Here is a 51,508-nt window from a genome sequence, read left to right on the forward strand (position 1 = left end):
AGGATGGGATAGACAAATTAGTTATCCTATGAATTTGGATATTTTATGAGAATATTATAAATGATGGGATAAATATCGAGATTAACAAATACTCATAATTTAATGTATGATAAAATAATTCGACGTTTTATCCCCAAATTATTATCACGTATCCCTCATACCAAATGCTTAACAACAACAACAACAAACCCAATATAGTCCCACCATGTGGGGTCTGGGGAGGGTAGAGTGTACGCAGACCTAACCCCCACCTTGAAAGGTAGGACGACTGTTTCCGAAAGACCCTCGGTTCAAGAGAGGAAAACAAGATAAAAGGTCAGATAGGGACAAACATATCGAAAACAAGATTAAAACAAGAAATAGCAAAAGTGAGAAAGTCATGATAGAATAGTATGGAAAGAAAGAGGCATTGACTACTATAAATAAATAAGATAATCAAAATACAATGGCTCCACACCTATAAACAGCAATACAATGCAGAAATCAAATGGCAATAAACAATGAGCAGAACTACAACTACTATGGTGTAAGATTAAGTCACCTAACATTTTATCCTAATCTGAGTCCTCCACAAAAAAAGGACAGTTCGGTGCACTAAAGCTCCCTTTATGCGCAGGATCCGGCGAAGGGCCCGACCACAAGAGTCTATTGTACGCAGCCTTACCTTGCATTTTTGTCAGAGGCTGTTTCCAAGGCTTGAACCTGTGACCTCTTGGTCATACCAAATGCTCCTTAGGATAAAATTTACTAATAGTTATTTTTCTAAGGGAAAAGAAGAGTTTGATATACCCATCAACTTAACAATTTAGAGTTGATATACTCCTCATTACAAAAGTGGCTCACAAATACTGATAATGTAACACAAATGACTCGAATAGACCCTTATCGTTGCACAGAGGGTGGTGTATCTGATTCTTCTCACACATGATTATTTTTTTTACTCCTTTGACTCAACGGCTAACTTGAGGTTTAAATATCTCCCATATAGATCTATTTATTCATCATTACTTGAATCAATCCAAATTATTTATTATAGAAGGCACAAAAAGCTCGGGTGTGAGAAGAATCAAATATAACTCTTAACTTTGCGAAACGATCAAATATAGCTACGTGGATTGTATTTTTTAAATAAAAAATAAATTACTTTTCACTTCCATTACACAAAAGGGTATATTTGGGCCATTTATATAACAAAATATAGGGGTACTCTTAACTTTGAGAAACGATCAAATATACCTACATGGATTATATTTTTTAAATAAAAAATAAAAATAAAAAAATAAATTATTTTTCACTTCCATTAGATAAAAGGGTATATTTGGGCCATTTATATAACAAAATATAGGGGTATATGAGAGCCTAACGAGGGTTATATTAGCTATAAATCGAAAAGTTATGGGTTATATTACTAGTTTTCAATATAAGTATCAATTATATGAAATTTTAACTTTTGTTAATTTTTATCTTTTGTTAGATCCGTTTGGATTTCAAAATTTAAATTCTTCTATTTAAAATCATGTCCATAATCAGTTGCAAGTGCAATATGTCTTATCTAATTACTTTTCTCTAATATTAATAACTAATTTATAGATGAAAATATTTAGTAATTGAACTACTCCTTCATAATGGTAATGACTTTGGGTGTACAAGTCTAATCGTCAAGTCAAATCGAACCCGATAAATCAATCGATAAAAAATTTACTTGTGGTTTTGTTTGATTGATTTGTCGTTGGTAAAAAAAAAAAGAGGGGTCATTGTCGGTTTGGCTTTGTATTATATATGATTTTATTTTCTTATACACAAAAAATATTTAGTACAATATGCTTTGTAAGTATTTTTTTAAAATTAGTTTATAATTTCAATTTTACATAATATTTTATATTTGGGTTTGTACTATAACAAAGCAAATTGACATATGTTTGAGTCTTTTTGTGAGTTTTTTATACGTATTTTTAAGACAATGTCTTGAAGATACCATGGTACATCTTATTTTTTTTAAAAAAATTATTTATTCAAGTGTTTTTGAGATACCATTAAGCAATATAATCACACGATCAATGGAACAACCTTCATTTGAGAACTTCAAGTGCGTCATTAAATCACATGATCAAGGGAACAAACTCTTTAATTAGATCTCTTTTTCGATCACGGTGTAATTATAAAAAAAATAAAAAAAACAAAAAAAAACAGACTAAGATCAAAATCGAAAAAACTGGCGTTAGGTTGATTTGATTTCGCTTATAAGTTTAGTAAATCGACATAATTGGTTTAGTTATTTTTTAATAAAAAATCAAACCAAACTGACCTATGTATACACTTAATAATGACAATTAATTTTACGATGGTTGTTAACCTGATATAATCCTTTGATCATGAAAGTGAGTAGGTTTACAAGAAAAAATACCAAATAGAATTTTAAAACATGTTTTAAACATAGGCACAAAAAAGCAAAATATAGTACTAGGGTGGAGTCATGTCAATGAGATGCCTTTTTGATATATTTGTTGAATCAACCCATTTTACTCTTTTTCAATTTTTCTCCCCTCTTTTCTCTTTACTTCATTTGGTGGTGGGTGGGTGGGTGGGGGTGTTTAAATCTTCCATTACTTAGAATTTTTAAAATATGAACGTAATTAAAAAAATAGAAGTGTATCAAGTGAAAATTGATCTCTAATTCTCTAGTTAAATAACTAGCATTAAATCAGTTGCATCATTTAATTTTCTTGTAGTATGTGAATGTTAATAAATAATAAAATATCTAATGTTATAAAAAAAATATGAATTTACGTGTCTTCTTTTTAAATCATAAATTCACCACTATATATATTATGATATACAGTGCAATAAAAAATACCAATTATAATTTTAAAACATGTTTTAAACATACGCACAAAAAAGCAAAATATAGTACTAGTGTGTAGTCATGTCAATGAGATGCCTTTTTGATATATTTGTTGAATCAACCCATTTTACCCTCTTTTCTCTTTACTTCATTTGGGAGGGGGGTTGTTTAAATCTTCCATTCCTACCGTTAATAACTTAGAATTTTTAAAATATGAACGTAATTAAAAAAAATAGAAGTGTATCAAGTGAAAATTGATCTCTAATTCTCTAGTTAAATAACTAGCTTTAAATCAGTTGCATCATTTAATTTTCTTGTAGTATGAATGTTAATAAATAATAAAATATCTAATTTTATAAAAAAATTATGAATTTACGTGTCTTCTTTTTAAATCATAAATTCACCACTATATATATTATGATATGTAGTGCAATAATGGTCTTATTCCAATTAAACTATTGGATTTCCTCCTATATTTTTTTTCGACATTTAAATAAAGTTTGAGAAGTGATTTTAAAGATAATGATTTAATTTTTCTTTTCTCAAAAATATTTTTTTAAAAATACACACTTCAAAATAAGTTGATTTTAAAAATTTAATCAGATATACTATAAGTTTAATTAAGTGTTTAATTTTATAAAACATGTCATATCTAGAGGGCTATTTATGTATTTAGCCTTTTATTGAAATTTATTACTTACGACACTTATGTTTACACATGAAAGAGACGATCTACAAAAAAATTGGTTAAAGGAAAAATCACATAAATAATGTGTTTAAGATCCTAATTTATAATACAAATATCTATTTTTTTATTTATAAAATATAGATTTTAATTATAAAACACAACAAATTGATTGAAGCACGTTTTTTTGTTGAATATTTGAAATTTGGGGCCGATGTTTTGGGAGTGAAAATTTACTATTTATCTTTGAATTTTCACATTAAATTATATCCGCTTGGAAAACTCTTACTATGGTAAAAAAAAATTATAATTTTTCTCACTTCTGAAATCGTAAACGAAGTGCTGCAGCAGTCTAAAAGCCTGAATCCATAAATATAATTTTTACTGTGCTTTTATTTATTATATTTAGTAAAAATTCTATTGCTATATTTCAAAAAGGGTAAACAACTGTTATATATGTGTTATTTTGTTTCTTCAATAGTGTAGTTGGAATATTCTTTTCAGAATTCATATAATGTACCTCTCCCAAAGTCTACAAACTAGAGAAACACAAATAACCAACTTCAGAGAATACTAGCAATTATGGATAATTAACACTAATGGGATCAAGGGGAAACTCAAATTTCAAATAATAATAATAATTAAAAAAGACTAGGAGATGCCCCCTGGGTTTCAGCGTTGCAAGGGACAACCTTTCAGTATCTAGGCACCCTTTGAAGGAAGGGTCCATGGACTTACTCCCCCAAGGTCAAGCCATTAGCTCAATTGGTAAGGTTATGCTTCTGATGGATTTCTCAAATCATCCAAAAAAGAGAGGAGATGATAGAGGGTTTCTGTTACCATTCATAATTTCTCCTCCCATCATGACTGTTGTTACCAAAACGAGAAGCCGAAAACCTATGGTGATGATGATATTTGACTGATCCATAAGAAGTTGAATCATTAAAGTCAAGCCTGTTGGACTTTTCTAGATGAATAAGAAACAGAAGAATGATCATCAGAACCAAAGTTGGATAACCTGGCTCTCTTATTTCCAGGAGTTGGAGGATGCTGCAAATGAGCGGGTTGTCAATCACAGATATATAATTCACTGTATTGGAATTAGTGCATTCTCGTGCAAAATGCCCTTCTTCGCCACACCTATAACAAGAACTAAGATGCCATGTACCACTAGTCTCCCCACGAGATCCTGTGCATGCTTGCATTGAACATATGTAAGTTGAAATTGCAGCATTCAAAAGGATTCCTGAACAAGGACAAGAGAAACACACACACACATACACAGAGGAGTCATGTCGTTTCATGGCCATTTACTTACCAAACCGGTATGACCTAGTAGACCACATCTGTAACAGGATATTTCACTCGGACAACCATCAGGGTAGCTTGCACAGCAAAGATGACAAAAACTCTTACAAATGTAACATTGTATTTCCTGTCAAGGTCAAGATGAAAGCAGGAAAATTGATAATTAAGCAACAAAAAATAAATCAATTTCAAGTTGAAGTTTCTTCAGCAACACCTCTGGATCATCAGCAGAATAGTTATTCCATCATGAAAACATATCATTGCCCAGAATCCCCACATTTTAAACACATTCTTGAACTTTCAGATCCTCCTTGGTTTTTTTCAGGGCAATCCTTAGCACAATGATGTCACGACCCAAAATGGGTCATGAGTGGCACCCACACTTAACCTCCTAGATGGGAGAACCAACGATACAAACCCCAATTAATAAACATAACAATAACGCGGAAGCTCAAATAAATACGTTTTTCCCAAAACCTGAAAGTCATCACATGAAGGACATCTAAATTCTAAAACTAAGTCTGAAAATATCAATACCAGAATAAACAATTAACATAGTGTGTCCGAAAACTAAGGACACCATGCCATGACAAGAGATTCCATCGCTAGTTAGAAGGATAGCTCACCCTCCAATCCGATGAACTGGAGACTGACTAGAGCTGAAGTCGAGTTGAAGTCGATGGAAGACTCGCTGCACTCCACAAATAAAACAAAGAAAGATACAAGTAGGGGTCAGTACAGGACAACATGTACTGAGTAGGTATCATCGGCCGACTCAAAATAGGAATCAATATGCAATAAGTAATAGCGGAAAATCAACCGTAGCACTTAACAGGTAGCAACCAACAAGATCAAGATCAAGTGATAACACAATGAACAATTTCATAACCAATCAACAATATTAAGATCACACATGAGGACTCAAGCCTCCACATCACACTCTTTTGAAAAATGAGTTATTGAAGATTGGGCAGTATTAAGTCATTTTAATTTGTTTTCCTTTAATATTACCGTGCCAGAACGTGACACCCGATCCAAATATATTGTGTCGGAACGTGACACCCGATCCAAATATAATTAATTTATCATTCTTCATGATTACATTCCACTTCATTAACAATATTTCATCAAACCTTCTTTATTCAAGGCACTATTTTTGATAGGGCAAGTTCAAGATTATGGATTTCATGGCCTCGAGATTTCAGACCAATCACTACAACATATCAATCATCCAAACTACAATAATTAAATGCATAGTAAGCTTCACACATTACTCAATGACTATCAATCACTATTAAGAGTCTATCTATGATATATAATAAACCATAACCTACCTCAACCGAAGAACCGAAGTCAAGCAACCTAATTCACCTGTGATTTTCCTTTCTTCGATGCCTCAGAACGTTCCCAATCTAACAAGTATACAATGTTCGTAAGTAAACGAGTTCGTAGACACCCATATTACTATAATCAGTTTCCTAAATAACATAAATCAATGGTACTTATATAATAAAATACACCTAATATTTAATTATCTATCTCAATATATTAAAACTTGAATCATAATGTGATTATAATAAGAAAATCTAAAGAAACATTGAAAACCAAATTATAGCAATAACATGTTGATTCACAGAATGCGGAACCCACGTGCGCCTTATAATCCTTTAATCATTCAAGCCTTATTACCCATTCATTGGCCATCATTAACCAATAATGGCCACTAGACCTTGTCTCCCCAGCCCTAAAGGCACACTCTGCCAGTAACTTTCAATTTCAATTCCATCTATCCACTATATTAATATGCTACTTCTCTATATTACCTATACACAATAATTTCATGCTCATAACCAATTGTGGAAATAGAGGTAGATCCTCTTACCTGAATAGTTTTTTTCTCCTTTCGTCCACCGCAGGTGAGTTTCTTTTTCTTTTTCTTTTTCTTTTTATTTTTCTTTTTCATTTCTTTTCTTTTCTTTTCTCAAATTAATTAAGTACTAAAAGTGATAGCCGTACTAACTATTTAAATAAATATGAAATAAGTGGTACAGGGTATTAAATATATTACCACATTCTTGAACTTTCAGATCCTCCTTGGTTTTTTTCAGGGCAATCCTTAGCACGATGACCGCCCTTCTTGCAGATGAAACACTCTTTGCCCTGTTCATAAACAGCAGACTGAGATATGTACTCCTAAGACCAAAATTGGAATAGCATTGGAATTTTTAAGGTCCAGATAGTATATTTGTTTCAAAATCCAGGATAAACCTACTTTCATATAGGCACTCCTCACAGGTATTCAGACTACTAATGTGCAACATACTCTGGTTAGCAAAGCACCTACCAATGAGGTCTGAACCTACCGGAGAGACTAAACACAAAGAAAAAGTATGTGCAGTCATGCAACAGATGCACTTATATGATTCTACAACTTACGATACTATCTAAGTAGAACACAACCATCATATACTTCCCTGGTACTGATGAACCAGAAACAGGAGGACTAGGCAAGTTGATATAAATAATGTGTCAGATAAGGGAGAGGCAGTGCTGAACTATGAAAAATAAAGTTGCTTTGAGGACAACCAAAAAAGATGGAACTTATGATCTAGTTGTAACGTTTGGTCAGAAGTGGCAAAAATTAGCAGTTAGCATTCTGGTTTAACATAGTAGGTCTTCCCCCCCCCCCCCCCCTTTTTTTGATACGGGTAACTAGGTCTTACCCCTTTTTGTGAACCTCAATTGCCAAGGAGTACACAGTTAGTTGAATGGCTTCGTTGACATTCATTCACGTCAGACATCATTTTAGTTGGAAGTATAACTAATTCTCGCCAAATATCCGAATTTAAAGTAGACAAACATTACAGACCCTCTATACCAAATACTATTGACTTGGTGGTGATGTCTTTTGTTTATTGCACGAAAGTGCACGTCAAAATCATTTTCTACTATTAGTAATTCATTTTCCAGACTTCCAAATTAAATATGAAAACAAATACAGATTTAACCTAGCAACTCAGTGTAGAAGAGGATGATTAAACTAACTTTTGTGTAAATTATTTTTTGTTGACAAAAGATAAACCTCTCTTAAAGACTTTCTTCGGGCTTTAAAGGAATGGAGTTACATAAGCTTTATTCACATGTTACATGATTATTGACATAATCAGAGAACAACAACCATCAGTATACAATAGAAAGAAAGAAGAGGAGCGACATATGGAACATAAAAGATATTCCAAATTTCTGCTTGACCTTCTTTGTTAGGACTGACAAAAACAGGGTTACAACAATTCTCCAAACTCACTGTACTGAGAGCTAAACTATACAGTAGCTTATCAGAATGGTACTATTAGAGTATTAGTTATATAAAAAAATCTTTGAAAGGACTTCTTTTGAACAAGAAACGTCAGGACCAGAATTCATCCCTGAAGGTAGGGATCCAAATTATTATCGGTCTCTGTTACAATTTAGTAACCACTTGTGCCTCTAAGTCCAAGTCAAGTAAAACATGTCATTATTCCAATAAGCGTTTCTTTTTAAATTTGACTATTTTAAGTCTTTACAATTCACATCAACTTAAAAATTATGTCCACTTCTCTTTAACACAATTTGACAAATATGTTACATAAATAGTAGTGGACGATGTTTTCATCTTGTTTTCGATATGCTTGTCCTTATCTGACTTTTTATCTTGTTTTCCTCTCTTAAAACCGAGGGTCTTTCGAAAATAGCCGCCCTACCTTTCAAGGTGGGGGTTAGGTCTGCGTACACTCTACCCTCCCCAGACCCCACATTGTGGAATTATACTGGGTTTGTTGTTGTTGTTGTTGTAAATAGTAGTGGACGATAATCTAAAAGACAATAGGCTCAAACCATCAAATCAAAGTTCGAACATCTGTTTATAAGTCTGAATTGTATAACGAATTTAAATTGTTGAAAGTCATGCAAAAGACATGTATATACAAAAAGATTCCTTTCGTTTCCTTCAAACAAATCATCCCCAGACACAATAATTTTAACCTATGTTGCACGGACTCATCTTTTGATGCCGCACCCGTGTTGGATTCTGCAAAAATACACTACTTTTGGAGAATACAACATATGCCGTTGACATTTTGGAGGAGTCCGAGCAACATAGTTTTAACACCACTTACTTAATGGTAAGTACTATCTTCTTTTATAGTTATTTCAGTTTCCTATTAGTGCCTTTAACTACAACCTTAGCTCTATTTATTGCCATGAACATGATACAACTTATTTAAACAGAATATTTAAAATGAAATTGGCGATACAATAAGTAAAAACATAGTAGTGAATATAGAACATGCAAAAAGGGTAAACAGCAAAATGTGCAGAAACAAATTCAGATTACCAGAGACATCTCACTACAGAAGCTCTGGTAACCCTTATCTATTCGCTCAACACCTGCTAAATAACATAGTTAAAAAGAAAATCACACAAATCAATCAACCTCAAATCTGAACAATTAGTTAAGCTAAGAAATTAAAAAAAAAACTTGCACCAATTTTTAGACTAAATTTAACTACTTGCACGTTCTTCTGGGGTCTCAACATTCTTTTCCTTCTTCTTCTTTTTCTCTTTCTTTTCCTTCTTCAAATCTGTAACAACAACATCTTCACCATTATCAGTTGAGCAACCACGAAGTAAAGCTTTCTCAACAATTTTCAATCTTAGATCTTCATTAGCTTCAGCATCAGCATCAGCATCTTCTTCTTCTCTATTCTTACTTCGCACTCTCCCCAAATTTGCGGGATTTCACTGGGTATGTTATTGTTGTTCCATAGTATGATTGTGTCAATGTAGTATATTTGGCTAAAAGATGTTGTGGTTCTGCCAATCTTTGTAAGAGATCCATCCTACTTACAATTTTGACATATTGAAACTAGCTGAATTATTCACAAATCATCAAAGCTCCAGGATAATGTGTTGGAGTTTCAACTTCTACAAGTTGAAACTACATGACTATGTCGTGGAGTTCGAAAGAGGTGCCATAGGTAAAATGATGTGCAAATTTTTATTTCACACGTGGTATCTTGAGGATTGTGTCCTGAGTCATGAAGTTTAAACTAATGAAAGTTAAAACTAATAGATCTCTAGTCATCTATAATAATTATCTTAGTAAACTATTTAAGAGTTGCACAGGTAAACCATGCTTGCTACCTGTCCACATGGAATCTCAACCGAAAATAAACTAATAAAGAAGGCAATTAACTAGATAGATATAGAGAGAGCTCAAATTAAGTTAATTCCAAACTTTTAAATGCACTGGCATTACAAACAAGGATATCATTTATGAGATTTTGCAACATTTAGCAAATTCATACTTCATTAGACAAAACATCAATATGAATATCATTTCACAAACTCACATCATCATCATATGAATCACTAGAGACTGCGGTAGCCTCAGCAACACTCTCAGCAGCAATAAGAATATCATTTCACAAATTCACATCATCATTATTTGCTTTTGTTTATGCTTAAATCCCCAACGGACCTTAGAGCTTCTTGCTTTTCGCTTTTGATAACACTGATCATATTTAGGAACATTTGTTATTATGCAACAGAAAAATCGAGCTTATTAAAGTAAATCTCAGATTCATTCCAAGATTGCAGATATTGGGGGTTGTATGAGTATTACAGTCGATGAGGTTAAAGGTGCCGTTCGTAGGATGCGCTGGGGAAGAGCGACCGGACCTGACGAGATCCCTGGAGAATTTTGGAAGAGTGCGGGCTCGGTAGGTTTGGAATGGCTGACTAGGTTATCTAATGTCATCTTTACGACGGCAACGATGCCCGTAGAATGGAGGTCGAGCATCATGATCCCTCTATACAAAAACAAGGGAGATAGCCAGAGTTGCGACAACTATAGAGGTATCAAGCTTCTAAGCCATACTATGAAAGTGTGGGAAAGAGTGGTGGAGATGAGGGTGAGGAGAGGCGTGTCTATTTCAGAGAACCAGTTCGGATTTATGCCGGGACGCTCAACTACAGAAGCCATCCATCTTATAAGGAGACTAATAGAGCAATATAGGGAGAGGAAAAGAGACTTGCATATGGTATTCATCGACTTAGAAAAGGCGTACGATAAAGTCCCACGAGAGATACTATGGAGATGTTTGCAGATTAAAGGTGTACCTGTAGCGTACATAAGGGTGATCAAGGACATGTACGAGGGTGCCAAAACCAGGGTAAGGACAGTAGGAGGGGACACAGAACACTTTCCAGTTGTGATGGGGTTGCATCAAGATTCAGCTCTTAGTCCGTTTCTATTTGCCTTGGTGATGGATGTATTAACGCGACAAATTCAAGGTGAGGTGCCATGGTGTATGCTTTTTGCGGACGACATAGTCCTCATCGATGAGACTCATAGCGGAGTTAACGCTAAGCTGGAAGATTGGAGACGCACCTTGGAGTCTAAAGGGTTTAAGTTGAGTAGGACCAAGACAGAGTACCTAGAGTGCCAGTTCAGTGAGACTCCTCAGGAGGTTGGCGCGAAAGTTAGGCTCGGGGACCAAGCCATCCAAAAGAGAAGTAGTTTTAAGTACCTTGGTTCTATCATGCAAGGCAGCGGAGAGATCGACGAGGATGTCACACATCGTATTGGGGCAGGATGGATGAAATGGAGGCTCGCCTCCGGGGTGTTATGTGACAAGAAGGTGCCACCACAACTTAAGGGCAAGTTCTACAAAGTGGTGGTTAGACCAGCTATGTTATATGGGGCAGAGTGTTGGCCAGTTAAGGTCTCCCACGTGCAAAAGATGAAAGTTGCTGAGATGAGAATGTTGAGATGGATGTGTGGGCATACCAGGAGCAACAGGATTAGAAATGAGGCTATTCGAGATAAGGTAGGAGTGGCCTCGATGGAGGACAAGATGCGTGAAACGCGATTGAGATGGTTTGGGCATGTGAAGAGGAGAGTCCCAGATGCACCAGTGCGGAGATGTGAGAGGTTGGCCATGGATGGTTTCAGAAGAGGTAGGGGTAGGCCGAAGAAATATTGGAGAGAGGTGATCAGACAGGACATGGCGCATTTACAACTTACCGAGGACATGACCTTAGATAGGAGGGTGTGGAGAACACATATTAGGGTAGAAGGCTAGTACATAGTGGCATTATTCCCCCTTATCCGTAGGCGTATTAATGCACTATGATTTCTTGTACTCTGATTTATGTTATTTATGTTATGTATGTTATGTTATCTTATGTTATTTATGGTATTTATGTTATTATCTAACAATATCTACTGTTTTTTGGTGCTTTGATTATACTATTGTTTGGACCGCTTTCGTTATCTACTTACCTACTTTTAATATTCTTGTATGACTTTTTTTTCTATGCTTCTATTGAGCCGAGGGTCTTTCGGAAACAGTCGTCCTACATTGGTAGGAGTCAGGTCTGCGTACATTTTACCCTCCCCAGACCCCACGATGTAGGATTTCACTGGGTTGTTGTTGTTGTTGTATTCCAAGATTGCAGATATTCGGATCCAGATTTCCCATTTTTAAAGTATAAGGAAAAAAACTAATGCAATGTAGTTCCATAATCTATCTGAGGTGTGTTTGTCTTAAAATGCTGAGGTCACAAACTATTAGGGTCTGACAACTCAAACAAATTTCAGTTCGGATTTATCTGATCAGGATTTGGAAGGAAGAAACTTTAGTAGATGTGGACTGGTTAAAATTTGAATCCAACAAGGTAGGAAAGCTTTAAAAGGAAGAACTTTCTCGCATTAATGGCATCGGATAAAAAGAGACACGATGGAAATAAAGCGTATGGTATTTAGTATACATTGGAAAATTTAGGTATTCGGCCAAACTTTTCAAATGCATATAAAGAAACATGTGAAGAACGAGGCCAGATCAGTAGCAGGCTAGCAGCACTTGGTTGCAAACAGCACTGTTAGTGGCAAGCAGAGTAGGATGGTACATACCAATTATGTGATACGTACATAAAGAGGTAACGATATAGACCCAGGTTTAGTTCAAGTGGCAAAGGTTAAGGACATTAAGTGATAATGACATAAAAGACTTTTCAATGTTAATATGGTTCTAATTATAAGTTATAATAAGTACCTACCTTCTTTTCCAAGTAAATAATTTTTTTGTTGTTACAAATTCTATCAAAATTTCCATCACTTCCATAGTAAGATTAGACGGCAGCTTTTGAAAGACTGTATATTGAACAAGGAGAAAAAGGGAGAGATAAGAAGTTGTACAGGTTCGCTAAGGCAAGGGAGAGAAAGGCCCGAGACTTGAACCAAGTGAAGTGCATCAAAGATGAAAAAGGCAAAGTGTTAGCGAGATCCTCATTAAGCAAAGATGGCAAGCATACTTTCACAAACTTTTGAACAAAGAAGGGGACAGAGACATTGTGCAGGTGAGTTAGAGCACTCTGACAGGCATCGGGACTTCGGGTATTGTAGGCGCATTAGGGTTGAGGAGGTGAAGCATGCTATTAGTAGGATGAGCAGGGGAAAAGCAACAGGTCTAGATGAGATCCCGGTGGAGTTTTGGAAGAGCACGGATAGAGTAGGTTTGGAATGGTTGACTAGCTTGTTCAATGTCATTTTTAAGACGGCTAAGATGCCCGAGGAATGGAGGTGTAGTACAATGGTTCCGTTGCACAAGAACAAGGGAGATATACAAAATTGCAACAACTACAGGGGTATTAAGTTGTTAAGCCATACTATGAAAGTTTGGGAGAGAGTGATGGAGTTGAGAGTGAAAAGGGATGTGTTTATTTTCGAGAATCCGTTTGGATTCATGCCAGGGCGATCGACCATAGAAGCCATTCATCTTGTGAGAAGACTGGTGGAAAAGTATCGAGAAAGGAAGAGGACATATGGCGTTCATTGACCTTGAGAACGCTTATGAAAAATTCTGAAGGAAGTCTTATGGTGATGCCCGGAGGCAAGAGGTATATTGATGGCATACATTAGAGTGATAAACGACATGTACAAAGGAGCTAAGACGCGGGTAAGAATGGTGAGAGGAGACTTGGAGCACTTCCCTCTGGAGATGGGATTCACCAGGGGTCCACTTTTAATTCGTTTCTATTTGCCTTGGTGATGAAAGGTTTGACGCAAGACATTCAAGATGAGGTGTCGTGGTGTATGTTATTTGCGGATGACATAGTATTGATTGATGAAACACGTAATGGAGTTAATGCAAAGCTAGAGGAGTGGAGACAAACTTTAGAGGCTAAAGGATTCAGGTTGAGCTGGACCAACACAGAATATGTGGAGTGTAAAGTCAATGATGCAATGTATGAGGTTGGCAGGAAAGTGAGGCTTCACACACAAAATATCCCTAAGATAGAAAGATTCAAGTATCTTAGGTCTATAACTCAGGGGAGTATGGACATCGATGTTGATATCACACACCGTATGGGTGTGGCGTGTATGAAGTGGAGGCTTGCCTTTGCAGTCGTGTGTGATAAAAAGGTACTGCCAAAACTCAAAGGCAAGTTCTATAAAGTAGTGGTTCGACCAACATTGTTGTATGGGACTGAATGTTGGCCAATCAAGCAATCCCATGTCCAAAAGATGCATGTTGCGCAGATGAGGAAGTTTTGGTGGATGTGTGGTCCTACTAAGAGAGATAAGATTAGAAATGAGGATATCTAAAATAAGTTGAGAGTGGCCTTTGTGGTGGACAAGCTCGGGGAAGCGAGATTGAGAAGGTTTGACATGTGAAGAGAAGATGCATAGACGCCCCAGTGAAGAGGTGCGAGAGGTTGGTTATACAGGGTACGAGGAAGGGAAAAGGTAGGCCGAAGAAGTATTAAGGAGAGCTGATAAGACAGGATACGACGCAACTTCAAGTTATCGAGGATATGACCCTATATAGGAGGGTGCAGGGCTGTGAAAGGTGATCACATCGTCGCCAATGGTGAGAGGCGAGGCAACCCAACCCTTCATTACCTATTAGCTTTGTGGAGAGGTGATATTCAAAAGGCAGCGTAATGAAAACAATGGCAACAAAGGCAAGAGGCGACAAAGGTAAGAAAAGTGTCACCTTTTGTATTTTCCATTAAAAACAGCAACCAATTTAGGATTTTAAAAGTTATTTTAGGGTTTCCTTTTCAAATTTGCACAGTTGCACTCTTAGACTGTGACTGAGACTCCAACCAGTCGACTCGACTAGACCTCTCCGATGACCATCCAGACTTTTCCAGCGACTCAAAAGTCCAACCAATACGTATTTCTTCTTTTCTTCTTCAAATCCTCCTCTATTTCGTTTTCCTTTTTTTTTAGACTTCAGAGTTACTTCTACCTCTCTTTTTTTTCTCATTGTTTTGACTTTTGTTCTGTTTTTCTCTTATTCAAGTTCTAGACTTTTAGTATGTACTATGTGTTTTCAATTTTTGAATTGAAATATTTGGTAATATGTTATTGCTATTGAGATTTTGATTATTTATATATGCAATTAAAAAAATTTCGTATTAATTGGCGCCGCACTTCAGAGAGAACTCAAATTAAGTTAATTCCAAACTTTTAAATGGACCAGCATTACAAACAAAGATCCCATTTACGAGATTTTGCAGCATTTAGCAAATTCATACTTCATAAGACAAAACATCAATAAGATTATCATTTCACAAACTCACATCATCATCATCTGAATCACTAGAGATGGCGGCAGCCTCAGCAACATTCTCAGCAGCTCCAAATATAGCTGGGGCAGACCAAGAATTAGCTTGGGATGTAACAGATGAAGCTTTCCCCACCATTCTCGCCTCGAGTTTCGCAATCCTTGTAGGCAAAGACTGGTCAGATTGGTTAGAAGAATTGGATGCAAAATGAATGACCATATCATCAGCCATTCTCGAAAAAAAAAAGAATAAAGATATCAGATCATTCACAAGTTACCCAAACCCAATTGACCCAAAACAACAAAGAACCTAAAACAACAATAAAAAAGTGAACTTGGGTATCTTTCTGATGATTCGAAGAGATTCTGAGAGACCCCCTTTAGTCAAAAACAGTTGTAAAATAAAGAAAATGGAAGTATCGGACAAATGAATTCAACCCTTTTGACAACTTATAAGGAAATGGGACAGTGGAGATTTAGGGTTAAATTCCATTTTCCTTTAGACTTGAGGAAAATGGAACCATTCATGAAAAATTGCTTCCTATCAAATAAAAAAAATCATATATCTTGTTATCAACCAAATTAATGGTTGTCCACTGCTCCTCTATCTTTTTTTTAGCTGGCAACTTACCCATAAATGTTTTGTTTTCTTTCATTTACATATGGAAAAAAGTCCTAATTTTCTCCAGAAAATTAATCTCTATATCAGTATATCTACTAAAGAAATTTTATTTTAGTTGTCTTTTCTATTTCTAAAATTAATTTCTATCCCAATTTTATCATGTTAAATTTATCAAAACTTGAATTTGTGGCACTTGACATTTCTGGAAAAAATTATTTATCATGGATCCTTGATGCTGAAATTCACCTTGACGCTAAGGGTCTAGGTGATACTATTAAACAAGATAATAACGCATCAAGCCAAGATAAAGCAAAAGCCATGATTTTTCTCCGTCATCATATTCATGAAGGATTAAAAACTGAATATTTAACTATAAAAGACCCTCTTGAATTATGGACTAATTTGAAAGATCGGTATCACCACCTGAAACTTACGATGTTACCAAAAGCCCGATATGACTGGATTCACCTTCGATTTCAAGACTTTAAAGTCGTGATAGAGTATAATTCTGCGATCCACAAGGTAAGTTCCATGTTAAAATTATGTGGAGACTCTATCACTGATGATGACTTACTTGAGAAAACTTTTTCCACTTTTCACGCTTCAAATGTGTTGTTACAACAACAATATCGTGAAAAAGGATTTAAGAAGTATTCTGAATTAATTACATGCTTACTTGTGGCTGAGCAAAATAATACTTTGTTGATGAAAAATCACGAAGCCCGTCCCACTAGATCTGCTCCATTCCCTGAAGCGAATGTTGTAGTAGCGCATAATCAGTCTGAATCAAGATAAAATAATTATCGCGGCCACGGCCGTGGCCGTGGTCGTGGACGTGGGAGAGGACGTGGTAGAGGACGAATCAATTATCGTCATCATGTTGGAAATAAACATGAGAACAATAAAGGTCCTCAAAATAATTCTTCCAGAGGTAAATCCAATTTTTGTCACCGGTGTGGTATGAAGGGTCATTGGGCACGTGAATGTCGTACGCCCGAACATTTTGTGAAACTTTATCAAGCCTCTTTCAAAAGGAGAGATAATAATGTGGAGACAAACTTGAGTTTTCAAAATAATGATGATGAAGCAACCCCCTCAAATAAACATGAAAATATTGAGGCAAATATGGCTTATAAAGATGATGATTTCGCAGATCTTCCAAATATTACTCATTTGGATGCTGAAGACTTTATGAGTATTGATTAAGGAATTTATCATCTGGCGGGGAATATATCTTATAATTAGTAACTTTTACAAAGAGAAATATAGTTTGTACTAATGTGTAAAAGCTGAAAGCTCTATATTATGTAGTATGGTCTGTTATTTATTTTTGTTACTTATTTGTCATTTTTATGTGAAAGTTTTGGAAAAGTAAGCAATAAAATCAATCATTGTTTGAAAGTATTTACTTTCTTTATAGAGATTTGCTGAAGCATATTTCCCAGCAAATAATTAGGAAGAAATATGCATTACGCGGGCAATATACAAAAGAGCAATAGTTTCAATGTAAGGCACTTTCCACTTGGGAATGATATTGGTCAAGATATCACCACAATCATACTAAGATGCAAATTTATTTTGGGGCTAAAAATAATATAAGAGGAGACACAGCACAAAAGCACAAAGGACTATAATTTACTGATTTCTGGTAATATAGGTTTAACGTGAGGTGGAGTCATTGTGGATGTGTGTCATTAAAAACAAATATGGTGTTGAAGGATACTGGCGTTCCAGTGATGTTATTACTTGATTTCTGGTGTTGAACAATATTACTTGATATTTTTTTTAGTTGTATATTTGTACCATTCAAAAACCTAGATTAACACTTCTCACTATGACACTTGTTACCAAAATAAATTGTCAATTAAGTTTATTTATTAAAAGTTTTAGTGTATTGAGTTGTATAAAGAAATATGAACCGAATTTCAAGTGTGTTAACATAGTAATTTATTTACGATCTGCAGCCAGTATCTGATGAGCTTTATTAACACATATAATAATACATGATCGAAGATGCTAAAATATGTCAAATTAGCCATTAAGTTATAAAATTAGTGTATACTGTATATATATGATTTTCACATCATTTGATACTGGCACATAGCCATCTGCATAGATATATGTTATCGCATGTGTTATAATTATATTCAATTAAGGTCATATTGGTACTAATGCTGTTTTTTTTAATACTTTATATATACAATATTGTCAAAAATACATGTGAGTAAAGAATATTTTTCACACACATTCATGATATTATAGTTACAGTTTTTATGTTTTTTTTTTCTTAAAGCAGTTCAATATTTTAAAGTTTTATGTTGTTAGTTTTTCACACTCTTATAATGTATCTCTTTTCATTTATGAAGAATATGGAAATTTCTCAGTCATCAGTTGGATCCAAAATCAATTATGATGATATGTGTCTTATTGATAGTGCCACAACACACACTATTTTAAGAGATAAGAAATATTTCTCTTATTTGATTATGAAAGAAGCTAATATTAATACAATATCTGGTAGTACAAAATTAATTGAAGGATCCAGAAAAACTAAAGTTATACTTGTTGGGGGAACAAATTTAACAATTAATGAAGCATTATATTGTAGTAAGTCTCAAAGAAATTTATTAAGTTTCAAAGATATTCATCAAAATGGTTATCATATTGAGACTACAAATGATGAAAAGAATGAATATCTTTATATTACTACAATGATGTCGGGCAAAAGGTTTTTTCTTGAAAAGTTACCCGCTCTTTCATCCGGCTTATACTTCACAAGTATTAGCATGGTTGAAACACATGCCATAGTAAATCAGAAGTTTACTAACTCAAATGATTTTATTATTTGGCATGACCGGTTGGACCATCCCGGTTCTAATATGATGCGCAAAATAATTGAGAGTTCACATGGACACTCTTTGAAGAACCAAAAGATTCTTCAGTTTAAAGAATTCACTTGTGCTGCATGTTCTCAAGGCAAATTGATTACTAGACCATCAGTAATCAAAGTGGGCATTGAATCCCCAACATTTCTGGAACGAATACAGGGTGATATATGTGGACCAATTCACCCATCATGTGGACCATTCAAATATTATATGGTTTTAATAGATGCATCTACAAGATGGTCACATGTGTGCTTATTATCATTTCGTAATATGGCATTTGCGAGATTACTTGCTCAAATAATTAAGTTAAGAGCACAATTTCCAGATTATGCAATAAAGGCAATTCGTCTTGATAATGCTGGTGAGTTCACATCTCAGGCATTTAATGATTATTGTTTGTCCACTGGGATAACAGTTGAGCATCCGGTTGCTCATGTTCATACTCAAAATGGTCTAGCGGAATCATTAATCAAACGTCTCCAATTAATTGCTAGACCAATGCTTATGAGAACAAAACTTCCCATTTCATTATGGGGTCATGCTATTTTGCATGCAGCAAGTCTTGTGCGGATCAGACCCACAAGTTATCACAAAGTCTCTCCATTACAATTGGCTTTTGGTCAGGAGCCAAACATTTCCCATCTTAGAATATTTATATGTGCGGTATATGTTCCAATTGCTCCACCACAACACACAAAGATGGGACCCCAAAGAAGATTGGGGATATATGTTGGGTATGAATCTCCTTCTATCATAAAATATTTGGAACCTATGACTGGAGATTTATTTACTGCAAGATTTGCTGATTGTCATTTTGATGAATCAGTATACCCAACATTAGGGGGAGAAAATAAGCAGCTCAAAAGGGAAATAGATTGGAATGCATTACCATTATCTCATTTAGATCCTCGTACAAATAAATGTGAATTGGAAGTTCAAAAGATAATTCATTTGCAAAATATTGCAAATCAACTACCAGATGCATTTACTAACCTATCAAGAGTTACTAAATCTCATATCCCAGCTGCTAATGCTCCAATTCGAGTTGATTTCCCAATAGGACAATTAAATAATGCAAATAAGTCTAAACCACATTTAAAACGTGGTAAACCAATCGGTTCCAAAGATAAAAATCCTCGAAAAATAAAAGAAGCAAATAATCAAGATGGTCATGATATGAAAGAACCTGCTCAAGATAAGCGAGGAGACATAACAATTGATGAAACCTTGGAAGAGGTTAAGGCGCCTGAAAATGATAAAAAAAATTCAATAAATTATGTCTCATCAGGAAATATATGGAACCGAAATAATGTAATTATCGACAATAGTTTTGCTTATAATGTTGCTATGGAAATAATGCAACAAAATGAGGATCTACAACCAAAATTTGTCGATGAATGTAGACAGAGGAATGATTGGCCAAAATGGAAAGATGCAATTCAAGTTGAATTAGCTTCGCTTGAAAAACACAAAGTTTTCGGACCGATATTTCCGAACACCTGAAGGTATAAAACCAGTGGGTACAAATGGGTCTTTGTGCGAAAAAGAAATGAGAAAAATGAAATTGTAAGATATAAAGCACAACTTGTGGCATAAGGATTTTCGCAAAGACCCGGCAATGATTATATGGAAACATATTCTCCTGTGGTGGATGCAATCACTTTCAGGTATCTTATAAATCTGGCAGTTTATGAAAAACTTGGCATGCATCTGATGGATGTCGTTACAGCCTATTTATATGGTTCTCTGGATAACGATATCTTTATGAAAATTCCTGAAGGATTTAAAATGCCTGAAATATATAAAGATTCCCGGGAAACTTGTTCAATAAAACTTCAAAAATCTTTATATGGGCTGAAACAATCAGGGCGAATGTGATACAATCGTCTTAGCGAATACTTGCTAAAAGAGGGATATAAAAATGATCCAATTTGCCCTTGTGTCTTTATGAAAAGGTCTGGATCTGAATTTGTTATAATAGCAGTGTATGTTGATGATTTGAATATTATCGGAACTCCTGAAGAACTTTCAAAGGCAGTAAAATGTCTTAAAAAGGAGTTCGAAATGAAAGACCTCGGAAAGACAAAATTTTGTCATGGTCTACAAATTGAATATTTTGCAAATGGGATATTTGTCCATCAATCAACATATGCAGAAAATATTTTAAGGAGATTTTACATGGATAAAGCACACCCACTGAGTACCCCAATGGTTGTGAGATCTCTTGATATTAATAAAGATCCATTTCGACCTCATGAAAATGATGAAGAGCTTGTTGGTGCTGAAATACCATCCCTTAGTGCAATTGGTGCATTAATGTATCTTGCCAACAATTCTAGACCAGATATAGCCTTCGCAGTAAACTTGTTAGCAAGATTTAGTTCTTCCCCAACGCGAAGACACTGGAATGTAATTAAGCATATATTTAGATACCTTCGAGGGACCATTGATATGGGATTGTTTTACTCGAATGAATCCCCATCACAATTGATTGGTTACGCAGATGCGGGATATTTGTCTGATCCCCATAAGGGTCGATCACAGACAGGCTATTTATTTACATGTGGTGGGACAGCTATATCATGGCGTTCAACAAAGCAAACTATGGTTGCCACTTCTTCAAATCATGCAGAGATAATAACCATTCATGAAGCAAGTCGAGAATGTGTTTGGTTAAGATCAATAACTCAACACATTCAAGAAACATGTGGCCTTTCTTTGACAAAAGACGCTCCAACAATATTGTATGAAGACAATGCTGCATGTATAGCTCAACTGAAAGGAGGATACATCAAAGGAGACAGAACAAAACATATTTCACCAAAATTCTTTTTCACTCATGATCTTCAAAAGAAGGGTGAAATAGATGTCCAACAAATTCGTTCAAGTGACAATTTAGCAGATATATTTACCAAGGCATTGCCAACTTCAACCTTTGAGAAAATGAGATACAAAATTGGAATGCGTCGTCTTCGAGATGTTAAGTGATGTTTTCATCAGGGGGAACAAAATACGTGTTGTACTCTTTTTTTCCTTAGCCAAGGTTTTATTCCACCGGATTTTCCTGGTAAGGTTTTTAATGAGGCAGCACTCAATGCGTATTATCATATGTGTGTACTCTTTTTCTTTCATTAGGCTTTTTCCCACTAGGTTTTTCCTAATAAGGTTTTAACGAGGCACAACATCTATGGATGTTCAGAATAACTATGTATATTGTTTCTTGTAAAGTTTTTAATGAGATACATTTTACGTGGACACCCAAAGGGGAGTGTTATCAACCAAATTAATGGTTGTCCACTTTGCATTAGTGGATGATCCTCTATCTTTTTTAGTGGGCAACTTACCCATTAATGTTTTGTTTTCTTCCATTTACATATGGCTATAAATAGCCTTATTCAATGTAAAGATGATTAAAATATACTACATATACATAGTAAAATTTCTCCTTTGTTCTCCTTTCTTATCTTTTATTCTTGCTTCCTTGTTTTGTTGTATTTCATAATATATCTAACATTTTAGCAGTAACATTCAATATAGCATTTTCCTTTTAAAATTTTCACTACAAAGCTACTTGATTTTTCATGGTACTTTCTATTGCAATCACATTCAATACAACATTTTCCTTTTAAAATTTTCATTACAAAGCTACTTGATTTTTCACGTCTTTCTATAATCTTGTATATTTTCTCTTTTTCTCTATTGATTTACTCGTTGTGTAATCACTAAAAAAAAGGGCTACAAAGGTTTATTATATGCAGTCTTGTCTTACATTTTTGAAAGTGTGATCTCCTGGTCACATGGCAGCAACTTAATTAGTTACTCCAAGCTCCCCTTCTGTGTAATCACTAAGTTTAAATTTAAAAAATATCCTTGTGGTTTCGAAAATAAGTGTTATTCCTTTTCGACCATCGACATCAATATCATCATCACTGCTACCCCATGCACAACCCACAAAAAACCATCCAATTAAAAAATGAATTCAAAATAGGGGGTCAAATCAAAATTAGAAAAATTTCTAAGTTCCTCAAACAATTCGTCCAATACGTTCAAATTTTAACCGGTTGGGCAATATGTATTTTACTAGTTGGGCTGATTTGGGTTATGCCCAAAGTGACCCATCAGAAACTAACAGCTCATGTCCGACCTATGTAAATAATCATTTCTAACTTGAAATACAATTATGAAATTGAAAATATTAAACTTGTTATAAATTAACTAACTCGACAATTAATAAAGAAAAGAAGAGTAAGAGAATTTAGAGAGAGTAGAATTGATTTTCTTGTTTTCGTTTCTCCGTGTCCTCATATGCATAATAGCAGTGGCTTTTTATAGCCACTGCAAGAAGAGAATATAGCAAGTTGAGGGGACATTCTCTATTTGCTTTATGAATTGCTATTATTTTAGCATGATTTGAATAAGTAGCAACAATTGACTGTTTTGTAGATCGCCATGATATAGCAGTCCCTCCGTGTGTAAACAGATAGCCTGTCTGAGATTGAGCTTTATGTGAGTCTGATAAATAACCTGCATCTGCATAACCAATAAGGTCTGTGCAACCTTTGTTAGTATAAAATAAACTCATATCAATAGTACCCTTCAGGTATCTCAAAACATGTTTGATACCATTCCAATGTCTTCGTGTTGGGGAAGAACTATACCTTACTAGCAAATTAACAGTAAATGTTATATCAGGTCAAGTGCATTAGCAAGATACGTAAGTGCACCAATAGCACTGAGATATGGTACTTCAGGACTAAGAATTTCTTCATCCTCTTCTGGAGGTCGAAATTGATCTTTTTCCACTTCAAGTGATCGAACAACCATTGGAGTACTTAATGGATGTGCTTTGTCCATGTAAAATCTTTTTAAGATTTTCTCAGTGTAGGCAGATTGGTGGGAAAAAACTCCATCTGCTAAATGTTCAATTTGTAGACCTAGACAAAGTTTTGTCTTTTCAAGGTCTTTCATCTCAAATTCTTTTTTAGATACTCAATCGCCTTTTGGACCTCTTCAAGGGTTCCAATGAGATTTATGTCATCAACATAAACGGCGAGTCTAACAAACTCTGATTCCATTTTCTTAATAAAAACACATGGACAAATAACATCATTAATATAGCCTTCATTTATTAAGTACTCACTTAGGCGATTATACCACATGCGCCCTGATTGTTTCAGACCATATAATGATCTTTGCAGTTTTATTGAGTACATCTCCCGATATTTATTACATGCTTCAGGCAATTTTAATCCTTCTGGATTTTCATATAAATTTCATTATCAAGTGAACCATAAAGGTAAGTTGTAACCACATCCATTAGATGTATATCAAGATTTTTGTGAACAGCTAAACTGATGAGATGTCTAAATGTTATTCCATACATAACAGGTGAATATGTTTCTTCATAGTTGACCCCGGGTCTTTGAGAGAATTCTTGTGCAATAAGGCGTGCTTTGTATCTTACAATTTCATTTTTCTCATTTCGTTTTCGCACAAAAACCCATTTATAGCCAACTGGTTTCACACCTTCAGGGTTTTGAACTACAAGTCCAAAAACCTCACGTTTAGCAAGCGAGTCTAATTCTGATTGAATTGTCTTTTGCCATTTTGGCCAATCACATCTACGTCAATATTCTTCGATAGATTTAGGCTCAAGACTTTCACTATCTTGCATGTGGTTAATTGCAACATTATATACAAAAACATTATCAACCGTGATTTTATTTTGATCTAAATTTATCTCATCATCGAAAGAATTTATTAAAAGTTCTTCATTCAGTAGAGTCTCGGGTTCACTGATTTCTTCAGGAATATCAAGATTACTCAAATCTTGATTTTCTTCAGGAGGTTTTATTGTAGTATCATCTTTATTATTTCTCACGCTTCTCTTTCTAGGATTTTTATTCTTTGAACCCAAAGGTCTACCACGCTTCTGGCGTGTTTGGGATTCAGAAGCTATGATATTTGTAGATGTTCCTTTTGGGACATCAATCCGGATAGGTACATTCACTGCAAGGATATGTGACTTAGTTATCTGTTTCAAATCAGTAAATGCATCTGGCATTTGATTTGCTATTTTCTATAAGTGGATGATCTTTTGGACCTCCTGTTCACATGTGCGAGTACGTGGATCAAAATGTGATATTGATGAAACTTTTCACGCATTTTCTTTTTCTTTTTCGAGTTCCTTTTTCTCTCTCCCTAATAGCGGGAAAATTATTTCATCAAACCGACAATCTGCAAATCGAGCAGTGAATAAGTCTCCAGTCAACGACTCAAGGTATCGAATTATGGAGGGTGAATCAAACCCAATATATATGCACAACCTTCGTTGATGGCCCATCTTTGTACGTTGTGGTGGTGCTATAGGCACGTATACCGCACAACCAAAAATTCTTAAATGGGCTATATTTGGTTCATGACCAAATACTAATTATGACGGGGAATATTTATTATAATGTGTCGGTCTGAGCCGTACAAGTGCTGCTACATGTAAGATTGCATGACCCCAAACAGTAATTGACAATTTTGTTTTCATTAGTAGAGGTCTTGCTATCAATTGTAGGCGTATTATAAGTGACTCTGCAAGGCCATTTTGAGTATGAACATGAGCAACATGATGTTCAATTTTTATCACAATTGATAATCAATAATCATTAAATACTTGGGATGTAAATTCTCCAGTATTATTAAGGCGAATGGCCTTAATTGGATAATCTGGAAATTGCACTCTCAATCTTATTATTTGTGCTAACAATTTTGCAAAATCAGGTTGCGAGATGATAACAGACACACATGAGACCATCTAGATGATGCATCTATTAGAACCATAAAATATTTAAACAATCCACTAGGTGGATGAATAGGTCCACATATATCTCCATATATACGCTCTAAAAAACTAGGAGATTCAACGCCAACCGTCAGGGTCGATGGTCTGGAAATTAATTTGCCTTTATAACAAACAGCACATGATAATTCATCATTAATAAGAATCTTTTGGTTCTTTAACAGATGTCCAGTTGAATTTTCAAGAATTCGTCTCATCATTATTGATCCAGGATGACCTATTCGATCATGCCATAGCACAAATGTATTTGGATCGGTAAACTTCTGGTTTACGATCATATGTGCCTCAATTGCACTAATTTTTACATAATATAGGCCAGATGACAGAGTTGGTAATTTTTCCAAAATATATTTCTGGCCTGAGATACTCTTGGTTATACCAAGATATTCAATATTCATTTCATTTAGTGTCTCAACATGATATCCATTTCTGCGGATATCTTTAAAACTTAACAAGTTTCTAGGGGATTTAGAAGAGAATAATGCATCTTCTATAACAATTTTTGTTCCTTTAGGCAGAATTATAGTAGCTCTTTCGGAACCTTTTATCATTTTTGAATTACCAGATATTGTAGTAACATTAGTTTTTCTTCTAAGTAAATTGGAAAAATATTTCTCCTCTTTAAAAATACCATGAGTTGTTCCACTATCAATTACACAAATATTCTCTTGATTTATCATTGATCCAAACAAGATTTGAGGCATTTCCATATTTTCTTCAATAAGAAATAAAATATGTATTAACACATTGTATATTACACAAATTTTATTTATTTACATTGACTAGAAAAATATAAATATCATATTTAATACAGATAAAAAGAAATATATTTACATATTATTAGTCTTATCAATATTCATATTTTCGTCTCGAAAAATTAAAGAAATCAACTACATCCAAATGCATGAGCTCAATATTATCTTCAGAGATAAAATTCATCTCTAGATTATTTTCTGCCCTTTTCAAAGATGCCTGATATAGCTGAACAAGGCGCTTTGATAATCGACAAATCCGCGACCAATGTCCCACACTTCCACATCTATGACATATTATTTCTGAATTATTCTTCGATAAAGCTTCTGGCTTTTTACTCTGCCTTTTATATTGCTGGTTATTTCTCGGTGTCAGCCGAGCATCATGATTAAAATTTCTTCTTTGACCACGACCACGACCACAACTGGGGCCATGGCCTCTTTCTCGTTGGTTATATTTTGTCTGACTCACTTCAGAGAGGGACAAAGAACCAACGGGCCGACTATCATGATTTTTCATTAATAGTTCATTGTGGCGTTCAGCAATCAGAAGGTGAGAAAGTAATTCAGAATATTTTTTAATTTTTTTTTCGCGATATTGCTGCTGTAGGAGTATATTCGCGGGTGGAAATGTGGAGTATGTTTTTTCCAATTTATCCTGCTCAATGATCTCTTCTCCGCATAAATTTAACTGAGCTATAATTCTAAACAGAGCAGAATTATATTCAGTTATATTTTTAAAATCTATTAATCTCAGATTTAGCCAATCATGACGAGCTTGTGAAAGCATGACCAACTTCAGATGGTCATAGCTTTCTTTTAAATTTTTCCATAATTTAAGGGGGGATTTTAATGTAAAATATTATAATTTTAGCCCCTCGTCAAGATGATGACGGAGAAATATCATGGTTTTAGCACGGTCTTGATTGGATGTCATATTGTCATCTTTAATGGTGTCTGCCAGACCCATTGATTCTAAATAAATTTCGGCATCAAGTGCCCATGATGAGTAGCCTTTTGCAGAAATATCAGGAGCAGAAAATTCAATTTTCGAAATATTTGTCATTGTATGAAAATAAATTTAAATAAAACTCTTACCACTTTTGTTACCTTAAATAAATAGCAGAGTCTAGTGCTAATAACGTGTTATAAATTAACTAATTCGACAAATAATAATAAAAAAGAAGAGTAAGAGAATTTAGAGAGAGTAGAATTGATTTTCTTGTTTTCGTTTCTCTGTGTCCTCATATGCATAATAACAGTGGCTTTTTATAGCCACTGCAGGAAGAGAATATAGCAAGTTGAGGGGACATATATGAGGGAAATAAGGGGAAAAGAAAGTGGGAAAAGGACAGAAAGAAAGGAAAAAGGAGGTTAGTGGAATATCCACTTCCTAATAAAACTTTATATTTTAAAGATTAATATAGTCATTCCTTAATAGTTCGTTGCAATCCCTAGATTCCAAAACATAGACCCACTAAATTGTCGTCACTGATCTGTACTCAGAGAAAAGACAAGTCAAAGTTTTAAGTTTGTTAATTAGTTGTCATAATGCTTAAAAATTACATTAAATTGATCCTATTTATTGGAGTTGGTCAAATAAAAACATAAAAAAAATCATTTATAATTTTCAACTTGTTATAAAATAAACTAACTTAGAAAAATAAGAAAAAAAGAGTAGGAGAAAAATATGAAGAATTAGATGAGAAAGACAGTTTGTGTGTGTGTATGTTTCTCTAATTATTTTTCTCTAATTATTTTTTTAATCATTGCCAAACTTATGGCAATTTATACTAATGAAAAGGGAGCAAGTTGTCCAAGTGGGCCCCATAATAAAGAAAGAAAACAATTGCAATTGGACATCCACTTGTTCCATTTACTCTTTAACACTCCCATTTGAATGTCCACGTGAAATGTATCTCATTAAAATTTTTACAAGAAATAATATATATATTTATCCTAAACACCGTAGATGTTGTGACTCGTTAAAACCTTACTAGAAAAATTCATTGGGAAAAGCCTAGTAAAGAAAAAAGAGTACACAACTTCTGCTAATACACTTTGAGTGTTGCCTCATTAAAAACCTAACCAGGAAAACCAAGTGGTACTGTACAAATTCATGGTTAAGGGAAAATGAGTACAACGCGTATTTTACTCCCCTTAATGAAAATTTTATATGATATTTTGGAGATGATGCATTTTAATCTTATATATTAGTTTCTCAAAATTTGATGTTGGTAATGCCTTCGGAACATTGGAACGTTAACAGGCAAATCCATAGAGCTAGTTAAAATTCTAAAGAAGAGAAAGATTAATATAGCTAGTGTCCAAGAGACCAAATGGGTAGGTTCTAAAGCTAGCGAGGTAGACGGGTATAAGCTTTGGTTTTCAGGTAGATTAAAATATAGGAATGGGGTAGGCATTTTAGTAGACAATGATCTAAGGGATCAGGTAGTGAAGGTTAGGAGAGTCAACGATAGGATGATGTCGATTAGGGTGGTCGTTGAAGGGAGCACATTCAACATTATTAGTGCTTATGCGCCACAAGCGGGCTTAAGAGAGGAGGATAAGAGGCGCTTCTGGAGGATTTGGACGAGTTAGTGGGAGGTATACCACCTACTGAGAAGCTTTTCATGGGAGGGGATTTCAATGGGCACATCGGGTCTATTTCAAGAGGGTATGATGATGTGCATGGAGACTTTGGCTACGGGGTCAGAAATGTAGGAGGCTTTTCACTTTTGGAATTCGCAAGAGCTTTTAGGTTGGTCATAGCCAATTCGAGTTTCCTAAAGAAGGAAGACCACTTGGTAACATTCCATAGTTCGGTGGCTAAGACTCAGATAGAATTTTCACTCCTGAGGAAGGTCGATAGAGGTCTGTGCAAAGACTGTAAGGTCATTCCGATAGACAACCTTACAACCCGACATAAGCTTTTGGTGATGGATTTAGGGATCAAGATGATGAGGAATAAGAGGGTCGGGGATGATCGATCTAGGATCAGATGGAGGAGTTTGACCACTGCAAATACCTTGGAGATAGGAGAGAAGTTGAAGGCCATGGGGGCCTGAGATAGTAATGGGGATGCGACCAGTATGTGGGATAGAACGGCTAGTTGTATTAGGACTGTGGCACGGGAAGTGTTGGGAGTCTCGACTGGTAGTCGTACTCAGCATCGAGGAGGCTGGTGGTGGAATGGAGAAGTGCAAGAAAAGGTTGAAGCAAAGAAGATTGCGTACGCAAAGTTGATAGAAAGCACAGATGAGGTAGAGAAATGGACGAATAGGGAACTTTACAAGATAGCGAGAAAGGAGGCAAAGTCGGCGGTTTCGACGGCAAAAACAACAGCTTTTGAACGCCTTTATGCTGAACTAGAAGAGAAAGGTAGGGATAGAAAATTGTTCAGGCTAGCCAGGGCGCGGGAGAGAAGGGCACGCGATGTGGACCAAGTGAAGTGCATTAAGGACGAGCATGGAAAAGTATTGGTAGAAAAGACCCTCATTAAATAGAGATGGCAGTCTTATTTCCATAAACTCTTGAATGAGGAAGGAGACAGAGACTTTGTGTTGGGAGATTTAGAACATACAGGGAGGTGTTGCGATTTTGGGTATTGTAGGAGTATTAAGGTCGAGGAGGTTAAGAGTGTCATTCGTAGGATGCGCTGGGGAAGAGCAACCGGACCTGACGAGATTCTTGGGGAATTTTAGAAGAGCATGAGCTCGGTAGGTTTAGAGTGGTTGACTAGGTTATTTAATGCCATCTTTAAAACAGCAACGATGCCCGAAGAATGGAGGTCGAGCATAATGATCCCTCTATATAAAAACAAAAGGGATATCCAGAGTTGCAACAACTATAGAGGTATTAAGCTACTAAGCCATACTATGAAACTGTGGGAAAGAGTGGTAGAGATAAGGGTGAGGAGACACGTGTCTATTTCAGAGAACCAGTTTGGATTTATGCCGGGACGCTCAACTACAGAAGCCATCCATCTTATGAGGAGACTGGTGGAGCAGCATAGGGAGAAGAAGAGGGACTTGTATATGGTATTCATCGACCTAGAAAATGTTTATGATAAAGTCCCAAGAGAAATACTATGGACATGTTTGGAGGCTAAAGGTGCACCTATGGCATACATTAGGGTGATCAAGGACATGTACGAGGGAGCCAAAACCAGGGTAAGGACAGTAGGAGGGGACTCATAGCACTTCCCAGTGGTGATGGGGTTGCATCAAGGATCATCTCTTAGTCCTTTTTTATTTGCCTTGGTGATAGATGGATTGACGCGACAAATTCAAAGTGCGGTGCCATGGTGTATGCTTTTCGCGAATGACATAGTCCTAATCGATGAGACTCGCCGCGGAGTTAACGCTAAGCTGGAGGATTGGAGACATACCTTGGAGTCTAAAGGGTTTAAGTTGAGTAGGACAAAGACTGAGTACTTAGAGTGCAAGTTCAGTGAGACACCTTAGGAGGTTGGCGTTGAAGTTAGGCTTGGTGCTCAGGCCATCCAAAAGAGAAGTAGTTGCAAGTATCTTGGGTCTATCATGCAAGGCAGCGGGGAGATTGATGATGATGTCACACATCGTATTGGGGTAGGGTGGATGAAATGGAGGCTCGCTTCCGGAGTGTTATGTGACAAGAATGTACCACCAAAACTTAAGGGCAAGTTCTACAAAGTGGTGGTTAGACCGGCTATGCTGTATGGGGCAGAGTGTTGGCCAGTTAAGACTTCTCACATTCAAAAGATGAAAGTTGCTGAGATGAGAATGCTGAGATGGATGTGTGGGCACACCAGGAGCGACAAGATTAGAAATGAGGCTATTCGGGACAAGGTAGGAGTGGCCTCGGTGGAAGACAAGATACGAGAAATGCGACTGAGATGGTATGAACATGTGAAGAGGAGAGACACAGATGCCCCAGTGAGGAGGTGTGAGAGGCTGGCCATGGATGGTTACAGAAGAGGTAGGGGTAGGCCGAAGAAGTATTGGGGAGAGGTGATTAGATAGGACATGATGCAGTTACAGCTTACGGAGAACATGACCTTAGATAGGAGGGTGTGGAGGACCCACGTTAGGGTAGAAGGCTAGTTCATAATCTCGTTATTCTTCTCTATTCATAGGCGTAGTGGTGCATTATGATCTCTTGCGCTTTGACTTTTGATTTCTGTTATTTCTGTAATTATTTATTACTTTCTATGCTTTGATTACTCAATTTTACCTGTGACGCTTTCATTTATTTATTTAATCGTTATTTGTTATTTATATTTATTTATTTGTATTTATTTGTTATCTATTCGTTATTTGTTTGTTGTTTTTCTAATAAAGTTTTTAATTTTCTATTCTTATCTAACATTTTTTATGCATTTATGTTTTTACTGAGCCGAGGGTCTCCAGGAAACAGCCGTCGTACCTTGATAGGAGTAAGGTCTGCGTACATTCTACCCTTCCTAGACCCCATATTGTGGGATTTTACTGGGTTGTTGTTGTTGTTGTTGTTGTTGTTGTTGTAATGCCTTTGTAAATAAATCTGCAAGATTATCACTTGAACGAATTTGTTGTACATCAATATCACCATTCTTCCGAAGATCATGCAACATTATATGCAAAAATATTATCCACCATAATTTTTGATCGATTTAAATTTATCACATCACCAATAGAACTTATTGAAAGTTCTTCATTTACTTAAGTCTTGGGTTCACTGATTTTTCAGGAATATCAGGATTACTCAAATCTTGGCCTTCTTCGGGAAATTCTTTTATAGTATCATTTTTGTTATTCCTCAAGCTACTATTTCCAGTATTTTTATCTTTTGAACCCAATGGTTTACCATGCTTCAGGCGTATTTGGGATTCAGAAGCTGTGATGCTAGTAGATGGTCCTTTTGGGACATCAATCCGGATAGGCACATTTACTGCAGAGAAATGTGACTTAGTTATCCATTGCAAATCAGTAAATGAATTTGGCATTTGATTTGCCATTGTCAATAAGTGGATGAACTTCTGGACTTCCTGCTCACATGTACGGGTGCGTGGATCAAAATGAGATAGTGATAAAACTTTTCATGCAATTTTTTTTCGGGGTCCTTTTTCTCTCCCCTAATGGCGGGAAAATTATTTCATCAAATCGACAATTTGAAAATCGAGTAGTGAATAAGTCTCTTGTCAATGGTTCAAAGTAGCGAATTATGGAGTGTGAGTCAAACCCAACATATATGCCCAACATTCGTTAAGGGCCCATCTTTGTATTTTGTGGTGGTGCTATAGGCACGTATACCGCACAACTAAAAATTCGTAGATGGGCTATATTTGACTCATGAATAAATACTAATTGTGACGAAGAGTATTTATTATAATGTGTCGGTATGAGACGTACAAGTGATGTTGCATGTAAGATAGCATGACCCCAAACAGTAATTGATAATTTTGTTTTCATTAGTAGAGGTCTAGCTATCAATTGTAGGCGCTTAATAAATGACTCTACAAGAGCATTTTGATTATAAACATAAGCAACAAGATGTTCAATTTTTATCCAATTGATAAGTAATAATCATCAAAAGTTTGGGATGTAAATTCTCCAAGAGATCAATGCCAACCTTCAGGGTTGATGGTTTGACAATCAATTTGTCTTGATAACAAGCAACACATAAAAATTCATTATTCAAAAGAATCTTTTGGATTTTTAACGGTTGTCCAGTTGAATTTTCAAGAATTAGCCTTATCATTATTGATCAAGAATGACCTATTTGATTATGCCATATCACAAATGTATTTAGATCAGTAAACTTCTGGTTTATGATCATATGTGCTTCAATTGCACTAATTTTTGCATAATATAGGTCAGATGACAAAGTTGGTAATTTTTACAAAATATATTTCTGGCTTGAGACACTCTTGGTTATAGCAAGATATTCAGTATTCATTTCATTTAGTATCTCAACATGATATCCATTTTTGCGGATATCTTTAAACTTAACAAGTTTCTTGGGAATTTAGAAGAAATAGTGAATCTTCTATAACAATTTTTATCCCCTTAGACAGAAATATAGTAGCTCTTCTGGAGCCTTCAATCATTTTTGAATTACCAAAAATTATAGTAACATTTGATTTTCTTTTAATCAAGTTAAAAAAATATTTCTCGGCTTTAAAAATAGCATGAGTTGTTCCACTATTAATTACACAAATATCTTCGTGATTGATCATTGATCAAAAGAAAAAAATTTGAGGCATATCCATATTTTTTTCAAAAAGAAATAAAATAAATATTATAATTATACATGGCTCACAAATTTTATTTATTTACATGGACTAGAAATATCCTTTAGTACACACAAATAAAAAAAATTAAATATTATTAGGCTTATCAATATTCATATTGTCTTTAGAAAATTAAAGAAATAAGCTACATTCAGATGCATAGGCTCAATATTATTTTCAGAGATAAAGTTTGTCTCTGATTATTTTCTGCCTCTTCAAGGATGTATGATATAGCTGAACCAGACGTTTTGATGACTAACAAGTCCGCGATCAATGCCCCATACCTCCACATCTATGACATATATTTTCTAAATTTTTCTTTGGTAAAACTTCTGGCTTTTCACTCTTTTTTTTATACTGTTGATTATTTCTCGATGCCAATCGAGCATCATGATTATAATTTCTTCTTCGACCATGACCATGACCATGACCACGACCACGATTGAGGTCATGACCTATTTCTCATTGGTTATAATTTACCCGATTCACTTCAGAAAGTGGCAAAAAATCAACGGGCTGACTATCATAATTTTTCATTAATAGTTCAGTGTGACGTTCAGCATTCAGAAGGTAAGAAAGTAATGCAGAATATTTCTTAAAATCCTTTTCGCGTGCTGTAGGAGCATATTCGTTGGTAAAAAATGTGGATTCTCGTGCTGATAACGTGTTATCTAATAAACTAACTTACCAAAATAAAAAGAAAAGAGTAGGAGAAAAATATAAATGAGTAAATGAGAAAGAGAGTTCGTGTGACTATATGTTTCTCTTGTTTTTTTTTATTTCATTGCCAAATTTATGGCAATTTATACTAATGAAAAGGGCGCAAGTTGTCCAAATGGAGCCCATATAAAAGAAAGAAAACAATTTTAAGTGGACATCCACTTGTTCCACTTGCTCTTTAACACATCTTTTATTAATTGTATATTTGGTTCTTCAAAAAGCAAAACTTTTGCAAGTCTAAATCGATAGAAAAGGTAAAAATTAATAGTTGATTGAATTATTTTGGGAGTAAACAAAAAAATAATTTTTTTAACTAATTATAAAATTCAAATTTTATCATTTTCTTTATTTTATAGATCCCTTTTATATTAGACAAAACCCTGACATGCAAGTTTAAAAATTATAAAAATAATGGATCAAGTGGATGGATTGTGATACGACTCGTTGTTTAGCACATCTTGACTCAATTCATCTTAATCCATGTAAATTTGGATAAGATTGGGTAATGTCTCATTTATAGCATCAATTCATCTTGATCCGTTCAATTCAACCCAAACCGTCTATTTGTGAAACTATATGCATAACGTGAATGAGTTGATTCAATGTGCATATCGTGGATTCTTCATTTGGAACTTTTCATTAAGATGCACGTCAACAGTCACTTTTCAATCAAATATTGAAGTATATGTCATGATTATTCAATAAAAGTGTTTCAAAAAAAATGGAACAATTTAAAGACCTCTTGAAACTAACAACTAATTATAATCATTTGGAGCTTTCAATTCATTATTGTGGATCTTGGATCTATGAATACTTTCCTTAGGCGTCTAGAAGGATGTCATATGTTTGGTTCATTGTAGTAACATTATTTCAATTCTATTGTATTTGTATTTGTGAGTCACTGCTTTTGCTTTGTTTGATGGATCAAATACGCTTTATTTTCAAAAAAAACTTCTATCATGAATCGCTACCTAACCATTTATGAATGATTGTTTAAAGGGTCAAACCATGTTACATATAGGTACATTAAAACAAGTTTTCTTTGACGTAAATACTTTAATATCAAGTATAGTTCGTAACAATCTATTTTTCAAGACAAACAATCTATCTAAGGTTCCAACATCGCAATTCATATGAACTAAATGAAGGGAAGAAATAACGAAGGAAAAAAATGAAAAGTGTGATATTGGAAATCTCTCTTCTTCTTTTTTGTTTTCTCTAGATTATAAAATTTATTTGAGAGACAAAAAAGTTAATGAACTAAGATAATACTTAAATGAGAAATTGAGGATCGTGGAGGCGAAGTCACAATATAAAGTTTATGGATTTAAAATTTGAATTTATACTTTATCTTATTTATTGAGTTCACAATTAAATATTTATACATATTTAAAGATTATTTCTTTTTAAAAAAACAATACAAAATTAAGCAAAACTAATGGGCCCCTTCAAAATTGTAAGTAATACTTTACCTCAAGGATTGAGATATATAAGATTTTTTTAAAAGAAAATTGAGGATCGGGGAAGGGAAAATGGAAGAAGGTTACATTATTATGGAGAATCAATCTCTCACAAACAAGGTATAAGTTCAGATAGCTAATAAATACTATGGTTCCCGAGATATAAAAGAAATTCAATTCATACAAACAACATTTTCTTAGAACAAACTCCTTTTTTTTGAGAAAAAGGATTTCACAACTGTACAATATTCAAGCTTTTAGAGCTAGAATTTATTTCAAAACAAGACACAAAAAAAATAAAAGAAACACCAGGTGGCTTTAAGAGCGAGAGCTGGATTTTAAAACTTTATTAGAGTTTTCAGGCACAACGATCGCATTCCAAAAACTTATTGCTTATTTCAGATACTTACGGCAAATTCCCACTCCTATAATAGGATTTATACTGCAGTGATTACAGGTACTGCTGCTACTACAAAATGAATCATCGGTACACACTTGAAGGCAAGACGTAAGGCGGTTCGTAGGAAAAGTGATCAAGTTCGTTTCCATAGCTTGTAACTCTGGAGAAATGTTTCGAATGGCCATTACTTGAGCTTTTGGAGACAAATGAGCTGAAAAATGAAATCAAATTGAACCATCATTAAAATGAAACGTACATAAAATGTGTGTAATCACGTATACCATAATCCTAAATAGGATAAAAGGTAGCTGTAAATGCGACTTGAATCATTAGTTTAAGGTCAATCTCGATAGATAATAATGTAATTTTAGCCTAGATAAAATTCCTACATTATCAAGTTGAACAGATTTTAAGTTGATTTTGTGTTATTAACTATAAATGCAAGAATTAAATTCTTGAGTTTATAACTCTTACACTTACGTCGTTCAGCTATCTATTAACCATGAACCTAAATTCATTTTCTAGAGTTTCTCGATTATTAGTGATATTTTTCCAATAATATGATTCATAAAAACCCTAGGCATAAAACTTTAGCCTACAAACATTCTACACAACAAAATTAAAAGTAGAAAATATAATAGAATATAAGTATTATATAAAAAATAAATAAAAAGAGAAGAAAAATATAGAAATTAACCAGTGAAAATAAGAGCAATGAAGACAAAAGCCAACTTGAATGTTGAACACAAAGTTGCCATTTTTTGAAGAGAGAAATTTGGTTCTATAAATTAGTGTGTATTAACATTCCTTCGTAAGGGCATTATTTATAGGCCTTGATTTAGAGGTATCTCAATCATCTTTTCATTTCAATTATTGTTCTTTTTACCTTTCAAGCTGGTCAACTAATAATATAACTTTTGTAATAAGAATATTATACTATGTAAATAAGATAAAAATAATTAAAACAAAACTTTATATGTAGCGGTAAATTAAAGGGATCCATAAGTTGCTCTAGATTAACAAGTTCAAATTCTAAGTATGACGTTTAATATTTTATTCTCTTGTTAAAAATCTCCACTCTGCTATAAACAAAAATATTATTTTATTATTATTATTATAATTATGCTTTAATCCCAAATTTGTTTAGATCAACTGCATAAAATTTTCAATATCGTGAACTCTGTGTTTTGGTCTATTATGTTTCAATACTCTGAACTTAAAAAATCATCTTATATTATAGGTTCTTTAATATACTCTAATAATGGGTTGTTTGGTAAGGAGGATGGGATAGACAAATTAGTTATCCTATGAATTTGGATATTTCATGAGAATATTATAAATGATGGGATAAATATCGAGATTAACAAATACTCATAATTAAATGTATGCTAAAATAATTCGACGTTTTATCCCCAAATTATTATCATATATCCCTCATACCAAATGCTCCCTAGGATAAAATTTACTAATAGTTATTTTTTTAAGGGAAAAAAGAGTTTGATATTCCCCTCAACTTAGCAATTTAGAACTGATATACCACTCATTACAAAAGTAGTTCACATATACTAATACTATAACACAAATGACTCAAATATACCCTTATCGTTGCATAGAGGGAGGTGTATTTGATTCTTCTCACACATGATTATTTTTTTTTACTCCGTTGACTCAACGACGAACTTGAGTTTAAATATTTCCCTTATAGAGATATTTATTCATCATTATTTGAGTATTTTATTCTTATTTTATTTGTTGTTGTGAAAAGTATGAGAAATAAAAAGAAAGAAGTGTGAATGGAAAAAGAAGAAAAAATTTAAGATTTTTTTTCGTCTAAATTTTTAATTTATATTTAGTTATCTGCAAAAAAAAGGGGTGCCATTTACAATAAATTTTACAAGAATATGAGTGAAAAATATACTTGATCATTAAGATAATCAATCCAAATTATTTATTAAATTATAGAAGGCAAAAAAAGCTCGGGTGTGAGAAGAATCAAATATAACTCTTAACTTTGTGAAACGATCAAATATAGCTATATGAATTTTATTTTATGAATAAAAAATAAATTACTTTTCACTTCCGTGACACAAGAGGGTATATTTGGGCCATTTATACAACAAAATATAGGGGTACTGTTAACATTGCGAAACGATCAAATATACCTACATGGATTTTATTTTATAAATAAAAATAAAAATAAAAAATAAATTATTTTTCACTTCCGTTAGACAAAAGGGTATATTGGGGCCATTTATATAACAAAATATAGGGGTATATGAGAGCCTAACGAGGGTTATATTAGCTATAAATCGAAAAGTTATGGGGTATATTACTAGTTTTCAATATAAGTATCAATTATATGAAATTTTAACTTTTGTTAATTTTCATCTTTTGTTAGATCTGTTGGATTTCGAAATTTAAATTCTTCTATTTAAAATCAAGTCCTTAATCAGTTGCAAGTGCGATATGTCTAATCTAATCACTTTTCTCCAATATTAATAACTAATTTATAGATGAAAATATTTAGTAATTGAACTAGTCCTTCATAATGGTAATGAGTATGGGTATATAATTCTAACCGTCAAGTCAAATCGAACCGACAAATTAAATCAAATCAATAAAAAATTGATTGGTGGTTTGATTTGATTGGTTTGCCGTTGGAAAAAAAAGAGGGATCATTGTTGGTTTGGCTTTGTATTAGATATAATTTTATTTTCTTATACACAAAAATATTTAGTATAATATGCTTTGTAAATATTTTTTAAAAATTAGTTTATAATTTCAATTTTACATAATATTTAACATTTGGGTTTGTAATATGACAAAGCAAATTGACGTGTTGTGTGTTTTTTGTGAGTTTTTAATATATATATATATATATATATATATTAAAAACTCAGAAAAAAACACAACACATGTTATATATATATATATAATTTTCTTATACACAAAAAATATTTATTATAATATGCTTTGTAATTATTTTTTAAATTAGTCTATAATTTTAATGTTTACATATTATTTTATATTTGAGCTTGTAATATGACTAAGCAAATTGACATGTGTTGGGTCTTTTTGTGTGTTTTTGATATATTTTTTTAGGATAATGTCTTGAAGATACCATTGTACATCTTATTTTTTTAAAAAAATTATTTATTCAAATGTCTTCAATTTTATCTCTTTTTCGATCATGATATAAGTATAAAAAAATTAAAAAATTTAGAAAATTCGAAAGAACAGATTAAAATCAAAATTGAAAAAATTGACGTTAAATTCATTTAATTTAGTTTATAAATTTAATAAATTGACATAATTAATTTAATTATTTTTTAATGAAAAATTAAATCAAATTGACATATCTACACTCTTAGTAATGACAATTAATTTTACGGTGGTTGTTAACCTAATATAATCCTCCAACTTTATTTGATCATGAAAGTGAGTAGTGTGTAGTCATGTCAATTAGCTGGCTTTTTGATATATTTGTTGAATCAACCCATTTTATTCTTTTTCAATTTCCCCCCCCTCTTTTCTCTTTCTTTTAACTTTTTCTATCTATTTTTTCCTTCTTCTTTTTTTGGCTTTTTAAATATTCCATTCCTACCTTTAATAACTTAGAATTTTTAAGATATGAATGTAACAAAAAAAATAGAAGTGTATCAAGTAAAAATTGATCTCTAATTCTTTAGTTAAATAACTAACATTAAATCAATTGCACCATTTAATTTTCTTGTAGTATGAATGTTAATAAATAATAAAATATCTAATTTTATAAAGAAATCACGAATTCACGTGCTTTCTTTTTAAATCATAAATTCACCACTATCTATATATATTATGATACGCTATGCAATAATGGTCTTATTCCAATCAAATTATTGGATTTCCTCCTATATTTTTTTTCTAAATAAAGTTTGAGAAGTGATTCTAAAGATAATGATTTAATTTTTCTTTTCTCAAAAATATTTTTAAAAAAATACACACTTCCAAATAAGTTGATTTTAAAAATTTAATCAGATATACTATAAGTTTAATTAAGTGTCTAATTTTATAAAACATGTCATATCTAGAGGGCTATTTATGTATTTAGCCTTTGATTGAAATTTATTACTTAGGACACTTATGTTTACACATGAAAGCGAGAATCTACAAAAAAAATTGCTTAAAGGAAACCATCTATCATCCGTAGTCCGCGAAAGTTGTCGAACATTATTTTTCTAATTTATTTGTTTTCTCTTGTAATTAGGATTTGAGGTTGAATTTTTTTCCCACTCTCTCTCTTCACTCACCATCTATCATTTTTTACACCATTATTTATTTTACAAGAAAAAAACATTTCTTCTCCACAATATTTTATTCAGTTTGTATATGTTTTGTGGTTTGTTCAATTTTTTTTGAGGAATTTTATGTTATTTTTCGTATATTTGTGTTTGTTTTTCTACAAATATGAGTAGTCAAGAAAGAGACAAAAAGCAAAAATCAAATTTTGAATAAGAAAACTATCGTTATTAGTCCTAAATAAATATATCAATTCCAACATATAAATATTAATTTATATTTCGTTATACAAAATGTCAAAGAATATATAATTAATAAAAAAATATGTATAGAAAATGGTGCTTTTTGTGTTATATAGTTGGTGTAAAGCATTTGTTTTACCATAAGAATGATTTACCGCTACTATGTACTATAATATATACCATTATTCATTCATTCATGTCTACATTATACCATTTTTTTATATAGAAGTATTGATTTATATGTATGAAGAATGTTGTACATACACATAAATTGTTCCAAGTCTATATTTGTATATTTTCTTTAGTAAGAATGAAATATTGATGAAAAAATTGATTTGAAGTTATGCAGATCGTAAAACAGTCTAGGAGAAAATCAAGGAAAGAAAATCTTTTTACTGTGCTTTTATTTATTATGTTTTGTAAAAATTCTATTGCTATATTTCGAAAAGGGTAAACAACTGTTATATATGTGTTATTTTGTTCCTTCAATAGTGTACTTGGAATATTCTTTTCATAATTCATATAATGAACCTCTCCCAAAGTCTACAAACTAGAGAAACACAAATTACCAACTTCAGAGAGTACTAGCAATTTTGGATAATTAACACTAATGGGATCAAGGGGAAACTCAAATTTCAAATAATAATAATAATTAAAAAAGACTAGGAGATGCCCCCTGGGTTTCAGCGTTGCAAAGGGACAACCTTTCAGTATCTAGGCACCCTCGAAGGAAGGGTCCATGGACTTACTCCCCCAAGGTCAAGCCATTATTAGCTCAATTGGTAAGGTTGAGGGACTTGTGTCTAACGTCATAAGTTTGAGCCTTGTGCCAAGCAAACTAAGTCAAGTACCCGGAGGTTCGAAGGTTATGCTTCTGATGGATTTCTCAAATCATCCAAAAAAGAGAGGAGATGATAGAGGGTTTCTGTTACCATTCATAATTTCTCCTCCCATCATGACTGTTGTTACCAAAACGAGAAGCCGAAAACCTATGGTGATGATGATATTTGACTGATCCATAAGAAGTTGAATTATTAAAGTCAAGCCTGTTGGACTTTCTAGATGAATAAGAAACAGAAGAATGATCATCAGAACCAAAGTTGGATACCCTGGCTCTCTTATTTCCAGGAGTTGAAGGAGATCTCCAACCATTGGATCTGGATCGAGGAAAGTCTTCAGGATCATTGGTGATCCAACCAGCCCTTTGTTTTGTATTGTAGCCTGATGCATATCCTCCTCCATATTGAGTGTTCTTTCTTGCCTTACCAAAATCATGAGGAGCAGATCGAAACTCATGATTTTTCTTTCTTTCCTTGAACACTTTCTTCTTGGGGGTTGATAATTCCCAATTCCGCTTATTGACCTTTAGACATACAATAAACACACAATAAGGTAACATTGCAACAAAGAGATTTAGAAACAATAAATGACCTATTGAGAAAGAGAAAGACACAGAAATCGGAAAAAATGAGATTGAAGGAGGATGCAAATGAGCAGTTGTCAATCACAGATATATAACTCACTGTATTGGAATTAGTGCATTCTCGTGCAAAATGCCCCTCTTCGCCACACCTATAACAAGAACTAAGATGCCATGTACCACTAGTCTCCCCACGAGATCCTGTGCATGCCTGCATTGAACATATGTAAGTTGAAATTGCAGCATTCATAAGGATTCCTGAACAAGGACAAGAGAATCACACACTACACACACAAACACACACACACACAGAGGAGTCATGTCGTTTCATGGCCATTTACTTACCAAACCGGTATGGCCTAGTAGACCACATCTGTAACAGGATATTTCACTCGGACCACCATCAGGGTAGCTTGCACAGCAAAGATGACCAAAACTCTTACAAATGTAACATTGTATTTCCTGTCAAGGTCAAGATGAAAGCAGGAAAATTGATAATTAAGCACCAAAAAATAAATCAATTTCAAGTTGAAGTTTCTTCAGCAACACCTCTAGATCATCAGCAGAATAGTTATTCCAGCATGAAAACATATCATGCCCAGAATCCCCACATTTTAAACACATTCTTGAACTTTCAGATCCTCCTTGGTTTTTTTCAGGGCAATCCTTAGCACGATGACCGCCCTTCTTGCAGATGAAACACTCTTTGCCCTGTTCATAAACAGCAGACTGAGATATGTACTTCTAAGACCAAAATTGGAATAGCATTGGAATTTTTAAGGTCCAGATAGTACATTTGTTTCAAAATCCAGGATAAACCTACTTTCATATAGGCACTCCTCACAGGTATTCAGAATACTAATGTGCAACATACTCTTGGTTAGCAAAGAACCTACCAATGAGGACTGAACCTACCGGAGAGATTAAACACAAAGAAAAAGTATGTGCAGTCTATGCAACAGATGCACCTATATGATTCTACAACTTACGATACTATCTAAGTAGAACACAATCATCATATACTTCCCTGGATCTACTGATGAACGATACCCTGCTAAGCGGACAGGAGGACTAGGCAAGTTGATATAAATAACGTGTCAGATAAGGGAGAGGCAGTGCTGAACTAAGAAAAATAAAGTTGCTTTGAGGACTACAAAAAAAGATAAAACTTATGATCTAGTTGTAACGTTTGGTCAGAAGTGGCAAAAATTAGCAGTTAGCATTCTGGTTTAACGCAGTAGGTCTTCCCCCCCCCCTTTTTTTTGACACGGGTAACTAGGTCTTACCCCTTTTTGTGAACCTCAATTGCCAAGGAGTACACAGTTAGTTGAATGGCTTCGTTGACATTCATTCACGTCAGACATCATTTTAGTTGGAAGTATAACTAATTCTCGCCAAAGATCCGAATTTTAAGTAGACAAACATTACACAGACCCTCTATACCAAATACTATTGACTTGGTGGTGATGTCTTTTGTTTATAGCACGGAAGTGCACGTCAAAATTGCTTGACTCACAGTATTAGTCAATCAAAAAAATGAAACATATGATCAAAACTTTCCACTTAACCAATTCAACAATGTGAGGCGATTAACAAGGTGAAATAAACACAAAGGAGACACATAATAATGGCAGCTATTTCAACCACTAACCTTTGCACACTGTTTAGAATAATGATCAAAACTCCCACAAACAAAACATGGTTTTTTGCGTTTGGCTGAAGTACAATTGACTGCAGTATGACCCTCTTCACCACAATTATAACAGGTCCCCCAACTGCTGTCTGGAGGATCAAAGTATCTGGGCCCCCGCTGAGATCATATAATAAATAATAAAGACATAGACCAGCTAAGCCATTTAAGAGATTGTTTGGATTTGTGAAAAACAACAGTTCAAATCATATTACTTCAACTCACAAGAAGCCTTCGTAGGACGACACCATTGGACATCTCAACGGGATTCTTTTCAGCTGCATTGTCAACAACATTCATATCTATACCATCCACATTTTCTTCTTTCATTCCATCCACCTAAAACAGTCAAGAAGATAAACGTACATATCAGTAAACAAGCTCAATTTTTTCTACTATTAGTAATTCATTTTCCAGACTTCCAAATTAAATATGAAAACAAATACAGATTTAACCTAGCAACTCAGTGTAGAAGAGGATGATTAAACTAACTTTTGTGTAAATTGTTTTTTGTTGACAAAAGATAAACCTCTCTTAAAGACTTTCTTTGGGCTTTAAAGGAATGGAGTTACATAAGGTTTATTCACATGTTCCATGATTATTGACATAATCAGAGAACAACAATCAGCAGTATACAATAGAAAGAAAGAAGAGGAGCGACTTATGGAACAAAAAAGATGTTCCAAATTTTTGCTTGACCTTCTTTGTTGGGACTGAAAAACCAGGGTTACCACAATTCTCCAAAATCACTGTACTGAGAGCTAAACTATACAGTAGCATATCAGAATGGTACTATTAGAGTATTAGTTATATAAAGAAATCTATGAAAGAACTTCTTTTGAACAAGAAACATCAGGACCAGAATTCATCCCTGAAGGTACATTAGCGATCCAAATTATTATCAGTCTCTGTTACAATTTAGTAACCACTTGTGCCTCTAAGTCCAACTCAAGTAAAACATGTCATTATTCCAATAAGTGTTTCTTTTTAAGTTTGACCATTTTAAGTCTTTATAATTAACATCAACTTAAAAATTATGTCCACTTCAATTTAACACTATTTGACTGGTGGCAATTTGACAAATATGTTACATAAATAGTAGTGAACGATAATCTAAAAGACAATAGGCTCAAAACATCAAATCAGAGTTCGAACATCTTTTTATAAGTCTAAATTGTATTATGAATTTAAATTGTTGAAAGTCATGCAAAAGACATGTATATACAAAAAGATTCATTTCGTTTCCTTCAAACAAATCATCCCCAGACACAATGATTTTAACCTAAGTTGCACGGACTCTTCTTTTGATGCCGCACCCGTGTTGAATTCTGCAAAAATACACTACTTTTGGAGAATCCAACACACACCGTTGACATTTTGGAGGAGTCCGAGCAACATAGTTTTAACACCACTTACTTAATGGTGAGTACTATCTTCTTTTATAGTTATTTCGGTTTCGTATTAGTGCCTTTAACTACAACCTTAGCTCTATTTATTGCCATGAAAATGATACAACTTATTTAAACTGAATATTTAAAATGAAATTGGCGATACAATAAGCAAAAACACAGTAGTGAATATAGAACATGCAAGAAGGGAAAACAGCTAAATGTGCAGAAACAAATTCAGATTACCAGAGACATCTCACTACAGAAGCTCTGGAAACCCTTATCTATTCCGCTCGACACCTGCTAAATAACATAGTTAAAAAGAAAATCACACATATCAACCAACCTCAAATCAGAAGAATTAGTTTAGCTAATAAATAATTAAAAAAAAACTTGCACCAATTTTCTGACTAAATTTAATTACTTACAGGTTCTTCTGGAGTCTCAACATTCTTTTCCTTCTTCTTCTTCTTTTTCTCTTTCTTTTCCTTCTTCAAATCTGTAACAACAACATCTTCACCATTATCAGTTGAGCAACCACGAAGTAAAGCTTTCTCAACAATTTTCAAGCTTAGATCTTCATTAGCTTCAACATCATCATCATCATCTTCTTCTTCTCTTTTCTTACTTCGCACTCTTTTAGATTTCTTAATTTTTACCTCTGCTAATTCTTCTTCCACATCTATAACATCTGATTTTGCTGATTTCTTCTCCTTCTTCTCACGCTTATCCATTTTTTACAGTGAAATTCCAATCAATTTGAATAAGACTTCAGGCGGAGAAGAAGGGAGCAGAGATAAACCCTAATTTCAAGATCCCCAATTAATAAGAGTCCGAATATAGAGGAAGGAATTGTTGGGCCTTCGAAGATTAAATGGGATTTTAGAGTGATATTAGAGTTTGGGCTAAGTTTGTGTTGGGCCTAGTGCACATATAGCTACTTTGAGGACTATTTAAGGCATAGCCAAAGTTTTTATATATATTTTTTTAAGTTTAGACACTTCAAAATAATTTCAGACTCACGGATTTGAAGTTTTAATTATCAAAAATTTGATTTCAAATATTTTTGTAGAACTTCATACCTAAATTTTAGATTAAATATTTATTCTTGTTTCAATTCAAGTTTCTAATTCATAAATTCGCATAAATATAAATTATTTGATGTGTTATAGGGATCGATAATTTTAAACTAATTTGACACTACATATTGAAAGTTGTCAAATATAAATTTATTATATTTTATTTTGTTACTTATGTTCGTCATTAATTACAAGTGATGTATAATAGCTCACTTGTTTGAATTTCAAATACTACATTAATTGACGTTGTTTTATATTTTAAAATGGCGTGTATTAATTAGCTAAAAATAACTGGTGTGTAGTGTGCTGCTGCTGCAGGTAGTGTTGCAGCTTATGTTGTTTGTTGTTGTTGTGTGTTGCAGCTGAAGCATTTTGTTGTTGTTGTTGTTGCATGTTGTATGTTGTTGCAGGTGCTGTTGTTGTGTTGCTCCTGCCAATTATTGGCTTATTGTTGTTGTAGTGTAGCTGCTACAGCCTGCAGGTGTTGTTGTTGCAGGTTGTTGCTTGTTTTGGTGGCTGTTGTAGGGAGCTGCTGCAGGAGGTGGTGGTGTTGTGTGTAGTGTTGCAGCTTATGTTGTTAGTTGTTGTTGTGTGTTGCAGCTGAAGCATTTTGTTGCTGTTGTTGCATGTTGTATGCTGTTGCAGGTGCTGTTGTTGTGTTGCTCCTGCCAATTATTGGCTTATTGCTGCTGTAGTGTGCTGCTGTTGCAGCATGCAGCAGGTGTAGTGTTGCATCTTATGTTATTTGTTGTTGTTGTTATTGTGTGTTGCAGCTGAAGCACTTTGTTGCTGTTGTTGCCTTTTAGTTTTAGGTTTTATTTTAAGATGGTTTGTGGCTACTTATCTTGTAAAAAAAAATGCTTGCATTTGTGTTGATCTTATAAGATGCGGAAATTTTGGTATTACCGAATACCGTACCGAACCGAATTTTTATTTATCGACTACCAAATTACCGAATCGAAGTTTGAAAGTTTGGTATTTGGTATATACTTTGAATTACCGATTACCGAATTATCGAATCTAAATTTTGAAAATACCGAACCGAATACCGAACGTCCAGCCCTAGTTAGTGTAGTTAATGATTGAAAACAAAAGAGAAATTAAGTTTGAATTATAAAAAGTGCTTTTTCAAAATGGTTGTCTATTTTAAATAGACATGACTTAGTAGATTCCCGAGATATCATTAAATGTCGACTTATTCTCAAATATATAATCAAATATATTAAGTTGTTAACTATTGTAATTTACAGTCTTAACGTAATTTATAAATTATAATATATTAAAAAATGAGACAAATAAATTAAAATATAAAAAGTATTATATGTATCCCATGTCCTTGACTACAAGCACACAACTCAGACAGACATATCATCCAATAATTGTGTGCTTGTAACTTCTTATATATAAAAAAATAAAAGTTTTAAAAAATAATTATTTATAAAAGCAAAATGAAAGTTATGTTCGCTAGTGATGTTGAAGATGGATTGTAATGACTGCGGTGGTGATGGTTGTTGTTAGTGGTTAGTAATGGTGATAATTGTAATGATGAAGGTGTTTGGTGTTGTAGTGATTAACGTAGTGATGATAGTTGTGATGGTGAAGTTGGTTAATATTAGTAGTTGATTGTATTGATGATGGTTATTGAATAATGTGTGATGATTAATGTTGTGTTCATGGTAGTTGGCGGCGATGTTTGTTGTGATGTTAGGGGTGGTTAGAGATTGATTACAGTGATAATAGTGATTGGTAGTGATAATGGAGGTGACGACGGAAGCAATGACAAGAGTGGTGGTTGGCAATGCATATAATTATAATGATGAAGATGTAGTAGGTGTGTAGCAGTTGATAGTAATAGTTGGTGGTGATTGCCAACGACATTTATGATGGAAGAAGAGGTTGGTGGCAGTGGCCAGTTATTGATTGTTGACAATGGTATTGATGTTTGTGATGACAAAAGTATTGGTGGTTAGTGATTATTGATAGAGTAGTAGTAAAAACTATCCACGTGAAAATATCTAATAATGATATTAAGAATTTGTTCAAAATCTTAATGATTAACACCCATCCATACCAAACAAGCATTTAAATTTTAGTGTAAATAAATGCATTTAATAACCTAAAGTTTGAAATATTCAAATCTAAATTTAAATTAAATACAAATAAATAAGGTCTAAAACTGAACTATGAATGGTTAAAATGCCAATTTGGCATGGATTTGCATTTTGTCAAATATGATTGTAAATCTTTATTACTTAACTATACTTTATATTACAATTGTAAATTATTGAAATACACCTATATTTTTGTTAGCTTCCATATTTTATTAATTCATTATTTTTATCACTAAAAATGTCCATATAATTCTTTGTCAAAGTCCTACAAAAGTATGAATAATATCGTAATTGAACTTTTGTTTGAGACTATATCACAACATTTTAACAAAAATGATAAAAATCAATTGAACTATACGGAAATCAAGAGGGGTAGGAGAAAGAGGACTCTTTATGACCGATTGAGGATTAGATGGGGGGCCTAACCGTCGTCCTTTCTCGGAATATAAGGGAGAAGTTGATTGTTTTAGGGGCCTAGAGTAGTAGCGGAAATGTGAACAACATGTAGAACATGACTGCTTGTTGCATTAGAAAAGCAGCTACCGAGGTTCTAAGGGTATCGAGAGGAATCTTTGGTGGTCATCAAGGAGATTGGTGGTGAAATGGAGAAGTACAAGGCAAAGTGAACGCTAAGAAGGTTGTCTGTATAGAGTGGTTGGAGTGCGTAGATGAGTAGGAGAAGAGTAGGCTTAAATATATCTATAAGAAGGCGAAGACAAGAGCGAAATCGACGGTCACCAGTGCTAAGACGGCAATTTTTGAATGCTTATATGTCGAGTTAGGGGGAAAATGTGGGGATAAGAGATTGTATAGGCATGCCAAAGTGAGTGAGAGAAAAGACCGCGACCTGAATCTAGTAAAGTGCATCAAGGACGAGGAAGGTGAAGTGTTAGTGGATGCGACATTTATCAAGCAAAGATGACAATCTTACTTTCACAAACTCTTAAATGAAAAAAGAGACAGAGACATTGTACTGAGTGATTTCGCGTACTCTTGTAGTCTTTGAGACTTTGGGTATTGTAGGTGTTTTAGATTGAGGAGGTTAGACGTGCTATTAGCAGGATGAGGAGGGGGAGAATGACCGGGTTCGATAAGATTTCGATGGACTTTTGGAAGAGCACTAACAAGGTAGGTTGGGAGTGGTTGACTAATTTGTTTAATGTTATTTTGAAGACTGCTGAGATGCCCGGAGTTGGAGTACTATGGTTTCATTGTACAAGAACAAGAGTGATATCAAAAACTGTAATAATTACAGGGGTATCAAATTGTTAAACCACACTATGAAGATTTGGGAAAGAGTGATGGAGATGAGGGTGAAGAGAGGAGTGTCAATATCAAATAATTAGTTCAGATTCATGTCGGAGCGGTCGACATCTGAAGCAATCGATCTTATGTGGAGACTGGTGAAGAAATTTAGAGAAAGGAAGATGGATCTCTATATGGTGTTCATTGACCTTGAAAAGACCTGTGACAAAGTTCCGAGGGATGTTCTCTGGAGGTGTTCAGAGGCTAAAGATGTCTCGATGATATATATTAAGGCACTAAAGGATATGTATGCTGGAGCCAAGACTCAATTTGGACAATGGGAGATGACTCAGAGCATTTTACTGTTGAGATGAGACTATATCAAGGATCCGTGCTGAGTCCTTTTCTTTTTGCCTTGGTGATGGATGAGTTGACACGATCTATTCAGGAGAAGGTTCCATGGTATATGCTATTTGCGGATGACATAGTTTTGATTGATGAGACTCGAGAACAAAGCTAATGATAAGTGGATGTTTGGAGACAAACTCAGGAGTCCAAAGGGTTCAGATTAAGTAGGACCAAAACATAATACTTGGAGTGCAAATTTAGTGTTGCGATGAATAAAGAGGGCATGGAAGTGAGGCTTGCCACTCAATCTATCTTAAAGACAAGAAGCTTTAAATATCTTGGATCCATCATTCAGAGTAGTGGAGACATCGATAATAATGTCACACATTGCATTGGGGCAGCATGGATGAAATGAAGGCTTGTCTCTAAAGTCCTGTGTGATAAGAAAATACCACCTAAACTTAAAGGTAATTCTACAGAATGGTGGTTATACCGACGCTGTTATATGGAGTGGAATATTGGCTAGTAAAAAACTCTCATGCTTAGAAGATGCATGTTGCGGAGATGAGGATGCTGAGATGGATGTGTGAACACACTAAGAGTGATAAGATTAGAAATGACGTTATTCGGGAGAAGGTGAGAGTGGCCTCTGTGGCAGACAAGATGAGAGAAACGAGATTGAGATGGTTTGGACACGTGCAAAGGAGGGGTGTTGACGCCAGAGTTAGGAAGTGCGAATGATTGGATTTGGGGGTTATGCGAAAGGGTAGGGGTAGACCGGAAAAGTATTGGAGAAAGGTGATTAGACAAGATATGGCGTTACTCCATATCACTGAGGACATGACCTTAGATAGAAAGGAGTGGAAGTCGCAGATTAGGGTAGAAGGCTAGTAGAGATAGAATGATGTCTTGCCTTATGTCGTTTTAGGGTTATCGTAGGTCTAAGCATGCATGTATGGTTGTGTTGTTGTTGCATTTGATTATCACATTACTTTGCTATCGTTATTGTTCTTATCTTGTAAAATTTGCATCGCTTTTCATTTTTTTGTCATTATACTATATATATTATTTTTTTCTCTTACTATGGACTGTTACTTTTGAGCCGGGGTCTTTCGAAAATATCATCTCTATCTCCATGAGATAGTGGTAAGATCTGCGTACATCCTACCCTCCTAGACCTCACTTGTGGAATTTCACTGGGTATGTTTTTGTTGTTATTTATACAAAATAAAAATTTTAAAAGTAATATGATACAATATAAATTTTATAAAATAATCGATTGAACCATATTATTGACACCACTGTCCAGGAC

The 51,508-nt window shown here is 34.1% G+C and overlaps 2 protein-coding genes across 9 annotated transcripts; both read right to left on the reverse strand.

Annotated features, from left to right (window-relative positions):
• Positions 1-3,944: 3,944 nt before the first annotated feature.
• On the reverse strand, positions 3,945-16,002 carry LOC129902888 (serine/threonine-protein kinase TOUSLED-like). 6 transcript variants are annotated; one of them, XR_008770165.1, is made up of 4 exons: positions 15,468-15,997; positions 6,904-6,995; positions 6,170-6,247; positions 3,946-5,526 (listed from the first exon to the last, which is right to left on the reverse strand). XR_008770165.1 is itself a non-coding variant. In XM_055978329.1 (4 exons), exons 1-3 carry the CDS (start codon positions 15,681-15,683, stop codon positions 4,860-4,862), a joined length of 384 nt encoding a protein of 127 aa, XP_055834304.1. In that variant the 5' UTR covers positions 15,684-16,002; the 3' UTR covers positions 3,946-4,716; positions 4,846-4,859. The 6 variants fall into 6 exon arrangements, 5 of the variants coding, with proteins under 5 accessions (XP_055834305.1, XP_055834304.1, XP_055834303.1 ...); XM_055978329.1 differs by lacking the exons at positions 6,170-6,247; positions 6,904-6,995 and having other exon boundaries at positions 3,946-4,716; positions 4,846-4,962; positions 5,462-5,526; positions 15,468-16,002; XM_055978328.1 differs by lacking the exons at positions 6,170-6,247; positions 6,904-6,995 and having other exon boundaries at positions 3,946-4,725; positions 4,845-4,962; positions 5,462-5,526; positions 15,468-16,002.
• Positions 16,003-41,409: 25,407 nt separating this feature from the next.
• Positions 41,410-46,250, reverse strand: LOC129902887 (protein AIR2-like). 3 transcript variants are annotated; one of them, XM_055978325.1, is made up of 8 exons: positions 45,842-46,250; positions 45,660-45,713; positions 44,251-44,364; positions 43,987-44,145; positions 42,885-43,046; positions 42,681-42,797; positions 42,439-42,546; positions 41,410-42,278 (listed from the first exon to the last, which is right to left on the reverse strand). In XM_055978325.1, exons 1-8 carry the CDS (start codon positions 46,145-46,147, stop codon positions 41,844-41,846), a joined length of 1,455 nt encoding a protein of 484 aa, XP_055834300.1. In that variant the 5' UTR covers positions 46,148-46,250; the 3' UTR covers positions 41,410-41,843. The 3 variants fall into 3 exon arrangements, with proteins under 3 accessions (XP_055834300.1, XP_055834299.1, XP_055834301.1); XM_055978324.1 differs by having other exon boundaries at positions 45,660-45,716; XM_055978326.1 differs by lacking the exon at positions 45,660-45,713.
• Between the last annotated feature and the right edge of the window lie 5,258 nt (positions 46,251-51,508).

This window comes from Solanum dulcamara, chromosome 9, assembly GCF_947179165.1.
Source record: "Solanum dulcamara chromosome 9, daSolDulc1.2, whole genome shotgun sequence".
Lineage (NCBI taxonomy): Eukaryota > Viridiplantae > Streptophyta > Magnoliopsida > Solanales > Solanaceae > Solanum > Solanum dulcamara.

Excerpts from the sequence above, each read along its gene's own strand:
- LOC129902887 (XM_055978324.1), bottom strand. The coding sequence starts at position 46,147 with ATGGATAAGCGTGAGAAGAAGGAGAAGAAATCAGCAAAATCAGATGTT. Across the intron at positions 44,146-44,250 it reads TCGTCCTACGAAGGCTTCTT|CGGGGGCCCAGATACTTTGA; the intron begins GTGAGTTGAAGT and ends ATATGATCTCAG. Across the intron at positions 42,279-42,438 it reads AATGCACTAATTCCAATACA|GTCAATAAGCGGAATTGGGA; the intron begins GTGAGTTATATA and ends GTATGTCTAAAG.
- LOC129902888 (XM_055978329.1), bottom strand. The coding sequence starts at position 15,683 with ATGGCTGATGATATGGTCATTCATTTTGCATCCAATTCTTCTAACCAA. Across the intron at positions 5,527-15,467 it reads GTGATTCAGATGATGATGAT|CGAGTCTTCCATCGACTTCA; the intron begins GTGAGTTTGTGA and ends TGTGGAGTGCAG. Across the intron at positions 4,963-5,461 it reads CCAGTTCATCGGATTGGAGG|GAAATACAATGTTACATTTG; the intron begins GTGAGCTATCCT and ends TGACCTTGACAG.